Source organism: Salvelinus sp. IW2-2015, linkage group LG20, assembly GCF_002910315.2.
Source record: "Salvelinus sp. IW2-2015 linkage group LG20, ASM291031v2, whole genome shotgun sequence".
Taxonomy (NCBI): Eukaryota; Metazoa; Chordata; class Actinopteri; order Salmoniformes; family Salmonidae; genus Salvelinus; species Salvelinus sp. IW2-2015.
In genome coordinates, this window is record NC_036860.1 from 16614800 (window position 1) to 16675747 (window position 60948).

At 40.5% G+C, this 60948-nt stretch overlaps 2 protein-coding genes across 7 annotated transcripts; both read right to left on the reverse strand.

Annotated features, from left to right (window-relative positions):
* Positions 1-2259: 2259 nt before the first annotated feature.
* On the reverse strand, positions 2260-17317 carry ccdc137 (coiled-coil domain containing 137). 2 transcript variants are annotated; one of them, XM_024012837.2, is made up of 6 exons: positions 17145-17317; positions 12053-12186; positions 11610-11853; positions 9324-9406; positions 9149-9228; positions 2260-5426 (listed from the first exon to the last, which is right to left on the reverse strand). In XM_024012837.2, the coding sequence occupies exons 1-6, from the start codon at positions 17213-17215 to the stop codon at positions 5226-5228; spliced, it is 813 nt and encodes a 270-aa protein (XP_023868605.1). In that variant the 5' UTR covers positions 17216-17317; the 3' UTR covers positions 2260-5225. The 2 variants fall into 2 exon arrangements, with proteins under 2 accessions (XP_023868605.1, XP_023868606.1); XM_024012838.2 differs by lacking the exon at positions 17145-17317 and adding an exon at positions 16844-17105.
* Positions 17318-30429: 13112 nt separating this feature from the next.
* On the reverse strand, positions 30430-54378 carry nme4 (NME/NM23 nucleoside diphosphate kinase 4). Of its 5 annotated transcripts, none has more exons than XR_011481706.1 (6): positions 54140-54378; positions 47478-47608; positions 46313-46414; positions 31640-31752; positions 31245-31420; positions 30430-30581 (listed from the first exon to the last, which is right to left on the reverse strand). XR_011481706.1 is itself a non-coding variant. In XM_024012843.2 (6 exons), the coding sequence occupies exons 1-5, from the start codon at positions 54294-54296 to the stop codon at positions 31281-31283; spliced, it is 624 nt and encodes a 207-aa protein (XP_023868611.1). In that variant the 5' UTR covers positions 54297-54378; the 3' UTR covers positions 30430-30581; positions 31245-31280. The 5 variants fall into 5 exon arrangements, 4 of the variants coding, with proteins under 4 accessions (XP_023868611.1, XP_023868612.1, XP_023868610.1 ...); XM_024012843.2 differs by having other exon boundaries at positions 31245-31401; XM_024012844.2 differs by having other exon boundaries at positions 30430-30595; positions 31245-31401.
* Between the last annotated feature and the right edge of the window lie 6570 nt (positions 54379-60948).

Genomic DNA, 60948 nt, shown 5'->3' on the forward strand with positions numbered 1-60948 from the left:
GAGAAGTAGCTATAAGATATTTATTCATGTGTAATTTGTCACTGCACACACACACAGGCATACACAAACACACAAAATTACTCTCATTGAGCTATGGCTGCCTAGCAGCAGCAGGCTGAGAAACCTCTTCCTCACCCACCAACTCCTCTCCTCGTGACCTGTGCTGTTCAGTCAGTCAGCAGCCCTGGGATCGTTAACACATGGAAACACAGAGGAGACAAGTAGGCTGCAGAATGGAGAAGACTCTAGGGGTCATTAATAGCAAACAAACAAACTGGTCAAATGCATGCAGACATGAGTCAGCATTATGTTGAACGCTTCAAGGCCCAATCTGTCATTTCAATAGCATGACTGTTTTTGGATGCAGAGTTTTAGATTAGCAAGAAACTGGTGCTGCAAATGGTCAGAGTATAGAAAAAATATTAAAATCAAGGATAAAATAAAAACCTTCACAACAGCATCTTAGTTACATAACTCCGTGATAAACAGCAGGTTTATGTGAACTAGAACCCCAGTGAAGACGTGTGTGCCCTGTTTGAACGTATACATAATTACATTTACACAAATAAGACATGGTTAGGATCAGGACAGACCACCTGCAAATCATTACCTAGCGATTCCCCATGTATCTCATTGCTACAGCTAGGTCAACACTTCAAGAACACAGAGTATATACACGTCATAGATAAAGACAATAAAGTGACTAGATTACCTCTATAAAGACTGCAGTTACGTCCCAAATGGCTCGTATTCCTTTTATAGTGCAGTACTTTTGACCAGGGCCTGTGTCAAAAATAATGCACTATACAGGAAATAGGGTGCCATTTGGGACACACATTGCCTCGTTTTCTGATAAAAAAAACTTTAAAAAAAAACTGTGGTTGAACCTCCTGACCACACCAATATGATGGGTCATAGATTACGGCCCTAACCCATAATGGATAACTGATGAGTTATTTCCATGGAGACAGATTCCAAACAGACAAGGAGCAATGGGGAATTCCTGGTTCACACACAGTAGTCCGTTCAGATAGAAATAGATTGTGCAGAACAGACATGCATTTCTGACAGAGTACAAGGAATCATGTCAGCTCTATTCATTACATTTCTACTGCATCTGCAACATTCCATTTGTTACCATTTACTTCTTCCTGAGCAAACACGTCCCTGCTTAATAACTTCAACTGAAAATAAAAGGCTGAGCCTTGATCTACAGAACAGAAACTTCCTGTGAATCACTACTAGTGTTCAAAGTCACCCTTGAATGACTTAGGTACATGAAGGCTTGAAAAGGTACATGAAGGCTTGAAAGAGTATAGAGATTATTCACATGTAATTCTATGGTACAGTACCCCCCTGAAACTATGAGCAATGAAAATATTGGTCATTGAGTTTAACAGATACAGTCCAGTCAGCCAGCCTTCACTAGAAATCACAACCACCTGTCCAGTCTCTCTCTCACTGGGCAACAGGGATTTACTGTCACCATGACAACACTCGACAGACCTATACAACATCAGGCATGTTCAAAGGTGTGGCCACAGTCAAACTGATTAAACAGCAGAGTTCATCCATCCAGTCAGTAGAAGAGTGTGTTGTTCAATTATTTCTGTATAGCTGTACACGGTCACTTTGTCATAGGGATGATAAAGCGGGGAGACAAAAAATAAAATAAAAAGCCAACAAAGATTTGTAAATATTTGTTTTCGGTTTATGAAAGTATATCAACAAGTCCATGTAACCTGAGATGTTTGTAGATTCTTACACAGCAGAAGCTCTAAACAAACCAGCTAGAAATATCCATGTCCGGCCGGCTGCATTAGTTGTTCCCCAGGCCAAAGATCCTCAGACAATGGGTCCTTTCATGTCTTGTAAAATCAACCTTTTTTGGGATTGCAGATGTAAACAGAGGGTCCCAGGCTGATTTGTTTAGGCTTGGTGACATCATTAAGATATGTGGAGGGAGTCTGTTACGTAGGTCTAACAAAAGAAAACCCCTGCCTTACCTACTGCCCAACCTCTACAATTAGCTCCTCTATAGATTAACTAGCAATTATTAGCTCCTCTGCATTGAAACAAAACCACACCTGTCTGATGTGATTTTAGAACTAGAGTGGTGAAACTACCATCTCTGTACAAATATTGACAAATGCAATCGAAATACATTATTTGAGCCACTTGCCATACTGGCAACAAATATAACATAAACAGCACCTGCAGGAATGACACAGGCTATAGCCTAATGATTTGGGAACCGTATGTAGTTACAACGTTACATTTTATTCAAAACAATACCACATTCGCTCCAGAAATAATCATTATTATTACTAATAACATAACAAGAAGCACCCCGATGATGTTTCTGTCCTGACTACCACCTAGTGGGAATGGCAGGTGCAAACTTTTCTTGCTCGGTACAGCAGGGCTGTAAATAATACCGTGCCTTTGGAAAGTATTCAGACCCCTTGACTTTTTCCACTTTGTAACATTACAACCTTATTCTAAAATGGATTTAAAAAAAAAATCATCCTCAGTAATCTACACACAATATCCCATAATGACAAAACAAAAACAAGTTACATTTTTGCAAAGTTATTAAATATTTAAAAAAGAAATACCTAATTTACATAAGTATTCAGACTCTTTGCTATCAGACTCAAAATTAAGCTTCAGGAGCATCCTGTTTCCATTGATCATCCTTGAGATGTTTCTACAACTTGATTGGAGTCCACCTGTGGTCAATTCAAATGATTGGACAATGATTTGGAAAGGCAAACACCTGTCAATATAAGGTCCCACAGTTGCCAGTGCATGTCAGAGCAAAAACCAAGCCATGAGGTCGAAGGAATTGTCCGTAGAGCACCGAGACAGGATTGTGTTGAGGCACAGATCTGGGGAAGTGTACCAAAACATTTCTGCAGAATTGAAGGTCCCCAAGAACACAGTGGCCTCCATCATTCTTAAATGGAAGACGTTTGGAACCACCGAGACTCATGCTAGAGCTGGCCGCCCGGCCAAATTGAGCAATCAGGGTAGAAGGGCCTTGGTCAGGGAGGTGACCAAGAACCCGAAGGTCAGTGACAGAGCTCTAGACTTCCTCTGTGGAGATGGGAGAACCTTCCAGAAGGACAACCATCTATGCAGCACTCCACCAATCAGGCCTGTATGGTAGAGTGGCCAGACGGAAGCCACTCCTCAGTAAAAGGCACATGATAGCCCGCTTGGAGTTTACCAGAAGCATCTAAAGACTCAGACCATGAGAAACAAGATTCTCTGGTCTGATGAAACCAAGATTGAAATATTTGGCCTGAATGCCAAAACTCACGTCTGGAGGAAACCTGGCACCATCCCTACGGTGAAGCATGGTGATGGCAGAATCATGCTGTGGGGATGTTTTTCAGCAGCAGGGACTGGGAGACTCATCAGGATCGAGGCAAAGATGGAGCAAAGTACAGAGAAATCCTTGATGAAAACCTGCTCCAGAGCGCTCAGGACCTCTGACTGGGGCAAAGGTTCACCTTCCAACAGGACAACAACCCTAAGCACAGCCAAGACAATGCAGGAGGGGCTTCGGGACAGGTTTCTAAATGTCCTTGAGTGGCCCAGCCAGAGCCCGGACTTGAACCCGATCGAACATCTCTGGAGACCTGAAAATAGCTGTGCAGCAACGCTCCCCATCCAACCTGACAGAGCTTGAGAGGATCTGCAGAGAAGAATGGGAGAAACTCTCCATATACAGGTGTGCCAAGCTTGTAGCGTCATACCCAAGAAGACTTGATGCTGTAATTGCTGCCAAAGGTGCTTCAACAAAGTACTGAGTAAAGGGTCTGAATACCTATGTAAATGTGATATTTAGAATAAATTTGCAAAAAATTCTAAAACGCTGTTTTTGCTTTGTTATTATGGGGTATTGAAAATCAATTTAATCAATTTTAGAAAAACTAACGGAAGAAAACATGGTAAAGGTCAAGGGGTTTGAATACTTTCTTAAGGCACTGTATGTGGTTCATTCCATCCAAACTGCATGGAAAAGTTAGAGGTTTTAAAGTCCCCAAAGAGTCATAATTTAGTCCATGTCATAGCAGTCATGCATTGCCACAAGAGAAGATAGTTAATACAGAAAACAGTGGCACCGACAGTCAGAAGTACCTGACATAAATGGCAAGGCCTGCAGGTAGGTAGGAAAGCTACTTATTCAAGGAGAAACAGTGAATCAGTCCATATGTGCAGGAGGTCTGGTCCTTTCAATACTAGCCAGAATCCATCCCAGTGTCCACAAAAACTCACTGTAGATTGGGAGAGGAATATGAACTGCTTGGTGATCAGATGAGCTAACCCTTGTCCCCTCCATGTGGTTCCACTTAGATTTGGTGCTTCATCTTCAATGCAGCCAAATTCCCCATCTTTCACCCTGAAATGTGTACTTGCTCACTCACCTCCATTTAATTAAAAAGCATTGATTTAAGCATAGGCTACAGGGGTTTACAGACTCTCCACCATATGTCTTACACCAGTCCACAAAATTTGGCTCTGTACTCCAGCATTTTGGATTTGAGATAAATTGTTCATATCAGGTGACAGTACAGAACGTCACCTCTAATTTGAGGGTATTTTCATATTTATCTGATTTACTGAAAGGAGTCATTTTATTTTCTAAGTGAGTAGATAAGTTTCTGAACACTTCTAAATCAATCCTGATAATGCCATGATTAAGAAAAAACATGACTTAATCATGAATAATGAGTGAGAAAGTTAGAGGCTAAAACAAAGCATGTCAAGCTCTCACCATTCCCAATAATGGGTGACAAACATTTTTGGAGGGTATGATCTTTGACCCTCTAACTTTCTCACTCATCATTCATTCATAATCATGGTATAATCATGGTAGCATCCACATTAATGTAGAAGTGTTCACAAACGTCATCTCGTCTCACAATAAAAGTGAGTCAAACAAAATACATCATTCACCAATCACTTCCGATTGGACAACATGTAATCTGAAACAACCAAAACAAGCTGTAAATGCATCCAACAGGTTTGTAGAGTCACAAGCTTGATGTAGTCATTGTGTACAAGGAATATTGGAATGCTGTCACCTGATCTCAAATAAAAATAGCTGGAGTATAGAGCCACATAAAAAAATGTTGCATCACTCTATTTGGACAGTGTGAGAAGTGAGAAGTGAACACCTTGGAGGAGCGAGGCAGAGAATGGGACCACGAGTCTCACTGGAGGTTCTTCAGCTTCTCTATCCCAGCTGCTTTGGCCTCTTGCTGATGCTGCTTCTGTTTCTTCAGGTGGCGGTAGGCTTGCACCACCCGCTGCCTCTCCTCCTCCATCATCCTCTGCCTGGCCATGGACGGCTTGGCTGTGGAGAGCTGGGTCTGGCCCAGCAGAGAGTTCAGCAGGAGACCCTTACACACACCCTGGAAGGGAGAGAGAAGAAGGACTAACATTATTCAATAGTCTAGAGCCACTCATCCGAGCCTGTATTCATAAAGCGTCTCAAGGTCGGAGTGCTGATCTAGGATCATCTGTGGAATTATTGCAAAAGTGTGGTATGCAGCTTTTGTGTTACCACTCCATAAGGACGGGGATAGTAGTGATCTTGATAATTATCTACCCATTTCCAGGCTCCCTTGTCTTGCGAAAATATTAGAACCATTGGTCAGTCAATCTCACGTGACTTGGGAAATGGTAGTCAGGGTTTTTCTTTTTGGCAAATCACAGAAATAAGTTATTGCTGCCTTATTAGCTATTGCCACCAAGAAATCATTAGGGGCTGACCCGTATTTGCGTAAGTATGCAGTGCCCCTCATTGCTGGCACAGTAACACACTGTATCAGGAAATATTCCATAAGTGTCGAAAGCAGCTTTTGTGATAACACTCCATAAGGGCGGAGATAGTGGTGATCTCGATAATTACTGACCCATTTCCAGGCTTGCGAAATTACTACAATCATTGGTCAACAAACCAAGTTAATTTCTATGTTAATCAATCCGGATTCAGACCTAAACATAGCACCACTTCGCCTACCATGCTTGTTGTAAATGATCTTACGAATGACTTAGATAGAAAGAATTGTGCTGCCATGTTTGTAGACTTGTTAAAAGCTTTTGATACTGTAGACCATGTTATTCTGTTGAATAAGCTGTCCTCAATAGCATTGGGTACTGATACTTGCCAATGGTTTCATAATAATCTCAATGTCAAAACTCAGGCCATCGAAGTAGATGGGGTCAAATCTGAGAGCTTTGAGTTACACAATTATTATAATTATAATTTTTTATTTAACTAGGCAAGTCAGTTAAGAACAAATTCTTATTTACAATGACGGCCTACCCCAGCCAAACCCGGACGACGCTGGGCCAATTGTGCACCGACCTATGGGACTCCCAATCACGATGCAGCCTGGATTCGAACCACTGAGATGCAGTGCCTTGCACTGAGATGCAGTGCCTTAGACCACTGTGCCACTCGGAAGCCCCGCATAAAGAGGTGGCCCAAGGTTCGATACTCAGCCCAATACTGTTTACAATCTATACTGAACAAAAATATAAATGCAACATGTAAAGTGTTGGTCCCATGATTCATGAGCTGAAATAAAATATGTTACATACACACAAAACGCTTATTTCTCTCATATTGTGTCCACAGATTTGTTTACATCCCTGTTAGTGTGCATTTCTCCTTTGCCAAGATAATCCATCCACCTGACAGTTGCGGCATATCAAGAAGCTAATTAAACAGCATGATAATTACACAGGTGCACCTTGTGCCGGGGACAATAAAAGGCCATTAAAATGAGCAATTTTGTCACACAACGCCACAGATGTCTCAAGTTGAGGGAGCGTGCAACTGGCATGCTGACTGCAGGAATGTCCACCAGAGCTGTTGCAAGAGAATTTAATATTAATTTCTCTACGATAAGCCACCTCCGTCATTTTAGAGAATTTGGCAGTACATAAAACCGGCCTTATAACCGCAGACCTGGTGTAACCATGCCAGCCCAGGACCTCCACATCTGGCTTCTTTATCTGCGAGATCGTCTGAGACCAGCCACCTGGACACCTGAAGAATATTTTTGTCTATAATAAATTCCTTTTGTGTGATAAAACTCATTCTGATTGGTGGGCATATGCTCTCTCAGGCCCACCATGGCTGCGCCCCTGCCCAGTCATGTGAAATCCATAGATTAGGGCCTAATTAATTAATTTCAATTGACTAATTTCCTTATATGAACTCAGTAAAATCTTTCCAATTGTTGCATGTTGTGTTTATATTTTTGTTCAGTATATATAAATAACATTGGTAATGCTGTAAAATACATATATTTCATTTGTGTTTTATTCCATTGTTCCATCAGTTGGCCAAGCCTTTTCACATTTGAAGTCTGATTTTCAAGCACTGCAGAGGTTATTATTGGATCTAAACTTAATGCTAAATGCAAAACATGCTTTTTTTCTAGGTCAGATAACCCAGATATAAATAAAAATGTGTAAATGACTAGTTTGAACAGTACACAAATTGAGCGAGTTCCTTCCTACAAATATTTTGGTATCTGGCTTGATGACAAACTGTCATTTAAAAAAAAGGTCAATGAGCAGATAAAGTTAATGTTCAAGGTTGTGTTCTCTTACAGAAACAAAGCATGTCTGACTTTTGTTAATAGGAAGGAAGTTGTCCAGGCCACTTATGTCGATTATAGATTCTGGGGATATTATCTATATGCATGCAGCATAATCTACACTTAAACTACTAGATGCTGTTTTCCATTGTGCCCTTAGGTTTATTACTGGTGATGGTTATAGAACTCACCATTGTCTTTTGTATAAAAGAGTGGGTTGAGCCTCGTATGTAAGGAGAGAGTAAGCCTAAGACTGGGTTTGGTCATTTGTAAGTCTAAATTGAATTAACGACGATAGATACGAAATTTCTCCATGGGGGCTTTGTCGATAAACCAAGCCCAAGACTGGATTTGGCCCCGTCGTTCTCCATAGAGTTGGGTAAAGCTGCGTTTATCTTTTTTTGCACCCTTTATGTGGAATAACTTACAGGACTCACTGAAATGAGATGTTCTGGTCCACCCCTGGTCCATTCAGAGTAATGATCGGAGACCTCAATGTTGATAAATGTGTCTATTTCTTAATAGGTTTGAAATTTTGTATACATTTGATGTATAGTATTTATGCAGGGTTCATCTGTAAAAGAGACCCTAGTCTCAGTATGACTTCCCGGTCAAAATAAAGGTGAAATATTTTTTTTACATCTTATTCATTGGGATCTAAAAGGCAAAACTGATCCTAGATCAGCACTACTCTAAGATGCCAGAGTGGTGTACTAAGACGTGAGATAGAGGAGTTAGCGAGCGAACACTGGTCAACTCAGAGTTCAACTCGGGATAACCGGTGACACTAAAGTGGCTCACCTTTTAACCAGGCAACGAATCCTTCAGAATTAACCTGCTCCGGGGCAGTCTAAGTCAGGGCTAACTCCACTTACCCTGAATAATTGTTTTATTATTTAAACTTTTTTAAATGTATTTAACTAGGCAAGTCAGTTAAGAACACAGTCTTATTTACAATCACGGCCTATACCAGCCAACCCTGGGCGCCGCTGGGCCAATCGTGGGCCGCCCTATGGGACTCCCAATTACAGCAGGATGTAGCAACGCCTCTAGCACCGATGTGCAGTGCATTAGACCGCTGCGCCACTGGGGAGCCCAGTGCCTGAGCCGCGAGTTGAGGAACAATTAAATCCGATTCCCTCACTCTCGTCATCATCCTCTTCATTTGAGGAAGAGGACTAATTAAATATTTTATTAATTAAAAAAGGCATCACATTATACATTTAGTAATGACAAGATGCACTTGAAACTTCACGCAAAGTAAACCTTTTGTATGACTTAGCCTTGTGCGGCATGAGCACACAGTAACAAGCTCGGCTTGAGCAGGCGGCAGGTGCACGATCAATATCCACCTTCGTAAACATGGATAAAGCCTGAGCTGGAATGTTTAGCTAACCAAAGCAGGCTAGCTTAAGCAAATCCCGAGTAATCTAGCTTGCATCGTATTATACCCCTCTGGGGAGTAATATAATTAAAATGAGGATAGCTCTTTTTACGTGCTCACATGCACACACACTTACCTGGGGCTTGATCAGTGCCTTCCTGGGCTTGATACTCAGAGTCGGTGGTGCCATGGCAACTTCTCCAAAGGCAACTTCATCTAAAAGTTAAGGGATAGAGAATATGATGGTGGCTGCATGTATACATCTCTAATTACCTGATATACAGCACGCTCTGCTGAAAATCCATACATACCTATGAACATGTCGTTTTCTGCCTTCTCTTCCAGTCTGACCTGCTTCTTCTTATGTAGCCTGTCCAGCCGGCTTTTATCATATCTGCAGTCACACAGGAGAGAACAAACGATTACGGATGGAATTTGAGACCACTACATTTTAGACTAAATACAAAAGCTTCATTTTAAATCAACCCCTAACCCCTCCTTCCTAGACACTACTGTAGATCTGAAGGGGTTGGATAGTTTGTCAACTTTATTATCACACGGGGGCAAATTGACATGGTCATCACGCTGTAGAAAGCAGGTAACATCACACTCAACCTTAAACGTAGTCTTTGTTTGATGCGTTAAACTAAGGGTTCCATTGTTTTTTTGAGATCCCAGGGGCTATGACAGTCTATTGTAAATCAGTCCGATAGTACCCTTGACTAGAGGTCGACCGATTAAAAATCGGAATGGCCGATTAATTAGGGCCGATTTCAAGTTTTCATAACAATCGGTAATCTGCATTTTTGGACACCGATCATGGCCGATTACATTGCACTCCACGAGGAGACTGCGTGGCAGGCTGACTACCTGTTACGCAAGTGCAGCAAGGAGCCAAGGTAAGGTGCTAGCTAGCATTAAACGTATCTTATAAAAAACAATCAATCTTAACATAATCACTAGTTAACTACATGATGATATTACTAGTTTATCTAGCTTGTCCTGCGTTGCATATAATCGATGCGGTGCCTGTTAATAGTAGTATATAAAATACGGAACGGTTCCGCATTTCACTGAAAGAATAAACGTTTTATTTTCGAAATGATAGTTTACGGATTTGACCATATTAATGACCTAAGGCTCGTATTTCTGTGTGTTGTTATGTTTTAATTAAGTCTATGATTTGATATAGCAGTCTGACTGAGTGGTGGTAGGCAGCAGCAGGCTCGTAAGCATTCATTCAAACAGCACTTTCGTGCGTTTTGCCAGCAGCTCTTCGCAATGCTTCAAGCATTGAGCTGTTTATGCCTATCAACTCCCAAGCTTAGAGATTAGATTAGGCTGGTGTAACCGATGTGAAATGGCTAGCTAGTTAGCGGGGTGCGCGCTAATAGCGTTTCAATCGGTGACGTCACTCGCTCTGAGACTTGTAGTAGTTGTTCCCCTTGCTCTGCAAGGGCCGCGGCTTTTGTGTAGCGATGGGTAACGATGCTTCGAGGGTGGCTGTTGTCGATGTGTTCCTGGTTCGAGCCCAGGTAGGGGCGAGGAGAGGGACGGAAGCTATACTGTTACACTGGCAATACTAAAGTGCCTATAAGAACATCCAATAGTCAAAGGTATATGAAATACAGATGGTAGAGAGAGAAATAGTCCTATAATAACTACAACCTAAAACTTTTTACCTGGGAATATTGAAGACTCATGTTAAAAGGAACCACCAGCTTTCATATGTTCTCATGTTCTGAGCAAGGAACTTAAACGTTAGCTTTTTTACATGCCACATATTGCACTTTTACTTTCTTCTCCAACACTTTGTTTTTGCATTATTTAAACCAAATTCAACATGTTTCATTATTTATTTGAGGCTAAAATGATTTGATTGATGTATTATATTAAGTTAAAATAAAAGTATTCATTCAGTATTGTTGTAATTGTCATTATTACAAATAAATAAATAAAAAAATCGTCCGATTAATCGGTATTGGCTTTTTTTGGTCCTCCAATAATCGGTATCGGCATTGAAAAATCATAAATCGGTCGACCTCTACCCTTCACAGTATTTCAATCTGAAGAAAGTATGGTTTGAAGTGACAAATGCATTAGAAAGGCATTGAGAAGTTCAAAAGATCATCAGGCAATATGATCTTCTGTGCAGAAAAAGAACATTGATGTTCTTTTTTCTCCAGTCTGATGTAGTGCCTGGTCTTGTTTACTCTGTTCTAATGAGTCCTGCCCGGATTGTGGGCACGGTAGTGGGAAACAGAAGACATATACATGTTCCTTAGAGTCTTAACTTTCAGTGATGTAGCTTAAACCGTTCAATAGATAGAGCCACATGTGTCGGAAGAAAAAAGAAGCTGCTGTTTATTACAACTGCATCTCGCTGCTACTGACGTAACCCCGGTTCTGTGAACCAAAGCATTCCCCCCCTTCTATTTCAGTGTTTCTCTTGCGACCCCTAGTTTGGGAAACGCTGCGTTAAACCAATAAACAACAAAGTCCAAAAAAAATTAAACAAAAGTGTAGGCCTATGTGAAAGGAGGGGCTAGGGGTTGGGTTGGAATTGAGGGACAGAATGTTTGTCTGGCTTCACTCACTCTTTCTTCTTGTCAGACTTGCATTTCCCGGTGCCAGCAGATTTCTCCTGCTCCTCTAGCTCCCTCTCTGGCTGTCTCTCTATCTGGTTCTTGGTGAGGAAGAGGACGTGCTGCGCCTCGTTGCCCATCCTCCGCAGGTACGCCTTCTCACTCTCCTTCTTCTTTCTACGGAAGTGTGGAACAGGGATATCTCCGATTGTAGCCTCCCCTGGTTTGGGTTTGGGAGTGAGGGCGATGGCGTCAGCTAATGGGATCCAAGTAAAGAATATAAGGAACAGGACAGAAAATTAGTACTGGAAGACAGAGCTTCAATTAAACTTTTAAGAAAGACAAGTCAGTTTTTATAAGTATCAAATACCTTCGCTAATACTACGGGCATTCATGTATAGGCCTAATCAAGGATTTAGAACAATATTAAAGGTTAGAATTCCATGATGACTGACCTTTCTTCATCTTCTTGATCTTGCTGGGCCCCATCTTAATCCTCTCCTTGCTTTTCATAATCTCTCGAAGGCGGAAGGGAATCTGCTCAAGATGTTCCTTCTGTCTGGGCTTGCCATCTCGTTTAGGCTTCTTGCTAGAGGGGCAATTAATTTATGGAAAAAGAAAGACATTTATTTAGTCCAAGTAAACCAAGTAAAATCATGTGTAAACAAGAAGTCATCACAATATTTGGTCACATGGTCATTTGTGGCAGCATTATGTTTTGGCCATCTCGGGTACATGCGCATGCGTTGAACGTGCACTACGAGCGGCATGTGCATCAGACGCATGTGCATGGACCATAACTGGTTTGGCGTTAAACAAAGTGCTCAATATTTGATATATTTTTGAGAAATAGAAGCTTGAGCATACAGAGAAAAGTTTGTCAGCACTCTAGCAACTTCTTTACTTTGGTGAGTTATGAAAATATTTTAAATCCGGTCACTTTAGCCGTCACACGGTGGCCCTAGGCCCGGTTTGCCAAAAGCATCTCAAAGCTAAATTAAACTTTAGAAACTTAGTAGGAGCATCGTTAAAATCTCCCAAATCCATCATTACTAAAACTGCACTTGAAAACGCTTATTATTTAACAGCTGCCTCAGACCACTTGTAGAACAGCTACTGTAAGTGTGTCGTTAGAAGGGCAAAAAAGCATCTATGGTCACTTTATACACAGACGAATATAGAATGAAGTTGCTTATCTATCTCTGCGACCGCTGATAACTTCAGAACGAAGTTGACTACAAATACAAAGTTGCAAATGTCATTGCAATTGTTACAAACAAGCAAAGGATAAAAAGATGCTTCAAATGAAAACCGAGATGACAGCATTAAAAGATAAATACAGATGGCCTTATAGCAGAAGTCTTTCTTTACAGAAGACTTTCTCCTTTAATCCCAGGAAGCAGCCATTCACCAGCTTTTCAAGCTTAACCCTTAGCCTACACTGGTCATGCCCCTGCAGAAAAACAATTAACATAATAAACAAATCCTCATCAAAATCTGTCTGTTTAGGCCTCCCGAGTGGCGCAGCAGTCTAAGACACTGCATCACAGTGCCCGTCACTACACTCGGGTTCGATCCCGGGCTGTGTTGCAGCCGGCCGCGACCAGGAGACACGAGTCAGCGCACAATTGCCCCAGCGTCATCCAGGTTAGGGGAGGGTTTGGCTGGCCAGGATGTCCTTGTCCTATCGTGCTCTAGCGACTTGTGGCAGGCCAGGCACGCTGACTTCGGTTGCCAGTTGTAAAGTGTTTCCTTGGACACATTGGTGCGGCTGGCTTCCGGCTTAAGCGAGCAGTGCAGCTTGGCAGGGTCATGTTTCGGAGTACGCATGGCTCTCGATCTTCGCCTCTCCTGAGTCCGTACGGGAGTTGCAGAGATGGGACAAGACTAACTACCAATTGATATCTCAAAATTGGGGAGAAAAAAAGTGGTAAAAAGTACCCCCCCAAAAGAAATCTGTCTGTTTAAGCTAGAGACAACTGTGTTTTTGCCAGGGCTGCATCTCAATCCACTGCATCTGCCGATATCGCCCTTCCGCATCTGCAGTGAAAGGTGGCAGAGCTAGAGCGGTGTTTGTCAGACCATGAGACAAATCCGAAAATTGGTCTTCTCACAAAATCGTATGTAGCATCTGAACAGTTTGGCCTACAACGAATAACACCACTCTATTGAAATTTGACTCTCACGAACACAATGGTGTTCTCTGTTTTGCTTACAAGACTCATCTGAAGGTCTCCAGTATCAGTGTTTAAAAAATATAAAAAATAATTAAAAAGAGGTATACAGTACCAGTCAAAACCCATTTTTTTTTTAACAAATCAAAATATATTTTATATTTGAGATTCTTCAAAGTAGCCACCCTTTGCCTTGATGACAGCATTGCACTCTTGGCATTCTCTCAACCAGCTCCACATGGAATGCTTTTCCAACCTGTCTTGAAGGAGTTCCCTCATATGCTCAGCACTTGTTGGCTGATTTCCTCTTCACTCTGCGGTCCAACTCATCCCAAACCATTTTAATTGTGTTGAGGTCAGATGTTTGTGGAGGCCAGGTGCAGCACTCCTCACTCTCCTTCTTGGTAAAATAGCCCTTACACAGCCTGGAGGTGTTGGGTCATTGTCCTGTTGAAAAACAGTGATAGTCCAACTAAGCGCAAAACAGATAGGATGGCGAATCACTGCAGAATGCTGGTTAGGCGTGCCTTGAATTCTAAATAAAATCACAGATAGTGTCACCAGCAAAGCACCCCCACACCACCTCCTCCATGCTTCACGGTGGGAACCACACAAACAGAGATCCGTTCACCTACTCTGCATCTCACAGAGACATGGCGGTTGGAACCAAAAATCAAACCAAAAATCAGACCAGTGGCAGATTTCCATGATGTTCATTGCTCGTGTTTTTTTGTTCCAAGCAAGTCTCTTCTTCTTATTGGTGTCTTTTAGTAGTGGTTTATTTGCAGCAATTCGACCATGAAGGCCTGATTCACGCAGTCTCCTCTGAACAGTCGATGTTGAGATGTTTCTGTTACTTGAACTCTGTAGCATTTATTTGGGCTGCAATCTGAGATGCAGTTAACTCTAATGAACTTATCCTCTGCAGCAGAAGTAACTCTGGGTCTTCCATTCCTGTGGCGGTCCTCATGAGAGCCAGTTTCATCATAGCGCTTGATGGTTTTTGCAACTGCACTTGAAGAAACTGTCAAAGTTCTTGACATTTTCCTGATTGACTGATCTTCATGTCTTAAAGTAATGATGGACTGTTGTTTCTCTTTGCTTATTTTAGCTGTTCTTTCCATAATATGGACTTTGTCTTTTACCAAATAGGACTATATTCTGTATACCACCCCTACCTTGTCACAACACAACTGATTGGCTAAAACGCATTAAGGAAAGAAATTCCACAAATTAACTGTTAACAAGGCACATTGAAATGCATTCCAGGTGACTACCCCATGAAGCTGGTTGAGAATGCCAAAAGTGTGCAACGGTGTCATCAAACCAAAGGGTGGCTACTTTGAAGAATCTCAAATATATTTTGATTTGTTTAACACTTTTTTGGTTACTACATGATTCCATGTGTGTAATTTCATAGTTTTGATGTCTTATTATTCTACAATGAGAAAATAGTAAAAATAAAATAAAAACCCTGGAATGAGTAGGTGTCCAAACTTTTGACTTTGTCTATTAATCTGAGAGTGGTTACATTTCTCCAGGCCCATCACTCAGCTTTTTACCAAAACAGAGACGGGGAGACCATTGTTATTGTTTCATCTGTGGATTATCAAGACATTAAAGTGTCACCAACAAAACATTTAACATTAGGCCTATAGCAAATGCAGCATATGGCCTTTTCCAGTAGTGCTCAAGCATGCCATTTCCATGAGCGCAGCATTTATTTTTCAACTCGAATCAATAAGCCCAATCAGCCCTCAATGACAAAATCATAAACAACAGAGTAGGGCTGCGTAATAAATCCATAATTTGGGGGTTATGCTCAGGTAAAACAATTCAGCTATTCTATACTTCCACATTTCCAAGTCCTATTCTTGAAGATCAAGGGGGTATAACATTTATTGGAATTCTGATATATCTTTACATTAAAAACCAAGTAAAATTTAATCGTATTATTAACGTAAACTCGTACATCGCCTTGGTCCGTACAATTGCCCTTATTTTAGCGCCCCAAAAACGTAATACTTCCAGATCAACTGTAATTTTAATACCATTGTAAAGCACAATTTCTCCCCTTTCCAACATTATCAATTACATGACTTAAATGCTGCCCGTTTCTGCATAATTCAAGCAGGCAATGAGCCCCGTCGGGTCTATTTAAAAATGGCGGGTGGGGAAGCGAAACTAATGCGTGATAGTGAGAAGGAGAGATGTTGTGTGGGAAAATTGCATTTTTTCACTCGATCTGTCCAACTTATCACATCTAAAATGTAAATGAAACACTATAAAGAGTTTATATAATGTGTCATTACATACCTATTTGAAGGTTTGTCGAATTTGAATCGGGTTTTTAGGGCAGTGCTAAAATGATCTTAGAAGTAAACAGCGGCTTTGAGAATATTGATCGCATGCAACGATGACACAAAAAAATTACTAGGTATCCCCCCCTTACCCCCGCCACTGTCCATTTCTTGTTTATAAACGATGAGAGAAGTGCTACACCTGGTGAAGAGAGATTGTAAGACAGAAATAGTTGCTTTATGCGTGCTGTACGTTACGACATGACACGTCACGATGTAACGGAGGGTCCGTGTTTTCAACTTTTCTCCAATACTATAGAGCCATTACCATGTCGATCAACGCTTGAATAGAAACCTAGTTCACACCCCCGATTTTGAAGTCAACACAGTCGCTACAGTCCCATTAGTTTTCTTTGTAGCCTCGTTTGAATGTTGCAGTTGCGCACATTTGTACGGAATGGGGTGAGTTTACGTTATATGTAGTAGAAAGTGATGGGTTAGAAGAAGCCTACATAACCAACCCATAAAGTAAAATGTAACATCCATATGCCCAGCTATATAACTTTTAACATTGATTTATCCTGCAATAGATGTGGTTCAATTGGTAACATACATTTTTGTCTTCTTCTAATGCCTCTTAAGGGAAAAGTAATCTAAAAGTAACAGAATGTAATCAGATTACGTTACTGAGTTTGGGTAATCCAAAAGTTACGTTGATTACAATTTGACAGGTAACTAGCAACTAACGGATTACATGTATAAAGTAACCTACCCAACCCTGTGTGGTGAGGGAGTACGCATGCTGTTGACTAGATGCTGAAAAGGGGTCTTGCCTCCGACTGGCAGCTGTAGTGTCGCCGGATGAGGAAAACGGCACTAGCACCGCTGCCACATGACAATGAGGTTTATCGCGGGCGCCCAGTGAATGAGGCGATTGGCAAGAAAGCGCTGGACTGGAGGGACGCCGGCCTCCCGAGTGCTCATTGCTAACTAACTCTCAAGATAGCTAGCATGCTAACTTAGATAGCTAGCAAGCCTGTACGACAAAGAGCGAACCAGCTGGTCAGCGTTACCTTGGATGTTGCCCAGTCGTAGCACCTTGTTTAAATGCCTCTGCGGGTTTCGTCTGTTTATTTTTCCCCATGATCTTCTTGTTATTGGTGCTTATAACTAGCGCGGATTCCTTCGAAACAACAACCCGCGTGGGCTAACGTTGAGGAATCCTTCTTCTTTGGAGTTAAACTGCAGTGCAGTTGGCATCAAATGTTGCATTACCGCCCCCAACTGGACTATAATATAAATCCATTGTACATGTGATACAAAAGAGGAAAAATAAAAACCTTCCAACTAACCCTACACTCATTAAAAATCCACTACCCCATTCCGCTACTTTGACCCTATTGCTCCTGCACCATGCCAACGGCCTGGAAGCACGGGACACTCAACACACCCTCTAACTCTTCTGAAGTCATATCTCATATTCCCACCGCTCATTAGGCAGTCGCCTGTGGCGGCAGATTGCCTTTTCTGAGCTAAACTGACCAAGACGCACTTCCAACAACACACATAAAACCTCACATAATTCTGCCCAAAACAATGACAATTTCTCTCAACCAGTGGCATATGGGCTTTTTAGGTGAGCGCTGATGGATTTATATTATAGTCCAGTTGGGGGCGGTAATGCAACATATTTGATGCCAACTGCACTGCAGTTTATCTCCAAAGAAGAAGGATTCCTCAACGTTAGCCCTTTGATAAGCAGTGCCCAAATTGTCAAAGGCAGGGGTGCTAAATATTTTGCTTGTCCATTCCCAGCGCGCCTCTCCAGGGTGCTGTTGGTGAGATGCATCTTTGAAGCGCTCCACCAACGTTCCATCCCGAAAATTCTCTAACAAAAATGTAAAACATATAGGATATGGTAAAAAAAATTGTATGTGGCCTTTTCTGTAGCCTACAGCCTGGAGATAAAATGTATGACAATGTAATGAGATGGACACTTTTTGCATCATGCAGGTTTCTCTGATCAAATAGCCTAACCTGATTAATGAGCTGTCATGTTAACAAACAACATATCCTAAAAACAGGACAGGTCAAAGTAAAATGGACAATATGGAGTGGACAATCACAACTGTTGTCCAGGAGTTTCACCCCATTGTCATGATCAGTGGTTTGAAGTTTGTATCCGTCAATTTTTGACAAGCTGATCATAGCGAAAAAATTAAATACTTCTGCATTTCCCACTGTGTAAACACATTGCAAATAGGCTCGCAATAACTCCTGATAAAGTTGGTTAGCTGATATTCAGAGGTTAAATAGCCAAAAATGGATTAGTCACAGGAATCAGGACTATTAAATGTATTTTCTGTGATTTACATTCTATTTCTGCGGTACAGTTGATAACCATTGCTATGAACTAAGAATCCAACATTACTGAAGCATATATTACTCYTTGGCCTATCACTCTAATAGGCCAACTACTACTCACAGGGATCCTCTCAGGATCCTTTGACCTATCCTCCTCTACTTTGTTCACTGCCTCCGCATACGACACCTTGTGTACTACTCTGACTCCAGCCACCTCAACCTACCTCTCTCGCACCGGACACTTCCGATCCTTAGCAACATGGGCACCCCTACAGTTGACACACACAACTTTATCCACCAAAACTACACAGTCCTTTATCCCATGCCCTCCTGCACATCTTGGAATCTCCCTTCTTCAAACTGCTGCAACATGACCATAAACGTTGCACCTGAAACAGCGTAGTGGATTCATCCCAAAAGCTCTAACAGGATAACTGATATATCCTAACATGCCCTTGTCGGGTAAAGACTCCGACTCAAAACGACTGACAGTGATTCCTCTGTTTAACCGCGCTCACCACCGGGTTTGTGTTGCACCAAACGGTTGGCATCACAAACACCAGGAATCTGCAACTTCAATTGCTCCACCTCCATACTTAACGCTACCCCAGAAATCACTCCTTCCAATGGTGCCATGTGTCTAAGAGCAAAGCAAGAAACATATCTTGACCCAAGTTGCGAACATGTGGCGCCCGCTCCCTTTGGTGAGAAGAAACACAAAAACAAATATCACAAGTCCACTACAGGTTACCTTCACTGATTCAACTGCTTTCCCACCCACCCTGAAACCACAAATGCATCTCGCCAAAAGGCAAGGATCGAATTTCTCTTCTTTATCAAATTCTTCTTTATCATATCCATTGATGCCAGGTTCGGGTTCCGAGCTCTTCACCACACCTTCCAACTCACTTAACTCACCCACTTCCATTTCACCTCCAAAACAAGGTATGAAGCTCGGCTCACTCTGTTTGCACTTGATACCAATCTTATTCGACACCCCATCTCTCCATTTTTTATCACCGTTTTCCTCAAATTTAAATTCAACCTAATTTTCATCAGCCTCTTTTTTCCCCTCCATTCCTCCCTGTCCCAATATTCCTCTTCCCCCGACTTTGAATGCAGTACGGTGGCATCCCAATGTCAGTTGTGTAAAGTAGTAAAGTACTACTTAAGTATTTTTGGGGGTATCTGTACTTTATTTATATTTTTGTCAACTTTTACTTCACTACATTCCGAAAGAAAATAATGTACTTTTTACTTCATACATTTTCCCTGACACCCAAAAGTACTAGTTACATTTTGACCGGAAAATGGTCCAATTCACACACTTATCAAGAGAACATCCCTGGTCATCCCTACTGCATCTGATCTGGCAGTGTCACGAAACACACATTTTTTGTTTGTAAATTATGTCTGAGTGTTGGAGTGTGCCCCTGGCTAACCATCAATAAAAAAGTTTTAAAAATTGTGCCATCTGGTTTGCTTAATATAAGGAATTTGAAAATGATTTATACTTTTACTTTTTATACTTAAGTATTTTTAAAAAACAAATACTTTTAGACTTACTCAAGTAGTATTTTACTGGGTGACTTTTACTTGAGTCATTTTCTATTAAGGTGTCTTTACTTTTAGTACTTTTCCACCACTGCTCAATGTACAGTAACTCCATCTAATAAGCATCCTGCTCACCTCGGAAAGTGTCGTCATCTTCTTCTTCTATGGTATAATGGCGTGGCAACAATTAAATGTGCATTCTGCCACCTACTGTGCGGTGGATAATAAAGATACAAAAAAGGAAAACATTTGGGTACAAATAAAATATAAAAACGAACAAAAAATAAATTAACTAAACAAAATCAACCTGCTTTTCTGTAAAAACCTAATTCTAAATCAGGTCCGAAGCCAGATGTGAGGGCGGGACATTTCCTAGCGACAAAAGTCCTTGTAGTGCTTCTGCCGTGAAGTCTTGGAGCCCCAAAAACGTATCGGCTGCGGATATAATGATATCCAGCTTCTTTGACTTCTTAGACACTTGTGCTGCACAATTAATCACTGTGGCTATAAATGCCACAAAATCTACCTTCTTCACAATGAGTGTATCCAGATCACCCGATTAGCAACTGGTTGCAATGCATCCACTGCCATAGCTTCAACACTGTTGCCTACTGCCCTTTTGACTCTCTTCACCGCCTCCACATAGGAGATCTGCTGCGTAGCCTTGATCCTTGACCTCCTTCACCCCGACATGATCCCCACCACAGTTGCAACATTTTCCATTCATAGATTATTCAATATCATACTTTGCCCGTCTGCAAACATTTGACACGTGACCATATCCTTTACAAACCTAATGGTTTGGACACAAATTCTCTCACCGCTTACCTCACATATCCAAGCTTCACATATTCAGGTAGATTCTCCTCAAACAACAATAATACCGCCAGGCTTTTCTCCTTGACCGCTCCTGGGATTTTCTGACTAAGGTACTCATCTATATCCAATGAGACTCCAGCTATAACTCCTTTGGCAGGCGCCCTGCTCAGAAGATCAATACATGTTACTTCTGACGTGGACAATTTTGACAGGTTCTGTGCATGCTTCTTCTGTTCTTCATCAACACAATTAACCCAAACAAGGCTGCTTCTAGTCACCTTGATTGAATCCACCTTTCCCACTGTTTCTTCACAGTCCTCGATATTACAAATGGATTTCCCAAATGAATCTCCTTTTCCAAAAAACGCAACCCAATAAGAAATGCATTATTGGACCGGTCCTTGTCTTCTACTACAAATTGTGCTCATTTTGTTCCATTCTTTGATTTCACTATTTTCCATACATTATCACACACATCACTTGCCGCACTTTCGGGTTCAAGCACATTTTGACAGCATGAGCCTTCTGTCCGATTCCCTTTTTCGCGAACAAACTGTTATTTTTGGTGAACGTGTCGGGAATCATATCGAATCGCTGACAGAGCCGTTCATTAGGGTCCCTGATTTGCATACTGCTACTACTGCTTTTTGAGCTCAAAACAACGATTATCTGCAGGTAAATTAATTCTCTAAGAGGGTGAATCCTCATTGCAGAAACAATAATTAGTTGGGAGAGCGCGTACATTCTGGTCCACGTTCATTTTTGCAGTGCGTTATTAGGGGATCTAATCATTTGTCAAGGTAAAAAATTTATTTGAACGTGCATTTCACGATCTGACATAATGGTAGCCTACTTTTTGGCCTTCACATTGGAGATTGGTTCTAGGTGGTTCAAAAAAATCATGGTTCTAGGTCGATTGTTAAGCATTTTGAATGAAGGGCCGTTTGGGAGCCAAATGAGCCGTCTCTTTTAAGTTAATGGAGACAAATGAAAAGACCCGGAATATCCAGCACTAGCAAACATGCATACAACTACAACCTTATGTGAAGGGAGTCCAGCCCACTATGTTTTTTCTAGCATTGCAATTGGCTGAATTGATATGTGTACTGTTCCCTTATTGGTCTGAACATTCTACTCACCGAATTCATTGTAAGAATCAAATAAAATGTTATTAGTCACATGCGCCGAATACAACAGGTGTAGACCTTACAGTGAAATGCTTACTTACGAGCCCCTAACCAACAATACAGTTAAAAAAAAAATACGGATAAGAATAAGAATTAAAAGTAACAAGTAAATAAAGAGCAGCAGTAAAATAACAATAGGGAGACCATATCCATGGGGGTACCGGTGCAGAGTCAATGTGCGGGGCACCGGTTAGTTGAGGTAATATGTACATGTGGGTAGAGTTATTAAAGTGACTATGCTTAGATGATAACAACAGAGAGTAGCAGCGGTGTAAAAGAGGGGGGGCAATGCAAATAGTCTGGATAGCCATTTGATTAGGTGCTCAGGAGTCTTATGGCTTGGGGGTAGAAGCTGTTTAGAAGCCTCTTGCAACTAGACATGGCGCTCCGGTACCGCTTGCCATTAGGTAGCAGAGAAAACAGTCTATGACTAGGGAGGCTGGAGTCTTTCACAATTTGTTGGGCCTTCCTCTGACACCGCCTGGTATAGAGGTCCTGGATGGCAGGAAGGTTGGCCCCAGTGATGTACTACCCTCTGTAGTGCCTTGCGGTCGGAGGCCGAGCAGTTGCAATACCAGGCAGTGATGCAACCATTCAGGATGCTCTCGATGGTGCAGCTGTATAACCTTCTGAGGACCCATGCCAAATCTTTTCAATCTCCTGAGGGGGAATAGGTTTTGTCGTGCCCTCTTCACGACTGTCTTGGTGTGCTTGGACCATGTTAGTTTGTTGGTGATGTGGACACCAAGGAACTTGAAGCTCTCAACCTGTTCCACTGCAGCCCCGTCGATGAGAATGGGGGCGTGCTCTGTCCTCTTTTTCCTGTGGTCCACAATCATCTCCTTTGTCTTGAGCACGTTGAAGGAGAGGTTGTTGTTCTGGCACCACATGGCCAGGTCTCTGACCTCCTCCCTATAGGCTGTCTCGTCGTTGTCGGTGATCAGGCCTACCACTGTTGTGTCATCTGCAAACTTAATGATGGTGTTGGAGTCGTGCCTGGCCGTGCAGTCATGAGTGAACAGGGAGTACAGGAGGGGCCTCTGTGTTGAGGATCAGCGTGGCGGATGTGTTGTTACCTACCCTTATCACCTGGGGACGGCCAGTCAGGAAGTCCAGGATCCAGTTGCAGAGGGAGGTGTTTAGATCCAGGGTCCTTAGCTTAGGGAAGAGGCGACTCCAGGATTCTGGCCTTCTAGGCAGAGTTCCTCTGTCCAGTATCTGTGTTGTTTTGCCCATCTTAATATTTTATTTTTCTTGGCCAGTCTGAGATATGGCTTTTTCTTTGAAACTCTGCCTAGAAGGCCAGCATCCCAGAGTCGCCTCTTCACTGTTGACGTTGAGACTGGTGTTTTGCGGGTACTATTTATTGAAGCTGCCAGTTGAGGATTTGCGAAGCGTCTGTTTCTCAAACTAAACACTCTAATGTACGTGTCCTCTTGCTCAGTTGTGCACTGGGGCCTCCCACTCCTCTTTCTATTCTGGTTAGAGACAGTTTGCGCTGTTCTGTGAAGGGAGTAGTACACAGCGTTGTACGAAATCTTCAGTTACTTGGCAGTTTCTCGCATGGAATAGTCTTCATTTCTCAGAACAAGAAAGGTGCCGCGGTCATCCCCCTCTTCAAAGGGGGTGACACTCTAGACCCAAACTGCTACAGACCTATATCTATCCTACCCTGTCTTTCTAAGGTCTTCGAAAGCCAAGTTAACAAACAGATTACCGACCATTTCGAATCCCACCGTACCTTCTCCGCTATGCAATCTGGTTTCAGAGCTGGTCGTGGGTGCACCTCAGCCACGCTCAAGGTCCTAAACGACATTATAACCGCCATCGATAAGAGACCAAATTCATCGACCTAGCCAAGGCTTTCGACTCTGTTAATCACCACATTCTTATTGGCAGACTCCCCTACTGTATTTATTTATTTATTTATTTTTGCTCCTTTGCACCCCATTATTTATATTACTACTTTGCACATTCTTCCACTGCAAATCTACCATTCCAGTGTTTTACTTGCTATATTGTATTTACCTCGCCACCATGGCCTTTTTTTGCCTTTACCTCCCTTATCTCACCTCATTTGCTCACATTGTATATAGACATATTTTTCTACTGTATTATTGACTGTATGTTTTGTTTATTCCATGTGTAACTCTGTGTTGTTGTATGTCTCGAATTGCTATGCTTTATCTTGGCCAGGTCGCAGTTGCAAATGAGAACTTGTTCTCAACTAGCCTACCTGGTTAAATAAAGATGAAATAAATAAAAATAAAATATGATCCTTGACTAGTTTCTCAAAGCACTTCATGATGACAATAGTCATTTAGTTCAGTTACCTTAGCTTTCTTGGGAACAGGAACAATGGTGGCCATCTTGAAGCATGTGGGGACAGTAGACTGGGATAGGGATTGATTGAATATGTCCATAAACACACCAGCCAGCTGGTCTGTGCATGCTCTGAGGACACGGCTAGGGATGTCGTCTGGGCTGGCAGCATTGTGAGGTTTAACAGATTTAAGTGTTTTACTCACGTTGGCCACGGAAAAGGAGAGCCCTTGATAGCGGGCCGTGTCAGTGGCACTGTATTGACCTCAAAGCGCGCAAATACGTTTTTAATTTGTCTGCGAGCAAGACATCAATGTCCGCGACGGGGCTGGTTTTATTTTTGTAATCCGTGATTGTCTGTAGACCCTGCCACATACGTTTCATGTTTGAGCCATTGAATTGCGACTCCACTTTGTCTCTATACTGACGCTTTGCTTGTTTGATTGCCTTACGTAGGGAATAACTACACTGTTTGTATTCGGTCATGTTTCCAGTCGCCTTGCCATGATTAAATGCGGTGGTACGTGCTTTCAGTTATGCGCGAATGCTGCCATCAATCCATGGTGTCTGTTAGGGAAGGTTTTAATAGTCACGATTGGAACAACATCTCCTATACACTTCCTTATAAACTCGCTCACCGAGTCAGCATATACGTCAATGTTATTGTCTGAGGCTACCCGGAACATATCCCAGTCCACGTGATCGAAGCAATCTTGAAGTGTGGAATCTGATTGGTCAGACCAGAGTTGGATAGGCCTAAGCACGAGCGCTTCCTGTTTTAGTTTCTGCCTATAGAAGGGGAGCAACAAGATGGAGTCATGGTCAGATTTGCCAAAAGGAGGGCGGGGGAGGGCCATGTATGCATCACGGAAGTTAGAGTAGCAGTGGTCGAGTATGTTACTTGCTCGTGTACTGCAATCGATATGCTGATAGAATTCTCAGATTAGCTTAGTTAAAATCCCCAGCTACAAAAAATGCAGCCTCAGGATATATGGTTTCCAGTTTGCATAATGTCCAGTCAAGTTCCTTGATGGCCGTCTTGGTATCCGCTTGCGGGAGGATATACGCGGCTGTGACAATAACCGAGGAGAGTTCTCATCGGAGATTATACGGTCGGCATTTGATTGTGAGGAATTCTATGTCAGGTGAAGAAAAGGACTGTATGTTGTTACAATTACACCATAAGCCGTTAATCAGGACGCCCTTATTCTTACCAGAGAGATGTTTGTTCCTGTCGAGGCGATGCACTGAAAATCCGTTGGCTGTACGGACTCCCACGGCATGTCCCCGGCTAGCCATGTCTCCGGGAAACAGAGTATGTTACAATCCCGGATATCTCACAGGCTGAAAAACAGTGATTACTAAGGCCATTACAGAAAACACCAGACTGATACCTATCAGGATTAATTGTAAGGATAACATCAAGGAGAGTCGCCTTTTCTGGGTTTCATACCTTGTGGGATTGGTAATAATCTGAGAAAGATTTAGAGAGTCCTATTGCTTTAGGTGGTCAGGTGGATTAAGCATGTCCCAGTTTAGGTCACCTAGCAGGACAAATTCAGACTTAGTGTAAGGTGCCAGGAGAGAGCTTAGGGCATTTAGGGTAGAGGCCGGTGCTGATGGTGGCCGATAACACCCAGCAACAGTCAACAAAGAGTTATTTGAAAGTTTAATGCATAAAACCAGCAAATCACATTTTTGGGGGACAGACTTGGTGGAGACAACCCTGCACTGAAGGTGTTCCTTGGCAAAGATTGTCACTCCACAATCTTTGGAAGATTTGTCTTGCCGAATAAGGTTATAACCAGAAAGGTTAACATCAGTGTTCAAAACACTCTTTCCTAACCATGTCTCAGTAATGACCAACACATGTGGATTGGAGCTTTGAAACCACACTTTCAATTGATACATTTTAAGTAATAACCAGTATGTAGGGGCTGGGCAATTTGTGACTTGTTTTGGTAATCAATGGCTGTATTGGGGGCGAATGATTTCACTTCTGCTAGGCAATCAGCAATTAGTACAGGTAGGTGTGCTCTCCACCTCTGCTAGGCAATTAGCAATTAGTGTTAGTTCTTCAGTCTCCCCTGGTTTCAGCGGCAGCTGTAAGCGGTGGTCGTGTAAGTGGCGGTTTTGTCGCAAAACTAAGACCGAGTTGTTCGAGGAAGGAAAGATGATTCTGTGCTTCCAACTTTGTGGCAACTGTTTGGGGAAGAAACCTGAAACCCCACCTCTTTAAGGAATACCTAGGATAGGATAAAGTAATCCTTCTKKKCCCCCCCCCCCCCCRRKAAAGAGTTAGATGCACTATTGTAAAGTGGTTGTTCCACTGGATATCATAAGGTGAATGCACCAATTTGTAAGTCGCTCTGGATAAGAGCGTCTGCTAAATGACTTAAATGTAAATGTAAATGGGAAGGCCCTTCCCTGTTTCAGAATGACAATGCCCCGTGCACAAAGTGAGGTCCATACAGAAATGGTTTGAGATTGGTGTGGAAGAACTTTACTGGCCTGCACAGAGCCCTGACCTCAACCCCATCGAACACCTTTGGGATGAATTGGACTGCTGACGAGCTAGGCCTAATCGCCCAACATCAGTGCCTGACCTCACTACCTGACTACTATGTTGCAATTCTTCAGCCATTCCTGAACCTGCGACCAAAATCAAGCTACATATGGACAGTACCAAAACAAAGGATCTAATGATTGTCTCTTTGCAGAAAAATCTACAGAGCTGGGATGGTTGTATCCCTCATATAAGATTCTATTGGGTGCAAGAATTTTGTAAATTTAAATTGAAAAACTGTATCAGTTCATAAACCATGTTCCATGGAATCAGTACATCACAAATCTCCAACTATTTTGGTCCTTAAACAAAACTTGTGTACTCTTATTCATCACAATTTTCTTTAACCAATCTTGGTCTGGGCCGACAGAAGTTCCTTACTTTCTCCCCCTTCCACTTGCCTCTATTTGTGCGGTACTGATGCAACTAGTTGGTTGTAATTTTGGATAGGGCAGACATTTCCATATGTTTGTTAGCTGCATGTGTGACAACTCCACCAGTCCTATGTATGTCATTTACAAAGATTATACAGATTCTTTTCTACTTTTTTCCAAAAATAATATGGGTATATTTGAGTTTAACCATAATATTTGTTCTGTATTTTCTGTTGGATTAAACTGAAATTGCAACCAACTTTCTATGGCTTGTTTCAAAATAGCGATATTTTGGAGATTTCATTTTCAAATAACCGAAAGTGAGGTTGTAATCTGAACAAAGGGGAAAAGTCCATGCTTGAACACGGGGTGAGCCATTCTTACTAATCTGCTAGAGAACCAGTTCGGATTTAAGTATGACTGAAGCCTTTAGTGAGAGGTCTAATGTTTTCTATTTAATCACTTCTGCCCTCCATATTCATTATATAAATGAGCCCTTTGAATTTTGTCTGGCTTGCCATTCCAAATAAAATTGAATATTTTTTTGCTCATATAATTTAAAAGCAGGTCACTAGGTGTAGGCAAAGCCATAAGCAAATAGGTAAACTGTGATATAACTAGTTAATCAGGGTGATATTTTTTTTCTCCCACAAATACAGGTATTTTCTTTTCCATGGTAGCAAGATTTTATCTATCTGGTAACTTTCTATTAAATGTATTGTAGTGACAATTTCTTTCTGTCCACTTCACCGTCAGACAATTTTATTGGAAAACTACACGGTAATCTAAAAGTTCTCTTTTTGTTGCTCAATACCTAATATATACACTTACAGATCCTCTATGAGGCTATGGAGGGATTGATTGACAAGGAACGAACCCCAACACATCCAGGACCTAAATACTAGGCGTGTCGGGGGAAAGCCCAAAACATTTTTTATTTTGGCTCTGTACTCCACTTTGGATTTGAAATCAAATGATTTATATGAGGCGACAGTACAAAATGTCACCTTTTTATTTGACAATATTGTCTATTTGACCATTTAGACAAAAGCACTTTACGCATCTTGTCCCCCACATCTAATGACCACATCAAGCTTGTGGCTATGAACTTGATGTATTTGCAGTTTGATTTGGGTCATATCTGCCCAATAGTAACTGAATGGTGAATGTCGTGTCATTTTTTTAATCCCTTTTTCTTACAGTAAGTGAGAATATTTTGGGGGTTGAAAAATCTTAATCAATTTGGATGCTGTCATGATCAGAAAAAAATTGTCATGAATGAATAATGAGGAGTGAGAAAGTTGGAGTCACAAAGATGATACACCCCCTCTCATTTGCCCATGTTTCTTGGAGATCCTGAATGGTTTTGTGATACTCAACTCATCCTGTGGTATTAAGCACATTCATAACTGTTTTATAACAAATTAATGTCACTTTTACTTAAGGTGCCTGTACACACTCTATGTGTCTGTACACACTCTATAACGGCATATGACATGGTTATGTAGCGCATCATTCCATTCAATGTTAAGTGACAGAGTTTAATAAATGATAAAACACCGTTATAACATCTGGTATGCAGACACTTATGAAGCATATGACATAAGTTGTCATGCAGACTGTAATAGCAGTTGATAGAGCATATGACAACAGCATGAACAGTCCTTATGACAAATGTGTTCTATAGCTGATATTAATTTTTTTATTTAACCTTTATTTAACCAGGTAGGCTAGTTGAGAACAAGTTCTCATTTGCAACTGCGACCTGGCCAAGATAAAGCAAAGCAGTTCGACACATACAACAGTTACACATGGAATAAACAAACATACAGTAGAAAAAGTCTATATACAGTATGTGCAAATGAGGTAGGATTAGGGAGGCAAGGCAATAAATGGGCCATGGTGGCGAAGTAATTACAATATAGCAATTAAACACTGGAATGGTAGATGTGCAGAAGATGAATGTGCAAGTAGATATACTGGGGTGCAAAGGAGCAAGATACAGTATGGGGATGAGGTAGTTGGATGGGCTATTTACAGATGGGCTATGTACAGGTGCAGTGATCTGCTCTGACAGCTGGTGCTTAAAGCTAGTGAGGGAGATATGAGTCTCCAGCTTCAGTGATTTTTGCTGTTCGTTCCAGTCATTGGCAGCAGAGAACTGGAAGGAAAGGCGGCCAAAGGAAGAATTGGCTAAGGGGGTGACCAGTGAGATGCGCGTGCTACCGGTGGGTGCTGCTATGGTGACCAGTGAGCTGAGAAGGCGGGGCTTTACCTAGCAGAGACTTGTAGATGACCTGGAGCCAGTGGGTTTGGCGACGAGTATGAAGCGAGGGCCAGCCAACGAGAGCGTACAGGTCGCAGCGGTGAGTAGTATATGGGGCCTTGGTGACAAAACAGATGGCACTGTGATAGACTGCATCCAATTTGTTGAGTAGAGTGTTGGAGGCTATTTTGTAAATTACATCGCCGAAGTCGAGGATCGGTAGGATGGTCAGTTTTACTACGGTATGTTTGGCAGCATAAGTGAAGGATGCTTTGTTGCGAAATAGGAAGTAGAAATAGAAATTCTAGATTTAATTTTGGATTGGAGATGCTTAATGTGAGTCTGGAAGGAGAGTTTACAGTCTAACCAGACACCTAGGTATTTGTAGTTGTCCACATATTCTAAGTCAGAACCGTCCAGAGTAGTGATGCTGGACGGGCGGGCAGGTGTGGGCAGCGATCGGTTGAAGAGCATGCATTTAGTTTTACTTGCATTCAAGAGCAGTTGGAGGCCACGGAAGGAGAGTTGTATGGCATTGAAGCTCGTCTGGAGGTTTGTTAACACAGTGTCCAAAGAAGGGCCAGAGGTATACAGAATGGTGTCGTCTGCGTAGAGATGGACACCTACAGTAATGTTACCCTGTTTTTTTATGATTCATATACATTCTTAACCCTAAATAATCTACAAGATCAGACAATTTTTTGCAAGGTAGGCACACCTGCAGAGCACGTTACCCAACTGCATAAGGTTAGTCTGAATACCAACCACTGAGAAGTGCGTAAGAAAGGCGTACATTTCCTACTTCTGAATCGGCTCCTAAGTGACTTTCCTACTCATCATTATGAATTTTCTGAATCATGGCAGCATTAGTATCACGTTTTAGGAAAGACCCAGATACAGACAGTGTCGAAGTAACAAAAGTTTATTACTAGAACAGAGGGCAGGCAGGCAAAACGACAGGTCCAGGGCAGGCAGAGGTCAGTAATCCAGATCAGAGTCCAAAAGGTACAGAACGGCAGGCAGTCTCAGGGCAGGCAGAATGGTCTAAACCGGGAAAACTAGAAAACAGGAACTTTAGAAAAGACAGGAGCATGGGTGAAAACGCTGTTAGGCTTGACGAACAAAACGAACTGGCAACAAACAGAACACAGGTATAAATACACAGGGGATAATGAGGGGAGACACTTGGGGGGTGGAGACAAGCACAAAGACAGGTGAAACAGATCAGGGTGTGACAATTCAGATGGGTTCAGAAACATCTCCACTCAGAAAGAAAAAGATTCCAGACACCATTTAGTTACTATTAGATAAGACATCCCATAATACACAAAAAAACTAATTGCAAATACAGCCAATGAGTTTGTAGAGTTGCAAACTTGAAGTCATTAGGTCCAAGCGATATGGGACCAAATAGTAACTACACTCGTAAATTTGTCCAAATACCTATGATTTCTTCAAATGGAGGGACAAAATATATAAAGTGCTTTCATGTCTAAATGGTAAAATGGATATTCATTAAATCAGCCTCAAATAAACTAACGATGTGTCATATGGATCATTTGATCTTAAATCCAAAAACGTATGGGGAGGACGATACATTACTGTATAAGAGTAGGCGAGGGGCTCTTGGGTATTGGAGCCTCCCACGATGGAGAAGGCTGAGTATTGCAAGCAGGACACAGAGTTAGGTATGGTGCCACTGTTCCTGATGGTCATTCTACCTTGTTCACGCTCTCTTTCAATCTCTGCCTTCTTTCTCAAAGCTCGTAGGTGCTATTGTGGTCATAGCAGTCCCAATCCACCAGTTCCTTTCGATGAAACCACAGCTGGATCTCCCTCTGAGCCCCCTCTACTGAATCACTGGCATGGACCACATTTCTGGAAAATAAATACAAACCTACATTCAAGTCCAGTTTAGTATTTTGCATTGAAATGATGCACCCAATTTCAAAACACTTTCACAAATGATCAATTTCATGTTTATATATTCATTTGTTTTTATGCCTCAATTAATATTGTAAAATTAAATTATTTAAATATTCGTTTAAAAGGGTATTGTGCAAATTATTGTAAAGTGAAAGATCTTTTCATTTGAGTCTTTATTGAAAAGGTTCACCTGCTGATGTGAATGCTGAAATCGCCCCGGACGGTGCCTGCTTGGGCCTCGGATGGGTTGGTGCCTCCTACCATGATCCGGGATGTCCGGACCACATTATGACCCTCCCACACCTGGACAACAAGAAAGGATGTAGTGCTTACCAGGATTAGGGAAATCCTATCTTAAATCAGTCAATTCAGCAAATGAATTGAAAGTGAATCAATCACACAAGTGGTTAGGTGTTTTGGAATTTAACAGATACAGTGCCTTCAGAAAGTATGCACACCCGTTGATTTTTTCCACATTTTGTTATGTTACAGCCTGAATATAAAATGGATTACATTTAGATTATGGGGTATTGTGTGTAGGCAAGTGACAAAATAATGTCAAAGTGGAATTTTGTTTTACAAATTAATAAAAAAAGAAAATCTGAAATGTCTTGAGTCAATAAGTATTCAACCACTTTGTTATGGCAAGCCAGAATACGTTCAGGAGTTCATCCATAAATTGGATGGACTCACTCTGTGTGCAATAATAGTATTTAACATGATTTTTTAAATGACTACCTCATCTCTGTACACCACACAATTATCTGTAACGTCTCTCAGTCAAGTAGTGAATTTAAAACACATTCAACCACAAAGACCAGGGAGGTTGTCCCATGCCTTGCAAAAAAGGGCACCTACTTTGAAGCCAATTTTAAAAACAGTTTGAGTTTAATTGCTGTGATAGGAGAAACTGAGGATGGATCAACAACATTGTAGTTACTCCACAATACTAATAAAAATATTCCAAAACATGCATCCTGTTTGCAACAAGGCACTTAAAGTAATATTGCAATAAATGTGGCAAAGCAATTTACTTTTTGTTCTGAATTCAACGTGTTATGTTCGGGGGCAAATCCAATACAACACATTACTGAGCACCACTCTCCATATTTTCAAGCATAGTGGTGGCTGCATCATGTTATGGGTATGCMTGTAATCGTTAAGGACTGGGGAGTTTCAGGTTTTTCAGACAAAATCCATTATTTGACCCATTTAGAGACTTACTCAGAAAGACTCACAGCTGTAATCGCTGCCAAAGGTGCTTCTACAAAGTATTGACTCAGGGGTGTGAATGCTTATAGGTCATTCTATGAAAATGTTGGTTTTTTGAACAGCCAACTTTTTTTTTAAAGTAAAAAAAAGTAAAAAAAATTAAATCAAAACTTAACCAGATAATAGTTAGGCGCTTAACATTATAAATCAACAAATGACAGCTTACATTTTTTTTTTTTTTACTACATTACATTAAAAAAATTATTGCGCTGCCTTTTTGTCACTGGTGTTACCTATATTTTAGATGACAATTCAGGCTTTCTAGAATGTCATTTCAGTCTTTAATTTGTATATATAATCAAAGACAGTATTGTTATTAACCTTTTCTAAGAAATTATTTAAATCCTCTAAATCCTTTAAGTAAGTCTGGTGTTTTTGTTTAAGGGAGGCTGCTTTGCGGTGTGGGTCGTCATCCCTGCGCTGTCTGTAGTCTTTGCTTTTCAGCAGCACCTAATGTCGCCATATCTATTGTGGTATCCCAGGAGGTCTACCCCGGGGGATGGTAATAGAGGGGAGGTACATGAGGTGACTTTGGCTCCCTCTGCTGGGCACCCCGACACGGACAGCTAAGTGAAGGTAATTAGAGGAAAGTGCCAACCAGCCGTGGGGGCTAAATAAAAGGAGCACGATGGCATACCGCAGAAGAGAAGGGAGAGGGGCACCAGTTAATAAAGAGAAGGAAGACCGAGCAAAACCGAAGTTATTTTTTTCTGTCTTAGTAAAGTTGTTTTTCGGACTAAAGCCTGTGTCAATCTCTGCACACTCCACCCAACGGTTTACCACACTATCAAAAGGAAAGCCATATTATGTGATTACAATATTGAAACAGTAATAAAATGCTAATAAGTATTTTTTAATATAATTGTTGAGGGTTTTATAAAATGTTACGTTGAGAAAAAGGTTTGTGGTGTTATTGACTGTCACTGGTGTTACCAGCAAGAACAGTAACACATCTGCAGACAAGATGGCATATCTAAGATGGCGGCCACTGTAGCTCAAACCACACTTTTTAAATTGTAAATCAATCACTTAATCATGCAATTTTATCAATATTTTTTATACAATTTATTTTCCCCTTACTATAAACGGTATAACACCAGTGACATTTTAAGTCCTCGCATGAAATTACCAAGTTAATCATCAAATTGGTGACATAAGAAGCACCATGTGCTTTTCAAAACAGTCCCGTCTCCAATGAACCTTTGACCCAGGAAGAATTTGGCAAGGATGTTGCATTTTTTGTGGTGGTTTTTATACATTTCAACACCAGTGATATGAAATGGAGGGACAGCTATTACTTGTAAATTTGTAATATTTATTTGATATTTTATTTTTTTAAGTAGTCCACTAATTAACTATAATACTTTCCTTTGTATTATGACATTTAAAGATGGAGAAAAATATATTTTAAAACTCTAAATATGTCACTAAACCATGACTCCTGACCCGAGGGACAAGCCAATTTCAATAGTTGGGTGAGAAAGAAAATATTGAATCCATTTTGAATTGAATCTGTTACACAACAAAATGTGGAATAAGTGAAGGGGTATGAACACTTTCTGAAAGCACTGTATGCATGTCTATGGTGTATACTATGTAGGCACCTGATCTGAGCCATCAGGGAGACTAAGCATCTACCAACCCACCACCAGATTAGGGGGGGCAATGTAGCCTATGTTTTTTGGTTCTTAAATCACTATCACCTACTAATTAAGTTTTCATTTTTGCAGATTGTGTTTGAGGTAGTAATGTATCAATATTTGTTGTTTACAAATGAGCTATGACAGAGCCAATGAATTTGGATTTGACCCCCATTTTAAAATCAAATGGTTTCGACCATTTGGAAGTTTAGTAGGCACGGCAGGGCAAACCCGTTTTGGTGATATCTGGAATATAATCAAAATAAATCAAACACGTTTTGGGACTCATTAAGCAGTTTTTACCTGAATAATCAAGTTGAAAGGTACATTTATATTCCTAAAACTTAAGTTGAAAATGATGCTGTCGCTGCTTCCTGTTGACAAGACATTTTGATAAATAGTCCGATGTCAGAACACAGTATAAAGGTGTCCAAATCAATAACCAATATGCAAAAACAGTTTGTGATATATTGAAAGCCTAAACATAAAATGTACTATCTACACGTACAGTGCATTCGGAAAGTTTTCATATTCATAAATGTCATATTCATAAATGTAAATTCACTAATAAAAAACACTTTCCCGTGTTTTCTATAAGGAATTCGAGCAGTACATTAAGACCAATCAACATTCTTCTAATAAGAAAGCTGTTAAATCAATATGTGTGTTCTTTTTAAGGTCTTTGTATAATCTGTAATTTGTTGTACACCCTAGCATATGTTATCATTGTCTATTTGTGTACTTCTTGTATGTATACAGAATATTCGTCATTATTAAAAATAAATGTAAAAAACACGCTTTTAATTTGACACGTCAAATAATACAATTCTATTATAGGACGTTGTGTGTGCTGAATTTGCACGTGCAAGCCATCACCCCATAACTACCAACGTTATGTGTTTACAATACCGCGTTGGTGAAAATAGACCAAATTATTAGGGTGAGGCATGTGGGCTACTAACGGCTTACTACACACTTAATATTAATTTCTTAGCTACAGTATACATTTCTCCCTTGCATATCACATCATTTATGCACCAGCATACAATACATTTTTGGCATTCTCTGGATTTATGGTGGGAACTCCATTGAATAGCAGGCAAACGTTAGGGATTTCTTTGCAACACTTGCAGTTAGCCACTGAATCCTTCCAAACGGCTCATTGTTGAATTTGCGATTTCCAACATGTTTTGTAATCTTTATGTACAATGGCCGATGAGCACCGATGTTTTATTTATAATTTCTCTTCATTATTTCTCTTCATATGACAAGGATTAAAAAGGATTTGCCAGTAGATTGTTGACTTGATGACAACTGATGATGACTGCTAGCTAAGACTTTGAAAGTAAGATGTTGACAGTCCAATCAAAGCTTCTGTAGATAGAATGACATCAAATCACATTATATCTGTGGCCAATGACCTTGAGCCTTCTTGGATAGGCTCTTCTAATATAACTCTATGACAGAACCCAAGGGGTTAAGCATTTATGGCAATTTAGCTAGCTAATTTGTCCTTTTTAGCTAGCTTGCTGTTGCTAGCTAATTTGTTCTGGGATATAAACATTGAGTTGTTATTTTACCTGAAATGCACAAGGTCCTCTACTCCGCCAATTAATCCACACATAAAACGGTCAACTGAATTGTTTCTAGTCATTTCTCCTCCTTCCAGGCTTTTACTTCACTTGACTTTATATTGCGATTGGCAACTTTCATAAATTAGGTGCATTACCGCCACTGACTTTGTTCGTCTTTGTCACCCACGTGGGTATAACCAATGAGGAGATGGCACGTGGGTACCTGCTTCTATAAACCAATGAGGAGATGGGAGAGGCAGGACTTGCAGCGCGATCTGCGTCAGAAATAAAACTGACTTCTATTTTAGCCCTTGGCAACGCAGACACTCGTTGGCGTGCGCACGAGCAGTGTGGGTGCAATAATTGAATAACATAGATTTCTAAATGTATTTTGCAGCACTCGTGCACGCGACGCAAGCGGTGTAGTCAGCCTGTATGGCACACTACTGTCCCATAAGTGACAGAAAACTGAGCCAATCATGACAGAAAACTAAGCCAATCACGCGCAATGCTCTGTATTTTCTGCTGGCTAGCCCCACCACCACAGAAAGCACTGAGCTAGACTGAAACACCTGCATTTTGGAGCTGCCTTACTCAAGAAAGCAAAAAAGAGACCATGTTTCTATGCGGCTTTATTAACTCAATTACATTTTTTCTTTTCACATTGTTTAAAAACTGATATGTCACAAACTGATATGTGACTCGTAAAAAATTAAGAGGCCACTGTAAAATGATCAGTTTCTCTGGTTTTACTATTTATAGGTATGTGTTTGGGTAAAATGTAAATTTTGTTTTATTCTATAAATTACTGACAACATTTCTCCCAAATTCCAAATAAAAATATTGTCATTTAGAGCATTTATTTGCAGAAAATGACAACTGGTCAAAATAACAAAAAAATTCAGTTTTGTCAGACCTCGATTAATGCAAAAAATAAGTTTATATTAATTTTTAAACAACACAATACTCATGTTTTAACTTAGGAAGAGTTCAGAAATCAATATTTGGTGGAATAACACTGATTTTCAATCACAGCTTTCATGCGTCTTGGCATTCTCTCCACCAGTCTTTCATATTGATTTTGGGTGACTTTATGCCACTCCTGGCGCAAAAATTCAAGCAGCTCGGCTTTGTTTGACAGCTTGTAACCATCCATCTTCCTCTTGATCACATTCCAGAGGTTTTCAATGGGGTTCAGGTCTGGAGATTGGGCTGGCCATGACAGGGTCTTGATCTGGTGGTTCTCCATCCACACCTTGATTGAACTGGCTGTGTGGCATGGAGCATTGTCCTGCTGGAAAAACCAATCCTCGGAGTTTGGGAACATTGTCAGACCAGAAGGAAGCAAGTTTTCTTCCAGGACAACCTTGTAGTGGTTTGATTCATGCGTTCTTCACAAAGACAAATCTGCCCGATTCCAGCTTTGCTGAAAGCACCCCCAGATCATCACAGATCCTCCACCAAATGTCACAGTGGGTGCGAGACACTGTGGCTTGTAGGCCTCTCCAGGTCTCGCACTCACTGTGTAATTTTGGATAAATGTTGTCTGTAGTTTATAGAATAAAACCAACATTTTCATTTTATTCAAACACATACCTATAAATAGTAAAACCAGAGAAACTGATAATTTTGCAGTGGTCTCTTAATTTTTTCCAGAGCTGTATTTATTTAGAGATTTTTTTTTACCTAAAAGTGTGGTGCTCAAAACAGGTGGGGCTTTGCCACACCTGCCCTGAATGATGGGTCTCCACTGTCTCCGCTCACCTGCTGCCCGATGTGCATGTTTTCCTAGATATTGAAAGCATGTACAATTACTCACGCTCTCAGTGTGTAGCCTACTCCAAGTAGGCCAGAGTAGAGTGATATGACTGCTTGGATTAACAACGACAGTGTGTTATATAGACTTATTTAGGAAAAGTCAAGGACGGAGGGGGGCATGACTTAAAAAATGGCAGAGTAATATTTATTTTTAAATTCATGAGCAGTCAAAATTACTGCTTTAGCGGTTCTAGAGTTAAACAATTGATCTTGTGTCATCATGTTTTACACTACACTAACATCACCAATCTGAGGTAAAAAATAGATACCCTTACCCTGCCCAAGGTGTTGGAAGAGGCTGTATTGGGATGAGGATTCATCAACACCCTGGAAAGATGTTTGTGGTGCATTCACTCATAACACTTTTTTGTGATACATTAGTGTATTGTTTTCAAGTTTGAAAAGGTAAGCAAATGCATGTATTCTCATAAATGTAGCCCATACATACATTCATTCTTTGTAGCAATTAGATCTTTCATTGCTTTGAACTAGTAGTTGTAGTTCATATTGATTATGTGCTGTTCCTTCTCTCTTTCTAGAAGCAATCAGTTACAAGGCAATTTGAGCAAAACAGAAAGCACAAACCACTGCATTTAACCACAGGAAAACCGAATGCAAACAATCCAGTTATGCCCTCCGTAAGTCAATCAAACAGGCAAAACGTCAGTTCAGAGACAACGTGGAGTCTCAATTCAACGTCTCCGGACGTATGTGGCAGGGACTCCAGACATTTACGGATTACAAAGGGAAAACCAGCCACGTCGCGGATATCGAAATCTTGCTCCTGGAAAAGCTAAACACTTTCTTTGCCCGCTTTGAGGATAACACAGTGCCACCGATGCGGGCTGCTCCCGAGGACAGTGCTCTGTGGCCGAGACGGCATCCCTAGCCGCATCCTCAGGGCATGCGCAGATCAGCTGGTTGGAGTGTTTACGGCAGCGGTATAGCCAAGCAGTTTGATCTCAGGCCTACCCCCAAAAAGTTATTATTATTCAATATACATTTTTATATGTATTTATTTTATTACATTTTTAAAAGATACGCATGTGAGATTTATTTTCTATGGGTAATTTTAATAGAATGTAACAAAGAAATAGTCCGCGACAATCAAGTTGACTTCCGACTATTGGTTACATTTAAAATAAAATCATACGGTGGTTTACCTGAACAACGTCACGTGGATAAACTTTGTAGTGCATAAGCTAGCAAGCTCTACCACGCTAGCTTACTCGAATTGACTCACCAGCTAAGGTAATTTAGTAGTTCTAGCAATGGCAAACCAAATGTCGATCGCTAGGTTTAAAAAAAAAAGACGTCTGGAGGAAAAAGAGTGTGTGCCAGAAAATAATTTGGATCAAACTACCGATAGCTTCCAGAATGAGACATTAATAGGTGGCGCCAGGATAGAAACAACCACAATCGCCATCACAACCGCCAATGCCACGTTGAGCCAGGCATGCTTGCCTACCCCACCGTCTCCTCTAGTTCTTGATGCTGCGGGTGGGGGTGAACCTGCAGTAGGTCCACCGACAGATGTGTCTGCAGTTGATGAACCAGCCTGTCAACCAAAGCTAGCAAAGTTCCCTTCAAGTATGATAAATGGCAAATCACGCTGCTTCTCTTCAAGGTGGTATGACCAGTTTGTGTGGGTTGAGTATAATAAAGCAAAATATGCAATTTATTGTAAGTTTTGTAGGCACTTTCCTGGGGCAAATGTCGAATTCAGATTTGTACGAGATGGATTTAAAAACTGGAAACTCGCAAGAAATTCTTGCTGCAAACACAAGAATAGCAAATTACATGCTAGTGCCCTTGCAAAATTTGAATCCTACAAAGCGACCCATGGGCCGAGAAGTCGTGGGACTGAGTTGAACCAAATACATGGCGATGCAAACATGGATTTTATAGAAAGAAACCACGCACCTGTTAAAGTGGTCATAGATATTGTTCTAATGTGTGCAAAGCAGGATATTCCACCCAGAGGGCATAGAGAAACCGAAGAGGCAATCAACAAAGGTAACTTTTTAGAAATCTTCAATTTCATCTCAAAGTATGACTCAGAAATACAAAACAGGCTTAATGAGCTATCTCGCAATGCCACGCTTATGACCCCCGAAATTCAGAACTGTCACGTTCTGACCATAGTTCTTTTGTATTTTCTTTGTTTTAGTGTGGTTAGGGCGTGAGTTGGGTGGGTATTATCTATGTTTTCTGTTTCTATGTGGGGTTTCTCGTTTGGCCTGATATGGTTCTCAATCAGAGGCAGGTGTTAGTCATTGTCTCTGATTGGGAACCATATTTAGGTACCCTGTGTTCTATTGTGTTTTGTGGGTGGTTGTCTTCAGTCTGTGTGTCTGCACCAGATAGAACTGTTTCGGTTTTCACTTTTGTTGTTTTGTAATTTGTAGTGTTCAGTTTTTGATTATCATTAAATTAAGATGAACACTAATCACGCTGCGCTTTGGTCCTCTCCTTCTTCCACCGACGAAGCCGTTACAAGAACGAGTTGCTGGAGAGTGCAGCATCATTGTTACTGTGCAGGATAAAATATTAAGTTCTGCACCTTCCACGCATTGAGCCATACTAGCAGATTAATATGAAGATCAATCTAAACGAGAACTCATTGCTGTGTGCATCCGATATATTCATGCTGGAATGATTAAAGAAAGAGCTGTTGAGTTTATGGAAACCGCTGATTTGTCTGCACAAGGAATTTCTGGGGAAATACTTGTTGCAACCCCTGGAGTTGGATCCCACTCTGTGTATGGGTTTTTGTTTCGATGGCGCTTCAGTCATGTCAGGGAACAGAGGAGGGGTACATGTCCTACTAAAGCAAACATTTAAGCAAGCGGTATATTTGCATTGCAACTCCCACCGTTTGAATTTGGTTCTGTGCACCGTGGTAAAAGTGCCGGGACATGTCAGTACTTTTTTTGAGACAGTAAACCAGTTACACACATGTATGAATGGATCCCACAGACATGCTCGATTCATAGACGTACAGAAAGAGTTGCATCCAGATAGACCATGTATCGAGCTAGAAAGATCCACGGATGTACGTTGGAGTTCAAAATCAGGGTCAGTGAGTAAAGTGATGTTACTGCTAGATGTTCTTGCAGAACCTCTAACCTCTATTACAAAACTCTACATTATCTGTGATGGACTGTATTGGTTTAATTGAAATCTTCAAAAGCAGCTTTTCTATGTTCAGAGATAACTCAGGGGGAGACTTTGATAAAGTTCTCAAGCTAACTGAAGAGATGATGATTAAGCATGATATTAGTAATTGGGATGTGAGCGCATCATGGCAGTGAAAACTGCCTGTAAAATTGGCAGACAGTGTAGTCACAAATTCATTAGGGACAACATCCAGCATCAAGAGTGCCAGTGACCTGAGGCAACTTTGGTACAATATTCTAGACAGACAGATTACTGAGTTAAACTCAAGATTTCAAGAAGACACATATGGGATCATGCAAGCGGCAGCCTCCTTTTCCAAAGAATCCCAATCCTGCGGCCTTAAAGAGCAGCTGAAGAACACATGCGATCATTATGCAATATAAATTGAGGATGCTGAATTCACTGTTTTTACTCAGCAGTTGAGTCGCAAAATGAACATGGCAAGTGACTTTTCCTCCATAATGAGTGTACTTGACAGCTGCCCCGATGATATTTTCCCTAATTTAAACGGTCTGTTAAGGATCATTGTCACACTTCCAATGACATCATGCAGTGTGGAGAGACTTTTCTCAACAACAAGGATAAAAAATCGTCTTCGCACATCAATGACAAGCGCCCAGCTGAACCACTTCAGTTTGCTGTCTTTTGAGCGTGAACTGACAGATACATTGGATTATGATGAAATCATCACCATATTCAACTCAAAGTCTCGCCGTCTGCGCCTTGTGATGTAGGTCACGCCTTATAATACATCTACTAAAGGTAAGGTACCTTTTTATAGTACTACTGCCCGCCGTGGTATAAATGGTAACATCAAATATAGGCTTGTTTTCCCATCAAGATTAAAGTGCGCCTGAAGATGAGTTTTATGTTGTTGGCAAATTGGCAACTGGTCTACAGTTACTGTCTTATTTTAATATGCTGGGATAGGTAATTATTTGTATATGTAACGAGTTTGCTCCAAGTACTATGCACTAGTATGAAACGATTGTATTACGAAATAATATATAGTGCACATCGCAAAATAAATGTAATAAACAAGTAGAAAAAATGCCTATCCAAATTCTTATAGGCCATCCCAAAAATGTATTCTGGCTACGCCCCTGGTTTACGGATATATTCAATCTCCCTCTACCCCAGTCTACTGTCCCCACTTGCTTGTTCCTGTACCCAAGAAAGCAAAGATAACTGAACTAAATAACTATCGCCCCGATAGTCAGTGCTTTACTAGTCAAGGATCATATCACCACCTTACCCTACACCCTAGACCCACTGCAATTTGCATACCGCCCCAATAGATCCACGGATGATGCAATCGCCATCGCACTGCAAACTGCACTGACCCATCTGGACAAGAGGAATACCTATGTAAGAATGCTGTTCATTGACTACAGCTAAGCCTTCAACACCATAGTACCCTCCAAGCTCATCATTAAGCTCAGGGCCCTGGATCCAAACCCCGCCCTGAGCAACTGGGTCCTGGACTTCCTGACGGGCCGCCCCCAGGTTGTGACGGTAGGCAACAACACCTCCACTACACTGATCATCAACACAGGGGCCCCACAAGGGTGCGTGCTCAGGCCCCTCCTGTACTCCTTGTTCACCCATGACTGTGGCCACACACGCCTCCAATTCAACCATCAAGTTTGCAGACAACACAACAGTGGTAGGTCTGATTACCAACATTGACAAGACAGCCTACAGGGAGGAGGTGAGGGTACTGGCGGAGTGGTGCCAGGAAAATAACCAATGTCAACAATATTAATTAAGGAGCTATACCAAGAGTGTGCAAAGCTGTCATCAAGGCAAAGGGTAGCTACTTTGAAGACTTTTTTTGGTTACTACATGATTCCATATGTGCTTTTCATAGTTTTGATGTCTTCACTATTATTCTTCAATGTAGAAAATAATAAAAATAAAGAAAACCCTGAAATGAGTAGGTGTGTCCAATCTTTTGACTGGTACTCTATCTAAAACAATTGTTATTTATATTTACAATCCCCTCATCCAAACAGATTACCAATTTACCTAGCTCATCAATAGTTTATCAATTTGTAAATTACGGTGCATAGAGAATGGTGTTATTTCTATCAGGGAAAAATATGTCATTCCACCACCGGAACCGACAGGTTTCCTTGTGCGTAAAGGTCTTGGAATTATGAGGGAATTACGTCAAGGTCAGAATACGATGTATCTGTAGACACACCTCTGCCACACCTTCATTTCTCTCATCTCCACCCCAAACAAATAGGTAGCTGGCACATGTGTTACCTCGTGCCTAATTTTATGGTCAGAATACACATAGAAAGAAAAGTGCATAAAAAAGGATTAAAGTTCATTTTACGCTCATGTAATCTGGGTCTGAATTCCCCCCTAGTTGAATAATGGTACAGTAGGTAGCCCAGAGGAGATGATAGAGAGGTGGTTCAAGTCTTGGGCTAGGCAGTGAAAAAGTTAACTGAACTGGCAAATGGAGGACTACTGGTCTCAGATCATACACATCACTGACAATCTGAAATGGTCCACCTACTACCGTTGATCAAGGTACATGAACAAGGGTGTTAAACAGCTTAGTCTAGCGGTTATTCTCTAGACCACATATGTCAGAGTCAAGGCCCGCGGGCCACATCCGGCCCGCGAGAAGGTTTTTTACGGCCCCTGGGATGATCTTGATTTATTATTAGAACCGGCCCGCAGACCGCAGCAAGCCGGCAGCCCGCAGATCTTTTACACGCACCAATACTACATTTCCCACAATGCAACGGTGACGCACCGAGCAGTAGGCTGCTTCATTTCAATATTTATTGGCACAGCAGTCGTCAGCATCACAGTAAAATTAACTTTCAGATACCCATCAAAAATGGCAAAACGGAAGGTGGACACTGAGAACCGGGGGTTTCAAACAAGGTGGGAGTCGGAGTATATGTCACGAAGTCGGTAGCTGGGAAAACCTGTGTGTCTTCTGTGTTGGAGAAATGTTGGGGCGGTACTGAAAGAGTATAATCTGAGACGACATTATGAAACGAAACACGCGGACAAAAACAAGAATATGGACATGGAACAAAGGCTACAAAAGGCAGAGGAATTTAAACGAGGCCTCAAATCTCGACAGGCTCTGTTCAAAAAAGCCAAATCACAAGGCCAGGCTGCTGTCAAGGCCAGTTTTATTTGGCAGAAGAGATCGCTAAATCACCCGGCCATTTACGGAGGGGGATTTCATCAAAAACTGCATGATTAAAGTTTTGTGACGAAGTTTGCCCAGAAAAAAGGCAACTCTTTTTAAATGTGAGTCTGAGCAGAAACACCATTGCCGAAGAGAGTAGACCATTGTCCATCAATCTAAAAAGACAGCTTGTGAAAAAAGGAAAAGATTTCATTGCATATTCCTTGGCTGTGGATGAGAGCACCGACATTTCTGACATTGCCCAGTTGTCAATTTCATCCGCGGAGTGGACTCCAGCCTAAGCGTGACAGAGGAGTTTTTGGCTTTACGTCCTATGCATGGCACAACACGGGGCATGATTGTATGAAGAGTGTCAAGATGTGTTAAATGAGATGGAGCTGCCTTGGGAAAAACTCTGTTTGAACAACCGCGGAGCACCTGCGATGTGTGGACACAGGAGCGGAACTGTGGCGAAGAGATACGGGAAAAGATGCAAGAGGGAAAACGCGACAGCGGTGAGCTGACAAGGCTTATCATTGTATCATTACACCAGGAAGCCGTTGCGGTAAGAGCCTTGAAAATGAGCATATAATGAGCATCATCACGCGCACAGTTAACTTTATCAGAGCCAAAGGTTTGAATCACCGCCAGTTCAAGGCATTTCTGACGGAGGTAGAAACGAGCCTGGTGATTGTGCCTTATCACACAGAAGTGGCGATGGCGTAAGCCAGGAAAGGTGCTTCAAAGATGTTTCGAGCTTCGTGAGGAGATTTGTCTGTTCTTGGACAGAAAGGGAAAGACCACAACACGAACTCCGAGACGAAATGTTCGTGTGGAATGGCTTTCTGTGTGACATTACGAGTCATCTGAATGCAATGAACTTGCAGCTGCAGGTCGGGATCATGTCATCTCTGATATGTACAGTACAGTGAAGGCATTTAAAACCAAAACTGACTCTGTGGGAGACGCAGATGCGCGAAAGAAAAAATTTGAGCCACTTTCCCAGCTGCCAGACCATGAAAGAGAAGCTCTCTACCAGTGCGTTCCCGACGCCACAGTTGCTGATAAAATAGGTATGCTTGCCGCTGACTTTCGACGCCGATTTGCTGACTTTGAAGCACAAAAAAGCAGGTTGGAACTGCTCGGTAACCCATTTGCTGTTGACGTGGAAAAGCTCACCACCAAAACTCCAAATGGAGTTGATTGACCTCCAATGCAATGATGCACGAGGGCAAAATATGCGCAGTGGGTGCTGCGGAGTTCGCCCTTTTCTCCCCGACACAATGCCAGCTGCGCCATCCAGGCTGCTAAACGTTGTCTATGTTGGCAGCACATACCTGGTGTGACAACTGTTTCTTTGATGAACCTGAACAAAACATCACACAGAAGTCGACTTACTGCTGAACACCTCCACTCAATTCTGAGGATTTCCTCAGCTCAGAGCCTTACCCAACATTGATGAACTTTGGAAAAGAGGGACACCACCAAGTATCACCCTCAACCTCAAACAAGTGAACATTACTGTGCAATCACATATTTAGAGTTTTTACTCAGTTCAAGTTTAAAAGTGTAAAGTTTAATATTTGTTTTCACTGCATGTTACTTCTCCTTAAACAAAGTGTTGTTTTTTGATTAATAGATTTTGCCACTTATTTTATTGTATTCAATCCAATTATATTTAAAAATATTTCAGTTGAGTGGGATGATAGAAAAATTGCTATTATGTTTTTTTCTTTGAAGCTAAATTTAGCCCACTTTTTGCTAAAATAGAAAATATAGGCTACTGATGGTGCCTTGAATACCGGTTTCTTTCATTTAATGTTCATGTTATGGGGATTTTTATATAAAGGAAATTTGTCTTTTGTGTCTGTTGAAAATTAAAGATTACTGACAGAGCCATAAGAAAATATTGCTTTATTTATCTGATCATATTGGAATATATTTGTTAGGTTTTCAGTAGGTTCAATTAGGTTCACTAGACTATATGCGTCATTTAAAAAWWTTTCAATGAACATTCGAACAGTCCGGCCCTCGGCTTGTAGCTAAATTTTTTATTTGGCCCTCCGTCCATTTGACTTTGACACCCCTGCTCTAGACCTTCCAGGTGTCCATCTCTTAGAGGATGCCCAGACTGATCAGTGAAGTGAGAAAACAATGAAACTGAGCAATTCAAGTTTGGATTACCAGGCTATACAGAGGCAGGAAGGAACTCTCACCATAACAACTATGGGACCAGAGGTCATGTAGTACAGGAGAGTGGGGTAAAAGGGCTTCCTCCTTAACTCCTGGTAGTGCTGAGAGAGCAGCTCCTCTGATGCCTGAAAGAAAGAAAGCCAACATTGTGTTAACCTTTATTTCACAGTCTGATATTTACAGTGACTTCATTAAGTATTTATACCCCTTGACTTATTCAATATTTTGTTGTGTTAGAGCCTGCATTCAACATTTAAAATCTACACAGATTTTCAAGTGGATTTAAGTCAAAACAGTGAACATTCACTGTCTGCTTGGTAAGTAACTCAGTGGTACTCAGTTTGCCCCAAACATAATGCTTTGCATTCAAGACAAAAAGTGAATTGCTTTGCCACATTTTTTGCAGTATTACTTTAGTACCTTGTTGCAAACAGGATGCATGTTTTGGAATATGTTTATTGTGTACAGGCTTCCTTCTTTTCACTGTCAATTAGTATAGTATTGTGGAGTAACTACAATGTTGTTGATCCATCCTCAGTTTTCTCCGTTCACAGTCATTACATTCTTTAACAGTTTTAAAGACCCATTGGCCTCATGGTGAAATCCCTGAGCTGTTTCTTTCCTGTCGGGCAACTGAGTTAGAAAAGACACCGGTATCTTTGTAGTCACTGGGTATATTGATACACCATCTAAAGTGTAATTAATAACTTCACCATGCTCAAAGGGATATTCAATATCTGCTTCTTTTTTTGTTTTACCTATCTAACAATAGGTGCCCTTCTTTGTGGGGCATTGGAAAACATCCCTGGTCTTTGTGGTTGAATCTGTGTCCATGCAATTTATGTGACTTGTTGAGCAAATTTTTAGTCCTGAACTTAGGTTTGCCATAACAAAGGGGCTGAATACTTGATTCAACTCCTTTAATTTGTGAAAATTTCAAAAAACATGATTCCAGTTTGACAATATGGGGTATTTTATATTCAGGCTGTAATGACAAAATATGGATAAAGTCAAGGGGTATGAATACTGAATGAACAAGCACAGTCCAAGTTCCAATTGTCGTATCAGAGTGCAAGTTGAAGCTACTATCATATTGCTTATTTTCATACTACTTATACCTATCCAGATCGACACAAATACCTAGGAGGCAGGGGCTTTGGGGTTCATTTGGAATTGGCCATCTCTCACCTGCAGCATCTTCATGCCCACCAGTTTGAAGCCTCTCTGCTCAAAGCGTTGCATTATCTGTCCCACAAGGCGGCGCTGGACCCCATCTGGTTTCACTGCAATAAGAGTACGTTCTCTCACACCAGGGATCCCTATACACGGATAGAAGAATAACTCTCTTACACATATGCTCTGAAGGGTAGTCCCAGATACAGATTAAGCCTAGTCCTAGACTAAAAAGCACTTTCAATGGATATTCTCGATTTAACTGGCTTTTCTGTCTCTGGGACACCGCCCCTTAAACTTTTAGCAACGGGCATGCCAACTTTGGATGTTTAATTTCAGACATCAATTTCCTGTGTTTGAGGGGTGCAAAATCCACATGTTACTTAAATCTCACTGGATTGATTGCTTTCATTTCACCCTTTCAACTCTTTCCTACTCTTGATTGTGCAATTCCCTTTTCCCCGTTAACGTTACGACTGCGGAAACGTTTGCAATGACCTATTGTTGCGTCAAAAAACAGAACACTCAAAACATGAGCACAATGGCAGCTCTTCCTTTAAAGAACTCCAGGCCTCAAGAGGGCAGATAACCCAAAAACACGGGTGGAACTAAAAAATTAAGCCAGGATTTCTGGAGGGACTACTTTTACATGCGCACCTGGCAGATAAGCATGGGTATAAAATGTTTGGGCTTAGGTTGGGTCCTCAACATACAAACAGCTCATTGTTCAACCCTAAAGACGCAACTGGTATGTAATGTTTGGAATTATTTATTATGTTGCATCCAGTGCTTAGCACAATTTACATGTTTAACTCTGGTAGGAGTGGTGACTTCTTTTGTTGTGGATATTTTCTGACTGCAGAAGTAATTGCTTGAAGTGCTAGATTAAATTGTTTAAACATTTACTTTATTCAAAGCCATGCTTTGTTGGTGTGTCATGCATTGTTTATTGTGTAAAATAATGCATGTTTATTCTCTGTTTAAGGTTATCAACCTATTCCTATTCCATATTCCTTATTCCTCTGTCATTCAACTACTCTATTCAACAAATCAACTGTTTCAACATATTCAACAAATGGCATCAAAACCATAATAAAACACTGGAAAGGAATTGAGTTGTCCCTTTGCATCCTTCACGTGTTGAGCAAGCCGTTTTCAAGTTTGGGCAGAGCTGAAATAATTATAACACCTAGACAACTTGACACCTATCATTTTAATAATTTTGGCGCTGTCGTTTTACAAGCTCCTAACCAACTGTGCCATTTTGTTCAGTTTTTTTTGCATTGTTTGCAACTTATTTTGTACATAAAGTTGCTGCTACCGTCTCTTATGACTGAAAAGAGCTTCTGGACATCAGAACAGCGATTACTCACCTCAAACTCACCTCAAAGATAATWTTTTTTATGAGTCCGACGCTAAAGACATACTGCTTTCCGGAGAACAGGCCCAAATCCCTGTCATTCATGTGAAGAAAAGGCGGAAATACCAAAGGAGAATGTCGGGGTCCCTGTTAGGATTCGTAGGTAAGTGAGTAAATCGCCATTACCATCGGTTCTATAGGCCTACGTGCAATCAGTGGAAAACAAACTTGATGATCTACGGTTGAGACTATCCTACCAACAGGACATTAAAAACTGTAATATCTTATGTTTCACCGAGTCGTGGCTGAACAACGACACGGATAATATAGAGCTGGCTGGGTTTTCCGTGTATCGGCAGGACAMAGAAGCTACGTATGGTAAGACGAGGGGCGGGGTATGTGTCTATTTGTCAATAACTCCTTTTGCGCGATGTCTAATATTAAAGAAGTCTTGCGGAATTGCTCGCCTGAGGTAGAGTACCTCATGATAAGATGTAGACGACACTATCTACCAAGACAGTTCTCATCTATATTATTTGTAGCCATCTATTTACCAGAACAAACCAATGCTGGCACTAAGACCCCACTCAACGAGCTGTATATGGCCATAAGCAAACAAGAAAATGCTCATCCAGAAACGGCGCTGTTAAGTGGCCTGGGACTTTAATGCAGGCAAACTTAAATCCATTTGACCTAATTTCTACGAGCATGTCACATGTGCAACCAGAGGAAAAAACCTCTAAAACACCTTTACTTCAGAGATGCATACAAAGCTCTCCCTCGCCCTCCATTTGGCAAATCTAACCATAATAATCTCCTCCTGCTTACAAGCAAAAACTAAAGCAGGAAGTACCAGTGACTCGCTCAATATGGAAGTGGTCTGATGACGCGGATGCTACACTACAGGACTGTTTTGCTAGCACAGACTCGAATATGTTCCGTGATTCATCCAACGGCATTGAGGAGTATACCACCTCAGTCAGCAACTTCATCAATAAGTGCATTGACGACGTCATCCCCACAGTGACCGTACGTACACAACCCAACCAGAAGCCATGGATTACAGGCAACATCCGCACCGAGCTAAACGCTAGAGCTGCCGCTTTCAAGGAGCGGGGCACTAATCCGGACGCTTATAAAAAAAATCCCACTATGGCCTAGAACGAACCATTTAAACAGATATCTTCCTGCAAGTTGGCTTCCAACAAAGATTGGATATCACATTGCAAACCACCATAATGTGACAAGAAATATTCAAATAAGGGTGTACACACTTATACCTCAAAGGAAATAAGCTGAAAAAGAAATGTACTCTGCTGTAGTTGATTGTTATTTCAAAAGAACACAAAGTATAAAATGGCAAGGGATTTGATTAAAAACGACACGGAAAATGGAGTTAAATTTAAGCAACTCTGAGTGAGAGAGTGACCCGGCGCTACATATTTTACTGGTTTGTGACTCATTGACACCAGCCCCAGTTAGAAGGGAATAAAGCAGCCCAAGAGTTAACACACACAGGAGAAGATGAACATGGGGATAAACAGGTAACAAAAATATAAACAACATGTAAAGTTTTAGTCCCATGTTTCATGAACTGAAATAAAAGATCCCAGAGATTTCCCCATATGCACATAAAGCTTATTTCTCTCAGATTTTATGCACAAATGTGTTTACATTCCTGTTAGTGAGCATTTCTCCTTTGCCAAGATAGTCCATCCAACTGACGTGTGGCATATCAAGAAGCTGATTAAACGGCATGATCATTACACAGGTGAACCTTGTGCTGGGGACAATAAAAGGCCACTCTAAAATGTGAAGTTTTGTCAACACAATGCCACAGATGTCTCTTCTTTTGCAGGAATGTCCACCAGAGCTGTTTCCAGAAAATGTAATGTTAATTTCTTTACCATAAGCCGCCTCCAATGTCGTTTTAGAGAATTTGGCAGTACGCCCAACCGGCCTCACAGACCACGGTAACCACGCCATCCCAGGACCTCCACATCCGGCTTCTTCACCTGCAGGATCATCTGAGACCATCCACCCAGACGGCTGATGAAACTGTGGGTTTGCACAATCGAAGAATTTCTGCACAATCTGTCAGAAACCGTCTCAAGGAAGCTCATCGTCCTCACCAGGGTCTTGACCTGACTGCAGTTCGGCGTCGTAACCAAATTCAGTGGGCAAATGCTCACCTTCGAAGGCCACTGGTACGCTGGAGAAGTGTGCTCTTCATGGATAAATCCTGGTTTCAACTGTACCAGGCAGATGGCCGACAGCATAGCGTGTATGGCATTGTGAGAGTGAGCGGTTTGTTGATGTCAACGTTGTGAACAGAGTGCCCCATGGTGGGGTTATGGTATGGGCAGACATAAGCTAGGGACAAAAAACACAATTGCATTTTATCGATGGCAATTTGAATGCACAGAGATACCGCAGAGAGATCCCGAGGCCCATTGTTGTGCCATTCATCCACTGCCATAACCTCATGTTTCAGCATGACAACGCACTGCCCCGTGTTGCAAGGACCTGTACACAATTCCTAGAAGCGGAAAATGTCCCAGTTCAGTGGTCTGCATACTCACCAGACGTCTCCCATTGAGCATGTGTGGGATGGTCTGGATTGGCACGTACGGCACAGCGTGTTCCAGTTCTCCCAAATATCCAGCAACTTTGCACAGCCATTGAAGAAGAGTGGGACAACATTCCACAGGGCACAATCAATAGCCTGATCAACTCTATGCGAGAAAGACCTGTCGCTGCATGAGGCAAATGGTGGTCACACCAGATACTGACGTGTTTTCTGATCCACACCCCTACTTTTTTGAAAGGTAACTGTGACCAACAGATGCATATCTGTATTCCCAGTCATGTGAAATCCATTTCAATTGACTTATTTCCTTATATGAACTGTAATTCAGTAAAATCATTGAAATTGTTGCATGTTGCATTTATATATATTTTTTATGTACATTGTTGGTATGGTTCTTTAATGGACAGAAACAGAGATAATAAATTCAGGCGATAAATACACTGGCCTGAATAGATATTTTCAAAGTACGATAGAGTGGGATATGGGATATAACAACAAGAATAATGTCAAGGACTGTATATTATACAAATAGTAGGCTATTGCACAGAAACATACAAGAGCAAAGACTCATCACTGCAGACAATATCAGTAGTAACATGAGAACTTCATAGAATATGGCTACTCTATAAACTGCAATGATATCAACAGCTTACTTTGTAGTTACGCAACCCATGCACATATGTCTACCCACAGTCACAGACTGGAATAATACTGTTCAGCTACAGGCAATATTTACTCCCTTGGAGAGCATGGGTCAGGCTGGCTAGCCAATCAGGGCTAGTGTGTGCACTGTGTTGAGACACATGGCTATTGTCCGATTGGCTGAAGCCATGAGGTGGAGGAGATGTTAATCTGTCATGAAAGGGTGAGGATGGGTTAGAGTCAGACAGCACGGCTCCAGAAAGCAAATAAACAAGTGCTCACACAAACGGTGAGTGTCACACAAACATAGCGTCCTGTTGGCCCTCAGCAGGGGGATTTTGTAACACAGAGTTGGATATTTATTTTATTTAGTGTCATTTTAACTCCCAAATTATCAACACCATGACCAGAGTAGTTATATCACAAAATGGGGATGGGAACATATAAAATTCTAAAATAGTGTTACATTTGAGCCTGAATTTTGATTAATGTGTGAAATGCTAGAAACTTCTAATCTGTATTTTGGCAAGGAATAAACGTGTATAGTTAATCTACGTGCATAGTGACAACCAAATAGAAGACAGAGTGAGTGCCGTGTGTATATGCGGGATCTTGTGTGTGAGCGAGAGAGGCAAGGTAGAATTGTGCTTCTGTTTGTAAACCTCACCCTATCAAGTAGCCTATAATTCAGTTGAAATGTATGACCCACTACCCTATTTACAGTAGCCTACTTCTTAAACAGGTCTGTCCTCGTGGTTTAATAAAGTACTAGGTCACGATCACCTATCCAAATGTGACCACTGTGAAACAAAATGACCCTACACCACAAGTGTCCAATCTGATCAAATATTATTTGATCCAAAACAGGGTTACTATTTTAGCTATTGCCTGCCCTTACCAATGAGTGATACACTTTTAATTTGTATTAAGTAGACCGAGCTAATGGCCTAACGATTCACTAACCATATCCAATTAAGAGCATGTGAAGGCATGTGCACAACCCACCTGTCCCTGACTTTTCCTAAATGTGTGTATTTTACACTCTAGCTGAACTTTGGGATAAATATAATAAAATATAATAATACAAATACATTGATGATTTTTACCTCAAAGCGTCAAAATGACCATACGCATATTGAAACAGTAGAATAGCCAGGACAACCACTACCAACAGCAACCAGTCTAATAAATCCATTTACTATACACTATCACAAAGAAATCCATCAAGATTCTGTTTAGGAAGGTCATAAAAACATGATACCTTGACAATTTATTTCAAAAGAACAGAAAAGCATGTTTCGACTTGTATTTTTTAAATCTATCTATGCGTAGTAGCTGAGGCTATATGGCTGCATCATGAAATCAACTTTAGCAGACATTACATGCTTATATTCCCCTGCTCTGCCACAGTCAAGACACACAGTATATATTTTACAGTAGGAATATAATGGAAAAAACAGAAAAATATAAAGGATATTTTTCACAAATGGCTATAGCGGATTGTCAACAGTATTTTGAAAATGAACCCATACGCACAATTTTTTGATACGACTAGGTTCTAGAAACAACTGAATCTACTCTTCTGGCCTGCATGGACCTCTGGAGGATTATTTGAAAAAGTGCTGTTTGGTAACCTCTGTTCCCTTTTTGTCAGTGCACACTGAGCTGGTCATCAGTCTCTTCATTCTCAATTTGACAATTGATAATATTGTCACCCATCAGACTATTGTACATTTTTGTCTTTAGACCACATCTATTATAAGTGTTAAATTAGTTAGAATTTTGTTTAGGTGTAGTTTGGATGGGCAACTAGCTGGGCAGGCAACTTGTCCTACAGTCAGAAAATACACTATGGTCATTTTAGAATTTACAGTCTATGCACTGCAGGATCAATCTATTTATTTCATATGGAATATTTGCACAATTGAAAGATCAACGGTCAGAATTCCCATTATGACCTTTCTAGTAGTGTTAATCACTTTTCTGTGCAAGCTTAACAAAAACATATGAATAGCCTACTTGTACACTACTATAGTATGATAGCCTATAGTACTTACAATGGTATAGCCTACATAGGCTACTAACCTGATATGCTACTGTATCCAGTGCATCGATGCCCAAGGAGGATAAAAAATGCGAACTCAGTGATATAACTTTTACTCGCTGGTAGAACTCCCCAACCCCGACAGTACGGACTCGGCAGGATAAGGTTTTTCAGCGCACACCTTTGAAATAGAACCATTATTTCAACAAACCAAAGTTATAGTTGACTTGTGATATTCTTCAACATATGTACCTGCTGAAGTCAGTAATGCTCCTTTAAAAGAAATCACGAGCCCCACCCCCGTAATTTTAGAAAGGTAGCATAAGGTACATGTTTAACCCCAAATATGCTGGTTTTAGGTCTACAGTGGCACGACCAACATATGTTGGTTTTCAGTGTGCCTGGCCCCTGGTAAGTGTAGGCCCACATACAGTGCATTCGGAAAGTATTCAGACCCCTTGATTTATTCCACATTTTGCTACGTTACAGCCTTATTATAAAACAGAATTAACTTATTTAGACCCTTTGCTATGAGACTCGAAATTGAGCTCAGGTGCATCCAAAAAAATTCTGCAGCATTGAAGGTCCCCAAGAACATAATGGCTGCCATCATTCTTAAATGGAATAAGTTTGGAACCACCAAGACAATCAGGGGAGAAGGGCCTTGGTCAGGGAAGTGACCAAGAACCCAATGGTCACTCTGATAGAGCTCCAGCGTTCCTCTGTGGAGATGGGAGAACTTTCCAGGAGGACAACCCCTGCAGCACTCCACCAATCAGGCCTTTATGGTAAAGTGGCCAGACGGAAGCCACTCCTCAGTAAAAGGCACATGACAGCCCGCTTGGAGTTTTCCAAAAGACACCTAAAGGAATCTCAGACCATGAGAAACAAGATTCTCTGGTCTGATGAAACCAAGATGGAACTATTTGCCCCGAATGCCAAGCATCACGTCTCGAGACGTCTCTGGCACCATCCCTACGGTGAAGCATGGTGGTGGCAGAATCAGGCTGTGTTGATGTTTTTCAGCGGCAGGGACTGGGAAATTAGTCAGTATCGAAGCAAAGATGAATGGAGCAATGTACAGCGAGATCCTTGATGAAAACCTGCTCCAGAGTGCTCAGGACCTCAGACTGGGGCAAAGGTTCACCTTCTAACAGGACAACGAGCCTAAGCACACAGCCAAGACAACGCAGGAATGGCTTCGGGACAAATCTCTGAATGTCCTTGAGTGGCCCAGCCAGAGTCTGGACTTGAACCCGATTTAACATCTCTGGAGATCTGAAAATAGCTGTGCAGCGACGCTCCCCATCCAACCTGACAGGGCTTGAGAGGATCTGCAGAGAAGAATAGGAGAAACTCCCCAAATACAGGTGTAGGGTCATACCCAAGAAGACTCAAGCCTGTAATTGCTGCCAAAGTTGCTTCAACAAAGTACTGAGTAAAGGGTCTGAATACTTATGTAAATATTATATTTCTGTATTTATTTTTATACATTTGCTAAATTTTTTAAAAGAAAACTGTTTTTGCTTTGTCATTATGGGGTATTGTGTGTAGATTGATGAGCGGAAAAAACTATTTAATCTATTTTAGAATAAGGCTGTAATGTAACATTTGGAAAAAGTAGAGGGGTCTGAATACTTTCCTAATGCACTGTACATAAAGGCCTATTTAAAAAGTTACCCATTGAAGATGCATGCAATTGGCCTACATCCTCAACTGCTGACAGATTTTTTTTTCTGACACTTATTTGGTTGAATAAAAACTAAAATACAAGAATGCCTGATTTCGGGCCTTATTTTTAATAACAATTAAGTGTTGGAGTCAGACTCTGGATTAAGATTAAAGGGCAATTTTGTTCTAAAAGAAGACAAACCAATATTAGCCGTATAATACTAGTTTCGTATTCATTATCATCATCGTTAAAATAATAGCTATGAAAAAACTATTTAAGAAAGTCCTCTTTCTTTAACGAAATGAACTACACTAGAATTAGGGCTTCACCTAGACCTGTAGGCTAACAGTTCCACCAAACTGTTGGCAAGTGCAGGGAGCAGAACTCTCATGGTTAAATTATTAAAATTGCCCTCGAGTCCCATCCACCCCTTTGGAAGCTAAACAAACACGAACATCATGTCAACAAACAAAGAGTGGGTCATTTACCTGAAAGAGAAGCCAAAATTGGAGCAAGTAAAAAGACAGAGTCTAGGGTCATGGTCACACTGGATTTAAAAGAATAACCCAGAACAATCCATATTCCCTTCTCCAAGCACAGTGTTTGTAGAGCTAAGGCTAAGCATTTCCATTGCAATGAATCCTAACCAAACTGAACTTTCTTCATTTCTGGTGACGTATATGTATATATACACACACACGTATATGTATATATACACACGTATATGTATATATACACACACGTATATGTATATATATAACCTTAATCTCCCTACACACGTATATGTTATACCTATATATTATCACACGTATATTATATATTATATATATATCCTCAACACACGTATATGTTATATATATATCATATATCCACACGTATATGTATATATATATTACTCAACTCACGTCATATGGATTATATGCTATACACACCGTATATTGTATATATGTATACACACCGTATATGTATGTTATATACACACGTATATATCACATTATATTAACACTCACCGTATTTACTATATCTCTATAATCACTCTATCCTCTACCACGTATATATGTATACCATCACACGATATATGTGATACTTCCTACTATTACCATGTCTCACCACCACCGTAATGTATTTGTCATAAGTGTTATCTAGTTTATCTGTACATCCCACCACGTAATCCACTATTGTACTATATTATACTTACCCCTCATCCTCACCCTCTCACTATCCTGATCCCATCTCTACATTATCCATCTTGCTACTTACTCACTTATCCACAATCCTCTGTCCCTTCTATCAGCTTACTCTAACACACACGTACAATGTATAAATATATACAAACACACTCGTTATGTATATTCACCATCTATTAATCAACATTGTTCAGCGTTATCAACTGTAATAGTCATTAGTATATAGGTACTCTATTAACAACGACGGTCTCTTCTAGTAGTGTGATTAAATTATATCACACAACTCGTATGATTTGCCTCTTTATGCCAAATTACAACAAGCACACACGTATAATGTATATATGCACACGTATATGTAATATACAAGTATATGTAATACACACACGTATATGTATATATATATACACACACGTATATGTATAAAGTTGTTTATCATCACACATATATATATATATACCACGTATATATATATATATCACACGTATATATAAATATAATTACAACACACGTATATGTATATATATACACACACGTATATGTATATCTATATATATCACACACGTAATATGTATATATACACACACGTATATGTAATATATACACACACGTATATGTTATATATATACCACACACGTATATGTATATATATATACACAGCTATATGTTATATACTAACACACACGTATATATATATAGTATAGTATACACTTCTAACACGTATATGTATATTATACACACATTAAACACGTATATGTAATATATACACACACGTATATGTATATACCTATATACTACACACGTATATCGTATATATATATATAACACTGTATCATTAGCTATATAACACACGACGTATAGTATATATATACCAACACGTATATAATATATATACACAACACAGTATGTAATATATATTATACACACGTATAATACATTTATTATATTCACACGTATTATATACTATATACACCACACGTATGTATATATATACACCACACGTATAATGTATATATATATATACAACACACTATGAATGTATATATAGATCACGTTATGTATACTATAATATCACACACGTATATGTATTAATATACCACACGTATATGTATATTATATACACACACGTTATTACTAGAATATATACACACGACGTATATGTATAATATATCGACATCACACAAACTATATGTATATACCCCACAAGTATATGTATATATCCCACACGTATATGTATACAACAGTATATGTAATATAATACACACACATATATGTAATATATATACACACACATATATGTACTATATATACACACACGTATATGTATATATATACACACACGTATATGTAAATATATAATACACACACGTATATATATACACACACATATATATTACACACACGTATATATATATATACACACACGTATATATATCACCACATACTACTTTATACACGTATATATATATAATACACACACGATATATATATATTACTACACACACGTATATATATATACAGTATATAATATATACACGTATATATTATACACTATATATATATTATACACACCAAGTATATGTATATATGTATGTAATATATGAATAAGTATATATATATATGTGTGTATATGTGTGTATATGTATATTATATAACACGTATATATGTGTATACGTATATATATACACATATATGTATGTATGTATACATACATGTATATATATATATATATATATAGACACATATATATACACACATTGATATATATGTATATATGTATATATATATATACACACGTATATGTAAATATACACACGTATATGTATATATATACACACTATATGTGTATATATATACTACACGTATGTGTATATATATATACACACGTATATGTTATATATATACACACGTATATGTATAATCATACGTAATTATAATATATATACCACTATATGTATATATATATACACACACGTATATGTATATATATAACACCATATGTTATATAATACACACCTATATGTATAATATACACAACACCTATATGTATATATATACACACGTATATATATATATTATATATATACACACACACAAGTATATGTATATATATTTACACAAGTATATTGTATATACACATACACATATACATATATACTTTATCATATGTGTGTATATGTATATATTATATATATACACGTATATATGTATATATGTGTATACGTATATATACATATATATATGTATGTAATATAACACGTATATGTATATATATTTATACACACACAAAATACAAATACACATATACACGAATGCAAAACATATATACATACATAATATATACACACATACACGAATGCACACACATATATACACACACATACATGAATGCACACACTATATATATATACACACACAAATATATATACACACACACACATATATACACACATATATAACACGAATGCACACATATACACACACATACATGAATGCACACACATAATCATACATAATATATACACACACACATAATATATATATATCACACAGTATATACGAACGCACACACATATATACATATGTATATATACACACATAAAAATGTACATATATATACACGTATATGTATATATACACACAAAATATAAATATATACACGTACACGTATTTGTAAATATATACGCACACAACATACTCATACGTGGGGAGAACAAGTATTTGATAACTGCCGATTTGCAGGTTTTCCTACTTACAAAGCATGTAGAGTCTGTAATTTTATCATAGGTACACTTCAACTTGAGAGACGGAATCTAAAACAAAAATCCAGAAAATCACATTGTATGATTTTTAGTAATTCATTGCATTTTATTGCAAGACATAAGTATTTGATCACCTTCCAACCAGTAAGAATTCCGGCTCTCACAGACCTGTTAGTTTTTCTTTAAGAAGCCCTCCTGTTTCCACTCATTACCTGTATTAACTGCACCTGTTTGAACTCGTTACCTGTATAAAAGACACCTGTCCCACACTCAATCAAACAGACTCCAACCTCTCCACAATGGCCAAGACCAGAGAGCTGTGTAAGGACATCAGGGATAAAATTGTAGACCTGCACAAGGCTGGGATGGCTACAGGACAATAGGCAAGCAGCTTGGTGAGAAGGCAACAACTGTTGGCGCAATTATTGAAAATGGAAGAAGTTCAAGATGACTGTCAATCATCCTCGGTCTGGGGCTCCATGCAAGATCTCACCTCTGGGGCATCAATGATCATGAGGAAGGTGAGGGATCAGCCCAGAACTACACGGCAGGACCTGGTCAATGACCTGAAGAGAGCTGGGACCACAGTCTCAAAGAAAACCATTAGTAACACACTATGCCGTCATGGATTAAAATACTGCAGCGCACGCAAGGTCCCCCTGCTCAAGCCAGGGCATGTCCAGTCTGAAGTTTGCCAATGACCATCTGGATGATCCAGAGGAAGAATGGAGAAGGTCATGTGGTCTGATGAGACAAAAATTGAGCTTTTTGGTCTAAACTCCACTCGACGTGTTTGGAGGAAGAAGAAGGATGAGTACAACCCCAAGAACACCATCCCAACCGTGAAGCATGGAGGTGGAAACTCATTCTTTGGGGATGCTTTTCTGCAAAGGGGACAGGACGACTGCACCGTATTGAGGGGAGGATGGATGGGGCCATGTATCGCGAGATCTTGGCCAACAACCTCCTTCCTCAGTAAGAGCATTGAAGATGGGTCGTGGCTGGGTCTTCCAGCATGACAACGACCGAAACACACAGCCAGGGAAACTAAGGAGTGGCTCCGTAAGAAAGCATCTCAAGGTCCTGGAGTGGCCTAGCCAGTCCTCAGACCTGAACCCAATAGAAAATCTTTGGAGGGCGCTGAAAGTCCGTATGCCCAGCGACAGCCCGAAACCTGAAGGATCTGGAGAAGGTCTGTATGGAGGAGTGGGACAAAATCCCTGCTGCAGTGT

What these genes read in the sequence shown, in the direction of transcription:
- ccdc137 (XM_024012837.2), bottom strand. Translation starts at nt 17,215, where the DNA reads ATGGGGAAAAATAAACAGACGAAACCCGCAGAGGCATTTAAACAAGGT. An exon ending in AGAAAACGACATGTTCATAG is followed by an intron (nt 9,229 to 9,323) that starts GTATGTATGGAT and finishes CTTAACTTTTAG; the next exon opens with ATGAAGTTGCCTTTGGAGAA. An exon ending in AGGCACTGATCAAGCCCCAG is followed by an intron (nt 5,427 to 9,148) that starts GTAAGTGTGTGT and finishes TCTCCCTTCCAG; the next exon opens with GGTGTGTGTAAGGGTCTCCT.
- nme4 (XM_024012843.2), bottom strand. Translation starts at nt 54,296, where the DNA reads ATGGTTCTATTTCAAAGGTGTGCGCTGAAAAACCTTATCCTGCCGAGT. An exon ending in TGGATACAGTAGCATATCAG is followed by an intron (nt 47,609 to 54,139) that starts GTTAGTAGCCTA and finishes ATCCGTGTATAG; the next exon opens with GGATCCCTGGTGTGAGAGAA. An exon ending in TGGGCATGAAGATGCTGCAG is followed by an intron (nt 46,415 to 47,477) that starts GTGAGAGATGGC and finishes TCTTTCTTTCAG; the next exon opens with GCATCAGAGGAGCTGCTCTC.